Source organism: Cucumis sativus, chromosome 3 (assembly GCF_000004075.3).
Source record: "Cucumis sativus cultivar 9930 chromosome 3, Cucumber_9930_V3, whole genome shotgun sequence".
Classification (NCBI taxonomy): domain Eukaryota; kingdom Viridiplantae; phylum Streptophyta; class Magnoliopsida; order Cucurbitales; family Cucurbitaceae; genus Cucumis; species Cucumis sativus.
In genome coordinates, this window is record NC_026657.2 from 36143591 (window position 1) to 36213648 (window position 70058).

The window sequence follows — 70058 nt, forward strand, 5'->3', positions numbered from 1 at the left end:
AAAGTTGTATTTATATGACTTATTTAGAAAATAAAGCAAAAAAATATTATGTGGAGGTGAGTAGGAAGCAGACCTTTGGCTGCATGCCATCGTGAAAGTGTGTATTACATAAATGAATCCTATTTTAGATAGTTTGGTGATTTTATCATATACAGTGTAAATAGTCCATTTTCCCTCTCTTTCAAACATTTTTGTTTCTCACATAAGAAGTTGGTTATTACACCCTTACTCTTCAAAAACCAACTAAAATTATTAATTTTTATAAAAAACAAACAAATTCTAAACTTCTTGTATTAAAAAACAATAAACATCAAACTTAAATAATAAAAAACAAAATATCATTCAAGTTTTTTTTAAAAAAACACCCAAATTAATTTTGTTTTAAAATGAACAAAAACAGTAATCTTCTTAAACTAAAAACAATTCTAAGAAAATTCAGTATTATAATAATAGGCTAGGGGTATTTAAAAACAGAAACGTACTTAAAAAAAGCAAAATTATCAAACCCTTTAAGGCCATTTAAATATCATAAAAACTAAAAAAAGAAAAAGAAAAAAAAAATACTCCACACAAATTAGTAACTACCATTTTTCAAAAATATAACAAATCGATAAAATATTTTAAAATATAATGAATCGACAAAATATTTATATTGTATAAAACAATTTTTTAAAGCGGAAAAATCTCACAAGCTCACATTATAAAATACAAAAAATATCTCAGTCAACACGTAATTAATTGACCACAAGTGTATGCGTAATTTTTATTCTAAACAATCATGATATGCAATTGTGTAGAAAATTATATTTGATGATGTACTTCATAACACACAATTGCTAAGTTCATGATAAACGATAGTTTTGAAAAAGTCATAATAAACGATAGTTTTGAAAAAGTCATAATAAACGATCGTGTAGATGATGATATACAATCATGTGTAGTTTATGATACACGATCAAGTAGTTCATGATAAATGCTTAGTAGATCATGATACATGTACTGATCTTATTTTATTTTATATATTCTCCGACTAGTAAATATTTTAGAATTTTGTCAGATTTACGAAATTACAATTACTAATTTTGTATTAAAAGTGAATCAAAATTTTACATTTCTCCATTAAAAATATTAAAAATCAACTTAAAAGATTAAAAAAAATCAAACGTTACAAATTTTTCTAAAAAAACCAGTCAGATTAAATTTGTATTAAAATCAAACAAAAACAGTAAAATATTTTAATTCAGAAACAAATACGAAAAAAGCTGATATTATAAAAAACAAAAAAACACGCGACTTTTAAAATTTTGTGGAATTGAATTGTTTGAGATAATGGTGAGAATAACAAAATATTAGATAATAAATTGAAAAAATAACAAGTTTATAAAATATTAAGATTAATGGTAAAACCGTCCTATAAACACTATTTTATTTTATTTTTATCGGTTATAGTTCTTTATAGAGGAAAATTCTTTTTCAATAGATGGAGTGTATTTGTATAGATTAAAAATGATGCAGGATATCATAGATTCATGGATACGGTCTATTTACAAACATTTAGTTTTGAAAAACCTTAACTAAATTTTTTATTTTTGGGTTGAGATAAAATTATACTAACATTCCTTAGATTTATGCCTCCAATTAATACTAGATTTTCATATTTTTAGGTTTCAAATCAATTGATTAACAATTTATTTTTATAATTCATTACATATATATTGTATTACTGACTATCAATGATACTTATGAACGTCTATCAAACATTTGTTATTGAATAACCTGAAGTTTTGTTATAATTTGTAAATATTTGGTCAAATTTGCTATTTTTATACTTTTTTCACTTAACATATATATATATATGAATATAGTAAGGAAGAGTCTGTAAAAATAGTAAAAATAGCAAAAGAAAAAAAATTATAATAATAGAGTTAACCTCACTTCCATTTTTCAAAATTGCAAAAAATATTTTTTTGATTGTGACTGTTAGCCTAAAAAAACCAATCCAAATTGTGTAAAAAAGAGGAGAGTGTGTTGATGATAAAAGAAAATATAATATATTTAGATTATGATATTACAAATTGTGTCAAAATAGTTAAACCCAACCATGTCAACTATAATTATGGTTCAAATATCATATATATCATACAAATTTACATTTACATTGTGATGGATAAATAATAATAAATAAAATAATGTAATGAATGTACAAATTTATAAGTTTGTGCTAACCATTTTATTTATTTCGGAAAATTATGTTTGGCGCCTTTTAAGCACAGTTGGATGAATCAATGCGTAACATTGAATTCTGAGCGCTTGAACGATCTCTCTTCAAAAATCCTTCCATCCCGATTCTTCTCTTGGAATACTCCCCCGAACTCGTCCCCACCGCACTCCCTTTCTTCAATCCCATCCTCCGTCGGTACAAACACAGTATCCAAACCGAAGTACACATTATAGCTCCCAATTTTCCCCATAGTACCAAGTTTAACAGACATACCACTAGCACAAACCAACCGCTGAAGATTTTTTTCAAATTAATTTGTCTCAACAGTCGATTCGATCCATTTGGATAAAATCGGAATGATATTTCGCTCATCTCCGATGAGGCAGGAGACGAACTGCAGAAGGAGGAGGATGAAAATGGGGCCGAAGTACGCGAAGAGCGAGTAGAAGAGTTGCGGTAAAAGTTTAGATTATCCGAAGCAGTTCTTGATCTGTTATTTCCAATTGAAGACGGAGCTTGATGCCTTTGATTGATCTCCTTCTTCGAATTTTGGTTTTCTTTTTCTTTCCTTTTTCTGATCTTCTTCGCCTGCAATCCATCCAGCAAAATCTAAGAAAATTAATCGTAGAAGAAGAATAACAGAGAAGGAAAATTTTTAGATCGGCCAACAAACCAATGAAGTTCCGAATAAGACAGCCTTAAGTGCCCGTGAAAAAGCACCGGCACTGCCTTTCTTTTTACGGTGACCGGAATCTCCATCGCCTCCATACAACGGCCGCACGTTCTCATCGACCGTTATAAACGGAAAAACGTCCTCTGAACCGTCCTTAGATCGAACTTTGACATGGCCACCGCCGGAAGCTGCCGATCGAAAACAGGGAAACAATTTGTTTTTCTTCTTCAATTTGGGTGTAGCAATGGCGTCCATTGGACAATAGAATTTGAAAATGGAAACTATGGGGATCGGGGTTTGCACGGATTTAGCAAGGCGATAAATGAAAGAATTGGAAAATGAGAATCTGATGAGAAACAAAAAATGGAGAATCTGAAGTTGAAGAGATCATTTGATTTGTGTTGATGGAGGAGATGAATGGGCGGCGTTTAAGATTTGGAGGGCTGAGGGTTGGCGATGATATAGGGAGCACTTCGTTTGGTTTCACCGTTAAAAGCTCTCAGCTCTTCAATTAACAATGCAAGTCTTTTCTTTTCTTTTCTTTTTTTTCTTTGGATTTTGGATAAATAGTATATATTTTTAATGGATAACTAATTATATATTTTAACTAAAATTTTGTTAAATGAGTAATTAATGGTCGTGGACTTTTTAAAAATATAAAATTTTGATAAATTATTTACGCCCTATACCGAACAAAACCACTCCAACACACACAAAATTTATACTTTGATTTTTGTATGAAATGTAAATATTTTATCAAATGTTTTACCTCTTTTACAATTTTTCTTAATATAGTTACGTCGTTCACTTGTTATACGTAATTAAATTGATTTTGGAACACATACATGGTACTTTAGAATATTTATTTATAAAATTTTGTATACAAGTTGATATAACTAAAAAACTTGAAAAGTCCAAACTATTCGCTAAGTTGTTTTAAAGTCTAAAAAGTTAATATGTTTAGAATGTCTGTTATTGGAATTCTTGTTTATATTCAAGTTAGCAAGTTTGTTTTTTTTTGTTGTAAAGTTTTGTTGGAATTTATGTCATAAAACTTGTAGTTTGTAACTTAAAATTGTATTAATGAAACTGAATAGAGGTTGTATTGAGTAAACTTGAACTTTATATAGAGATATAAATGTGGATCAAGTTCGAGTATATAACCTAAACGATCTATAGTATATGAATAAGGTTACACATCATAACAGTAACGGTAACAGTATGATAACTTGTATAAATAAAGTTATTGTAGCATTTTATGTAAAATAATGAAGTTTTATCACATAAGATTGAAAGAAAATGCGAGAAAAAAGTAGAAGATTTTTCTAACTTGTGTATTGCATAATGTAAAAGAACTTTATCCATATTTTATTGCGTTTTACTTGTCTTATAGTAGGATTTTAGGCAAAAAGAAGTAAAACCTAGTGATAAAACGTTGGGCAAGGAGACGCACACAACCAACAAGGCGACGATCACAACAAGCTAGGTGATCTGAAGCACTAGAAGACAAAATGTGGTTGGTGCAAATGTCAAAAAAGGACAAAAGAACATCTGCGCGGTGCTGATACAACTTTATCATAAGCATTAATAAGGTGCGAAATGTTATGTAAACATCACTCCCGGCCTATAAGTAGAGGCATTTACTTCAGAGCAATGTGTTCGAATTTGGATCCCGGAGAGCAAGCTCACTATGCATTTCATCATTTTTGTCTTAGGTTTTAGGTGAGAGCTTAGAACAAAAAGAGAGAATTCTTCCCTCTACCATTTTCCTCATCACAACAAGCAAAAATCATATCGAAGAGTATGAGAAATCTTAGTTTGAGGCTCGACTCACTTCTATGTATTCCATTATGTGTTTGTCTTGTATTAAGTTGTAAGATGCACTCTATGGCCGAAAGACCTAAAGTTATGATTATAATATTAATACATTTCTTCTACCATTCTTCCATTTCTTTGTTACTATCCATTTTCACTGCATTTCATTAGTTTCTAAACAACGTAAAATGTTATTGATATTAGAGAATCTGGATGTATGTATTGTAAGTTTTGTTTAGCTAAACACGAAAATCAAGCCTTGTTTATTAACAAGAAAAGACAATTGCATAGGTAGTAATCAGTTGATAAATGAGAACCCATATTTAACTAAGAAAGCGACAAAGAGATTTTAGCAGTACAATCCCATCACCGAATTCATCATTTGCATAAGTTGCATAAATGTTAACGTGTGCGGCGAAAACACAAAAAATGCTGCCCACCTTAAATTTTGATAGATTACTTGTGAAACATACAAACTAATTAGATACAAACCATAGCTTAACTTTTAAGTATTTGGATTCCGAGAGGCGAGTAAGTATGGCGAAGGCACCGACAGGATATTCGCCTGAATTTTGAAGTTAATAGATGCTTTATATCGCCTCGAGATATCAATGCATAATACATTGCAATTAGTTAATTAAGTATTATTTCTTATCATGACGGCCTCATGAGTTCACATTTTCATACACTAATTGCATCTTAATGTATATAATTAGGACAAAAATATTATGCATAATTAATATTGTATAGAGCATACCGCATCCGATTAGCTACACGAGAGATTTGATAGGAACACTAATTCTCTAAGTTCGACCCCAGACTTACCAAGAAAACTCCATTCACTTACACTTGGACGGTAGAGAAGAAAACTTATATTACATACATATCATTAGAAAATTAGCAAGACATATGTAAGAATTGCATCTTTTATCGCATCATCTTATTCTAGTCGTTCATTAAGTCGCTCACTTAGAGCCCAACACGATACATCCATGAAGGATTGTTGCATAAACAAACGAGTACAATACCATGTAATTCTTGGTATTGTGGAATTGGAGGTTTTGTTTAAGGTGAGTTAAGGTGTCATAAAACTGAAAAACGTAAATTAAATATAATGAGATAAAGAACTGGAAATGTAATTAAATGATTAAGATGGATTTATTTGGGATAAACATGAGATTAGTTTTAAGATTTTAATAGATAAATGAATTATATATTAATATTTAAACCATTTTTTGGGTTGTCGTTGCTATGCTTTCTCTTGCGTGTATCCGTCTTCCTTCTTGGATTAGTAGAATAAGAAACGAAAAGGAGGAGACAGAAAATGGAAAAATCGCGGCGTATATAAAAACAGCTTTGCTCCTCATCATTTCCCCTCCTTACTCCCACTGAGAGCAAGAATCTCTTCACTTTGCTTTCTTTCTCCTTAGGGCAAAAGGAAAACAACCAAACAAATATCATTCTTCTTCTTCTTCTTCTTCTTCTTTCCTTCTCTCAATCATCCATTTCCCACTTCTTTCCAATCACCCACCCCATGGACTTGCTTCGATCTAATCTCTCCCGCGTTCGCATTCCCGAACCTACCAATCGCATCTACAAGCAGGAATGCTGCTTGTCCTTCGACACTCCCGTATTTTCTTCTACCTTCTTGTTTCTTTCGCCGTAATTTCTATTTGTTTTCTTCTTCTGGAATTCTGATGTTTTCTACTTACATACTCTGTAATCGCTGAGTGATTGGTTGAAAACTGTTTTTCTTAGAAATGTTAGTGTATGTCAAGGAAGTAGTGAGTCCTGGTATTGTCTTTTCGTTTATATGCTTGCTTATTTCCTCTTCTCAATTCCTATAATCTCTATCTTTTTATGCTCACACCATCTTTATTTCTTTCTGCCTGTGCCTGCATTTATGTTCTTTGTAATTATTGATTGTTTGGAGATAGGTCCATGTAATGTAATTCACTCATTTCTTCACTTGGACAAAAGATGAAAAAAAATAAAAATAAAGCGTGATCAAGAACATTACTAGTTTGCCCATGAAATACCCAGCTAAGATTCAAGAACATGTTCAACCTAACATTATTCCGTAGGTTTTGTAGCTTCAGTAGAAAAAAACGATATGCACACCAAGGATTATAAATGAAATTCAAATTTTCACGTGTATGAAAATGTTCACTCAGTAACATTCAACTTGACTACCTCCCTGGGGCTCTTCTATGCGTTTGTCTGCATATTGGTTATTCAAAAGCAACAACATTCATTCCATATGATTTTATGATGTCTTCAATCTCTCTCTCTCTTGTTGAATATAAGTGGAAGCTGTTCTTTTATGACACTGTCTGATGATTTTTTTCCTTTCGAGTTTCAGAGGTCAGAAGGTGGTTTGTTCATTGATTTGAATACATTTCTAGCATTTGGGAAGGATTATGTAGGTTGGAACTATGAGAGGACTGGAAATCCTGTGTATTTACACATAAAGCAAAGAAAGAAGTTGGTTCCTGAAGACAGGCCTTCAAAGAAACCTACTCTCTTAGCTATAGGTACTTTTACAACTTTGATTAATCTCATTTTATCCGTCCTCAACTGGCCACTTTTCTTATGTGTTTGGGGTACATACCCAATTTTTATAGCAGTATTTTTCTTATTTACTCCCAATAATGTTGTTGGTACTCTAATTAGTTGTTTCTCCCAATAGCATCATTGGTGCTTTAATAAGTTGATGGTTTGACTTACTTTTACTTATATGTAGAAATAGGAGTATTTGAGAACCTTCCTCCATGTAAATTTAGTTAAGGAAATGTAGTATTATTGATATATATAGACAATATTTTTGTAAGATAGAATGTTGCATTAATTGTATGAGAAGTACAAAAAAGGTAGCCAAAGACCAAACTATAGGAACTTACATCACAATTACTCCAGGAGAGATTTTGAAATATGAATCATTGCAAGATTGTTTGTCTAGTGTACTTGGATGATGATAAAAAGGCCCTGCATGTTCTCGCAAGGGCCTTGGGATTCTCGGATTCACCTCCTGTGCTATATTTCCCTATTTTAGTGCCCACAGTTTTTTTCCAAAAAAACTTGTGTCACCGTACAACCCTTTGTGATTTCGAACTGGAGACAAATCTTACCTTCAAAAGTGAAAAGAAAGGCTTGAAAGAGTAACTTTTGGAATTGTTGAGCATCTGAACTTTTTTATTTTGTTAAAATCATTATTTCTAATTTGTAATTTCAGTTGGTTATGTTTAAACTCTTGCTCAGCTAGACCTTTGATTCTGATTTCCATCAACCATCACCGTGGTTTCTTACCAAGGACTTTTATCCAAGTGCACATTGAAATAAAATTTTAAGTGGGTGCTCAACCTTGTTATCTTCCCAAAGTAGTTCTTGCACCATTTCTAACCTCCATCACCATCATAAGTTTGGATATGTTTTTCCTGCTGCTCTGATAAACATATTTTACTCCATACATGCAAACCAGGCAAGGCTGTTCTTTGTCATGGAGATGCTTTTTATGATCATATTTGCACTGCAAAGTCCCATTCTAGTGATTTTTTCTTATTTTATTTATTTATCTTATTGGAAATATTTCATTAATGATATGAAATATTTCCACCTGTACAAAGGAATCTAATTGAAGAGATTGCAAAAAGCTCCCCAGTTAGCTTGTGGGAAAAAGGTGGAAATTGCCCTAGGCCCTAGCCATTTAACCAAAAAATGTCCCATAATTTTTTTTTTAAATTTCCCAACCATGAACCATCTTTGTTCCATGGTTATTTAAGTTTCCAATTAAACTAGGTGGCTTCCTTCATCCTCTTTCTGGGGGATCGACTCTTTGAGCTCGAGAGTGACAGTAAGTTTATGTCAGTTGAACTATGTTCATCTTGATGTCAAGTGATGGATATTATGGTGTGCAATTGTTTTTACTATTTTATGGAACACCTCACATTGGGGAAATATAACATTTTACGTGAGGTTGAAATCCCCAGGGTGAGGTTTGCTATACGGTCAAGTGTGGTATTTTCTTTGGGTGCCCTTTTTCAAATTTTTTTTGAACTATTTCTTTCAAGAAAAAAAAGACTTTTTGTAACTATTCTATACGGTAGGAGTCCTGTGTGCTTTTTACCCAATGGAGGGCGTCTTTTTTCCATGAGAAAATTTACTGTATTTCCATTTCAACAAATTGATGTAAAATCTAGGATAAGTTACACATTTGGTGGGTCTACAGCTATGTGACATATTTTTAATTAAAAATATTTATTATATTTTTTTCCTTCTTTTTTTTCCTCTTTCTTCTTTCTCCCTTTACCCATTGATGGACTGCTGGCTCCATTTGATTTTTTTTTTCCTCTGTTCTTTTCTTCCTTCTTCAAGAAAATCCATTTTTTATAATCTCTGCTACAGGAGTCCTTTGCGCTTCCTATTCCAAATTGTTGTTTTATCATTCCGTTACTCTTTGCTGAATTAATTTGTTCTTTTTTCTTTACAAATTAGAGCATTACTTTTTTTTTTGAAAAAATTATTTGTGACTCATATTTTATGAGATGATTGTTTTCCATTCATGCAAATGTTTCAGTATGGCATAACTAGTTTCTTTGCTTGTATATTTGATTAATTATGGTGGTAATTGGAATAAAGGAACTGTTATCTTCACGTTCCAAGCTTTCAAAATTTAGTTTCTGTTATGAAACCTATCTTGGTCAATAAATTGAATCAATTTATTTTAGCATTCTGCTCTCTTCAGTTAATTCCATAGTTTTGTTCTCATGAGTAGTAATCAGGATAAAGTACTTTTACTGAAATAATATTCTCTACTACACCACCAAGAATGCATGTTATGAAACTTCCAGATAATGTCTAATCTGGGAACAGCTATTCAATCCTTGTGATCCATATTGTTATTTTTCTTCAGGAGTTGATGGTGGGTTTGATAACAATGAACCTGAATATGATGAAACTTATAGTATTGTGATACTGCCTAACTATGCAACTCTTCCATTTCCTTCTGTGGAGCTGCCAGAGAAGGTGAAAGTCCTTCTCCACTCCTATCTCTTATCCGGAGAAGAAAACCTTTTTTTTTTAAAAAAATATATATATTTGAAACCCAGGCTTATGCTATAATTGCAGGTAAGGTTAGCAGTTGATGCTGTCTTATTGGCTGAGGGCGCTGAAAGAAAAGAGCAACTTGCAGCATGGACAGCTGATAAGAAGCAGATTAGTTCATATGCGATGAATCTGCAGCAGATTGACAATGGTGTTATAGTTCCTCCTTCTGGGTGGAAGTGTTCAAAATGTGATAAAACTGAGAATCTGTGGCTCAATTTAACTGATGGAATGATCCTTTGTGGGAGAAGAAATTGGGATGGGACAGGAGGTAACAACCATGCTGTTGGGCACTACAAAGAGACAGGCTATCCTCTTGCTGTTAAGCTAGGGACGATCACAGCTGACCTTGAAGCGGCAGGTAATGTTTTGCTGCTTTTGTTTGATAAATTTATTCACTTACTTTTCAATAAAGATTAAATCATTCACCTGAAATGGGGAGAGAAATGGAAGGATACTAAAATATGGTCAGAAGAACCATGGAAGAATAAAAGATTTCCTATATATGGCTTTACAAGTATAACCCAAGTTGCTAGTTTCCTACTAGCTTGTTGGGACCAAATATTGCAGGGTTAACCACTTGTTCTATAAGAATTAGTTGATGCAAATGAGCTACCTTTCACACCTATAATTGTTCTTTAAAATAACTTTTTTGGGGAGGGGAGAGGGTAGGGGGGAGAGTCTACTGTATATGGGGATTAGGGATATAAAATGAGTTTTCTGCCTTTTCATTATCCTGGTATATGTTTTTCCTTCATTCTTTGTGTGGTGAGTAGCAGCATTAGAATCTTGAAATAGAGTGAAAAATAATTTTCATTTGTCTTGGAGATGTGTCAGATAGCATATAGTTTCCAAGTCTCCTTTGATTGTGTGGATTTGGGAATTGGCCAGGCAAGAAACATGATTAAAGCCCTGTTATCAAAGAAGTATTGAGAATTTCCCTAGGAAACAAATGAGTTGCACCATTAGGTGGTGGCTTGTATTTTGTGAGGATCACCGTAGATGGACTACATTACACAAGAAAGCAGAACTTTTATTTCTATTTTTGCAATATGCAGAATCTATTCATTATTAGTGATTGTAATGGTAGTAAAGCTTCCTTTTAGAATAACGTTTAGGGTTGTTTCCATTGGTTTATTGCGAAGGCAGTGTTATGGTTGTTTTCCTTAACGAATTGGAGTTTTTGGAAGCAAGTAGTTGTGTCTTTCACCCACTTTTGATCTTTTATCTCGGCTGATACATGTTCAAATTTTAATTATGGGTAATATTTTTGTGGCAGCTCAGATGTTTACTCTTATCCCGAGGATGATAGTGTGTTGGACCCAATTCTAGGACAACATCTTGCTTTCTTTGGCATTGACTTTTCATCATTGCAGAAGGTTATATATTCTCTCACAGACTGCTTGAGTGGTTTGTTTAATTTTTTCATGGAGCTTAGATGTGGCAACAAATGGAAACTGGATACTTTTAATTTGGATTGAAAATTATTTGTTGTGGTGTACTGTAAACTATATTTGAAGAGTTGCAGTGCATATCTTGATCTTATGATGTGGTTTTTTATCTGCACTTTGCAATGGATCCACAATTTATTTAGGACAGGAATTTAATAATGGTTTTTACTTAGAGTTTGTACCTTATTGTGGTTAATAACTTGTCATCAGCTTTCCATCTAAAATGAGGCAAATCTTAGTCTATAGTAGAAATATCTAATGTAATTGCGTAACAGAAATGTTTTTTTTTACAATAGTCATAAACTTCATTAAACGGCATGAAAGCAGATTACAAAGACGAGCGTCACACTCAGTGTCAGAAGATTATAGAATAAGCAGCCAGAGAGAGCATGACATGGACATCAAAGGAGTAGTGACAAGTGGGGATGGTTAAGGTTCTTAGAGGGAGGGGGAGAGAAAGTGAGAGTTGAGTGTGAGGACTTGGGTTTAAAAATTTATTATTTTGCAGAACGTGGACTATTGTGATCATGGCACGAGATAGTTGATTGGAGGCCTCATCCCAAATGGGATTGTTGCTCTGATTTTGGTCCACCTTTACTTGGAATTGTCGTGAGCTTTATTCCTACTCTTTTTTGGACTGGTTATGAGCCGCATGCTAAAGACAATTCACCTAATCTTGTGGAGGCCAGCCAATTTAGTGGGAGTCAGATTTGAGCTATTTTAGGATTTAAGCTCCTAAACTCATGTGGGCAGTAGTCGCTATTACCTATTTAGAATTTAAACTTCTGTTGGATGGTCACCCTCCCACATTAAGAGACTCAATATGTGTAGGAAATAAAAGTTGGTATAGGGTAGGAATTGATTATCTACCTTGACATATATATCCTCTATCCCCATTTAGATTTGCCATTGTGGTGATCATAGCAGTCGCGTTGAGCCTTTAATGTAAACATTTCTTTATCAAATCTATATTTATATATTATTTACATATTTATTAATTTTGTTGTTTGGTGCTTTCTTTCTTCTTTTATTACTATCTTTTAATTGGAGTGCAATGAACACAAGGGATTTGACTAGTATTTGTTGTGAAGCAATTAGATCTTAGAAAACGGTTTAATATTTCCTTAAAAATTGAATGAAAAATTATATGTTAAGTTTCCGTTCTTGCTTCTCTTTTCTATATGTCCAATCTTGTTGAAAGGAGTTTCTATTTTCCTTTACAGACTGAAATGACCACTGCTGAAAGAGAGCTTGACCAAAACACTAATTTTGATTGGAATCGGATACAAGAAAGTGGACAGGAAGTTGAACCAGTTTTTGGACCAGGTTACACTGGGCTTGTTAATTTAGGAAACAGGTATCAATGTATTGTTGACTGTTTATTTAGTTGGTGCATCTAAATTTTTCTTTGCTCACAGTTGTATTTTTTCTTGCAGCTGCTACCTGGCAGCAACAATGCAAGTTGTATTTTCAACGCATTCATTCTGTGAAAGGTCCTTGTAATATCTACTTGGTTTTATTACAGAAAATTGTGTTGTATGTTTTCCTAATTCTACTTTTGTTTGGGTATGCTTTCAGATTCTATGCAAAACAGAGTTTAAAATTGGCTTTTGAAACTGCACCTGCAGATCCAACTGTCGATCTTAACATGCAGCTGTAAGTGGCTAGGAATTTTTAAGCTTTTATATTTGCCTACTATATTTCTCTTTGCTCTGTTCTTCCTTGGGGGGGGGGGGGGGGGGGGAATGAAGAATGATGATGTACTTATACTAATTACTTTTTGCTCGTACAGAACAAAGCTGGCACATGGTTTGCTATCTGGAAAATACTCAATTCCTTCACCAGAGGTAAGTTACTAAGGACAAACAAGCCCTCTAATCAATTATTTCTGCTGTTGGTTAATTTGCATTCTGATCCGTCCTGCAGAAATTTGACAAGTTGAATTCTTCTTCCTCAGCAATAGATGCAGTGAGTTTTGGGCAAACTGTTAATTTATTTTTTTGTTTTAAAGATCAGAAATTGGATAATGTACTTGCTGCACTTACTATTTTGCTTTTAATTCCTTGGAATTGTATACACACACACACACATACTTTATATTTCGTTCTCAAGGTTCAAGTAATCACTCTCTTTGTTCATTAGCAATTTCTGTTCTTTACTGCTAGTTCGAACTCTTGGACATATTTGTGAAGCTTTTCTTGTTTGTCTTTTTGTTGCCACTTGCGTGCATCAACCATAGAAACAAGAAGGCATACCCCCTCGAATGTTCAAAGCAGTTATTGCCGCTAGCCATCCTGAGTTTTCTACAATGAGACAGCAGGTATGTTTGCATTGTCAGTTTATTATTCATTCAAAATGCTCATTTTAGTGAAAAATATTTATTTGCTTTTTTTGAATTTTGCAATTAGTGTATTTTGGATCTGTAGATTTTATTTAGTTTTTATAATTTAGTATAGAAGGAAAACCTCTGATTATTATTCTCTTTTAAAAAAATTATGATAGATCCCTTAGGCCAAGGGCTTTGGGCCTTGGGGTTTCACGTAGGTGTATGCCTAATGCACATCTTCTTTTGTGCACAAGGCGAGCCACAAGACTTGGGCTTAGCAGTTAGTTGCCCTTTGGGGAGTGCTTTTTTAAATGCTGCTTTATGCGATGAATACTTTTGAGTTTTTATTTTTCCATTTATATTTATATATATATATATATATATATATAATAGTTTATCGAGGAAGCCAACTCTAAGGAGAGGTAACAAATGAATATACAGGCACATTGTGTAAAAGAAAAGAAAAGAAAAAAAGCTTGAAACAAAAGGACAAGAAACTACCAAGTTACTATAGGGGGCTCCAATCAAAAGAATCAGAGATAAAGGGTAATGAAAGAAACTCCTTAGTAACTGACATCAATTCTTTTGAGTTATAATGAAACATAGATCTTATACTCTCTTGGTATATGAGCTAAAACTGAATCCGTCAGTATCTAACATGTGCTTAAGTAGACTTGGGGGGGGAAGGGAAAATCATGGATCTTTAATTGATTCATGTATTTTCTTACCTATTGTCAATTTTACCGTTCCTTTAAGACTCGGGTATATTTGAATCATCTTTTGGATTAAGAATGCCAACAACAAAAGAGGATTGTTTCCGAGATCACGGAAGTTAATGATACGTAATTAACTCACATACTTAATTAGTTAATATACTTTATTAACTCACATTATTTACCTTTGTTAATTATCTTAAATTAATTCATCTATAACAACATATCTTCTTAAAACATGTTCAATTAATTTTTAACAAGGAGCTCTAAAGAGAGTGTTTGTGGGGCATATTTGCGTTATTGATCCTTTGTGAATGAGATGTTCTTGAAATGTGGGAACAAAGAGGTGAATATGCTCGGTAGAAGGGAAGAGTCAGAAGACTAAGGGGGTGTTTGAGGCGGGGAATGAGTTATTATAATAGTTTGTGGGTTATTATTCTGTGTTTGGGGTGCAGATTATTATAGTTTGAGTTATTTTAATCTATGTTTGGAGAAGTAAGGAATAGTGACATATAGGAGAGATGGAGAGGAATAGTGGGGGAGAGAGGAATAGTGAGAAATAGGAGAAATAAGGAAAAAAAGTAGAATAGTCCTAATCCTAGGATTATGATAATCCTTGGGGCAAACATGGAGTGAGCTGAAATAGCCCGCTCCACTCCTTCATAATCTGAAGGCCAAATGGCTTGCTAGGTACTCTTGCATTAAGTGGAAATCAATGACTACTTTGCAAGAGGTAGACCAATGTTAGAGCACTGGTTAGACCTTTGAAACTTGGAGATCGTGGATTACATTTCATTAGCCTTCTGCAAAACCCTCAACCTATATTGGGGCAGACCTGTAAGTTTGGCTCGATGTTGGAAGAACTAAGTACAACTTCCCGCTATTTATATATGTTATGATTATTACTGATCAATGATATAATACTAAATTTACTTTCCTTATCCAAAATCAATATTACATTTTACTTCACCCATTGGCTTAAGCTTTTGGGTTAATGGGCTATTTAAGATGGTATCGGTGCAGGTGGTCCAAGGATATTCAGTGTTCAAGCCCCAAGAATGTTATTTTCTCCTCAATTAAAATTGATTTCCACATTTTGGGTTGTCTTTATATTACAAAGCCTACAAGTGAAGGTTTTTTTTTTTTTGAAATGGAAACAAGTGAAAGGAAAGTATTGAATGATATAATATTAAATTTTCCTTGATCTATTAGCTTAAGCTTTTGGGTTAATTGGTGATACAAGAATCACGTCTTCCAGTTTGTTCTTGTTTATTTATGATGCTGTCTTACGTTGTAATCTCTCAAAGTTTTCTCTGGACTACTTCAATCCATATATCCACTTTTCAGGCTTGGATTGTCAAAAAGGTTTTCTAAACCACGGTCTGTGCCTAGTGGCCACAGAAGTAGATGTTCTGTTGAGAAAACCATTTCAATACAGAGAATCTAGTTATGCACACAACCTGCTAGTCTATTTTACATATTATTTAATGAAATTCTTACAGGATGCCTTGGAATTCTTCCTGCATTTTCTTGACCAAGTCGAGCGGCAAAATTCTGGGAGTTTTGGAAGTGATCCTGCAAGAAGCTTCAAATTTGGTATTGAGGATCGTATTGTGTGTTCATCTGGAAAAGTTGCTTATAACAGACGACACGATTACATTCTCTCACTGAACATCCCATTACATGAAGCAACTAATAAAGGTAAGATGGGTTAGCCATTATTACTTTATAAAGATCTATCACCAAATGACACCATTGTTTGAAATCTCAGATGAAGTTGAAGCTTTCCAGAAGCTCAAGGCACAAAGGATCTCAGAGGGGAAGGAACTGTAAGTGGGAATCTTCTTTTGCATGTTTTTACCATTTCACATTGATTGTTTGTTGCTAAGAATAATGTGTTTAGCAGAGGCACTGATGAAATTGTCCGGCCTAGAGTACCTCTAGAGGCATGTCTTGCAAGCTTTTCATCTCCGGAGGAGATTCATGATTTTTACAGCACTGCCTTGCAAACTAAGACTACAGCAATCAAGTAAGCATTCTTCAATTTTTTGAGAATTAATTAAAATTTACCTTTTTTTGCCACAATTAAGTGAAGTGTTGGCATGAGCAGAAGTGAGTGAGCATTTTCATCAACCCTGCTCTATAACTTTACAGGACTGCAAGATTAACTTCCTTCCCAGACTACCTGGTCTTGCATATGCGCAAATTTATTATGGGGGAGGGCTGGGTGCCCAAAAAACTAGGTATTTCTTTGCATCTTCATTGATTTTTTTGTTCTCCCTTGCATGGTCTTTCTGTTTCTTATGTTTTAACCTTCTGATGTTGTATCACTTAGATGTGTATATCGATGTCCCTGACATCATTGATCTTAGTCAAATGCGTAGTAAAGGACCTCAGGCTGGGGAAGAGCTTTTACCCGAGGCTGGTAGGTGGATTCTTCTTGGTTTTCTGTCTCTACTCTTATTTCCTAAACTTACTTTCCATATGTCATATTTGTTTAACTTATGGATTTATGTTCCAGTCGTTTTTAATTAATAAACGAAATGTCTTTTTACAAAAAAAAGAGGTTATTTTCAGTTAACATAGATTGGGCAGGCAGGCATTTGTGTACATAACTGCCTCTTGAGTTGGAAACATGGAACAGTATTTGCAAATTTTAATATTACAGAGATGTTTACTCATACATTTAACGAGGCACATGATCAGAAGGGTTTGTTTTTCCACTTTTATATATATGCAACTGGGGGAATGAGAAAAGAGACATGTTTTGATATGGATAGCGAACGAATATGATCAGGAAACATAGTTTTTCTATTGATACTTGCAGATATCTGGGTTTTTTGAAAAAGAAAAACCATGCTCCATGGGGAAGAAAAAAACGAACATAAATTAATGAAAAGAAACACCAACAAGATGATGAAAAAAAAGGGAATAACCTTTCTCATAAAGGAGAAGTCTTCTGCTCTGTTAGTTTGGGCATCTCGTCCTTCTTTTGTAAATTCAAATTTCAGACCCAATGAAATTTGTTTTGTATAAAAAAAATGTGTTGATAAAGGAGCTCTGTGAGAAACAATTTTTGTTTTGTGTTTCTTTTTTGTTGAAGAATGCAGTGTTCTTGTAAATTTTTCTTTTTGATATTTACATCTTTACGACTGCAGAATTTTGCATTTTGAATATAAAATTTTATACCTATAGCTTACCTATCAATTTAAGGTCCGTTTGGATTGCCTTTAGAAAAAAGTTCTTTTTCCTAAAAAAATCTCATTTTTGTTTAAACTGTTTTGATCAAAATTGTTTTAAATACACTTCAAAGTATGAGTGTTTGCCAAACATTCTAATTTTTTTTCCAAAATAACTTATCTTTTTAATTAAAAACTTGAGAATGTATCTTAAACACACCCTTAGTTTATAATACATGGAAATATGGATTGGAATCTATGTGTATGTTTTGATCTTTGTGTCTATCCTGTCAATTTTTAAAATTTTGAATATAATGTTTCGCTGTCTGCATCTTCTTTATAATACAACCTCTTAGATTTTCTGGGATTCTATGTTGGTAATTTTATGTTATATACTGTGTCTATGGGCTCACTTTTTGGCATTGTCAGGTCCTGAGGACGACTTTCAGTCAAATAGACCTACAGCCAACGATGATATTGTTGCTCAACTTGTGTCAATGGGATTTAACCATCTTCACTGTGAGAAAGCTGCCATTAATACCTCAAACGCTGGAGTTGAAGAGGCTATGAATTGGTTACTTTCTCACATGGATGATCCAGGTATATTTTAATAATATTGTTTTGATGTACATCAGATTCTTCTCCTTTTGTTTCTATTATGTCCTTGTGGAACATTACATCTGCAGTTTTTATTGTTTCAGCAATTATGTTTTAAGATGTTATTTGTACATGTTCGTCATTCCTGTATTTTTCTGGTAGATATAAATGACCCAATCTCCCAGAAGGCAGATTTTGTTGTTGATCAAACAAAAGTGGATATGTTGCTTCAGTTTGGTTTTCAAGAAGCCATTGCTAAGAAAGCATTAAAGGCATCTGTAAGTACTGCTGCTCACTTACCTCACATGTCCGTCACAGCAAAAGAACGTCTAAAAGAGGGAGAAGAGAAAAGGAGAGAAAACAACTAAAAAGAAGAAACGTGTAGTTCATATATGGGTTTTGATTCTCCTTGCATCTTTTGATTGTAGGGCGGTGACATTGAGAAAGCGACAGATTGGATATTTAACAATCCTGAAGCTTCTATATCATCAGAACCAGACTTTTTGGACGCCACTACATCAAGCACACCAACTAACCTCGATACCGGGCTACCTGATGGTGGAGAGAGTTAGTTTCTTACTTTTGATAATTATTTCTATGTCACCTGATCATATTCTAGGTTTTGTCTGTGTTTTCCTGTGATTTTTTCTATAACTCATTTTCTTTTAAGGATTTCGAGTTCTTAAACAATTTTAGAAAGATAAATCTAATGCCATGATCACATTTGTATGAACGTGAGGTCGATATTCTGTCTAATTTAGATTTGAACATAATAGAAGAAATTATGTACACACACTTTATAAGTTAATTCTGAGAAACGTGTTCTTTGTGGAAAGAGGGTGATGCTTTCAAAAGGGAGAGAAAGATTAGAGGAAAGGACATTTGAATTAATCATTAAAACGTTTTCGTTTCTTTTCATAAAATTCTAGAAACTATAAACGTAGGCAAAGGGCTCATACATTTTTGTTTCCTCTTTTCTTTTCTCTCGCTAATACTTGTTTTTTTTTTTTCTTTTTGTTTGCAGTTTTTCTCTAAAATATTAAGTCTTATCAAATTTTATTTTTTCTTTTTGATAAGAATATAGTGTTATCAATATAAAATAATGAGTAATAGACATTGATCGACTACTATCATTTTGATCGTTGATAGATAGTGAAATTTTGCTATATTTGTAGGTATTTTTTAGCTGTTTTTCTATTTGAAAAAATTTCCCAAAAATTTGTTCTGGTGTGTGGAAAATTCTGAGTAAGTTTTAATGCCACTTTATCACATTACACACCTGTATGATAGTGAATGTTTATCTCTACTGAAAGGGGTATTCTTCCTTTATTCAGTGAATTTTAGTTTTTGTTTCTAGGTCAATACATTGTGCTCGCCTCACTGACGTACCTTTTTAACAACTTTACTAATCAATTTTCTTCTTGTTGGCCAGTCTGATCAGTTGAATTTCTACTCAATATTTTTTGATGCTTGACTAAAATCTTTGGAGTTCTGTTTTTCCAGGATATAAACTGATGGGAATAATAAGCCACATTGGGACTTCTACTCAATGCGGTCACTATGTTGCGCACATCTTTAAAGATGGTAGATGGGTTATTTTCAACGACGACAAAGTCGGGGTTTCAGTTAACCCCCCCAAGGACATGGGATATTTGTATTTCTTTGAAAGACTCAAAGAGTAGTCAGCCGATTTCATTGCAAGAAAAAAGGAAACACAAGCTTTTGAAAATTCACCCAAATATGGTAAGAACTGAGCGAGGGAGAAAAAGGAAAAGATCATTCAATTGAAAGATACACCCAGCTTTGGTGCGATGATGGATCCGAACTGAACCGTGCAATGCCTCTAACTACGATGCAAAATTTTGTGAAAAACGGTGGCTGTGGTTTAATTGCTGTAATATGGATACTATTCAATATTGGGTGCCCCCTGCCTCCCTTTTCCCCTACAAGAAATTTTATATACAATTGTTGCCATCATGGTTCTCCCTCTGTTTTCCAATTTTTTGGAAAAACCCAAATTAGGAAGAGTTGAATATAACCCTAAAGTCATATACTATTTCCATGGTTCCACAATAAGAAAAACCAACTACAACTCATGCTCATACTTTTTTTGTCATTTCTTATGGTATCTATAATAATTGGTATGATGGAAACAGCAAGATTTTTTTTTTCTTTAAAAAAAATTGTTTCTAAGAGAACTTTTTTTTAAAGTTAGAACTCAATTGATTCTGCCCTTATGATATTAGACTGTTAAATCATTCCTGGAGATTGCTTGATTTCGGCTTTGTATTTTCTTTATCGTTTGGTTTAATTTTTTTAATAAAATGAACAAAAATGTTTACGTTACTCTTTTCAAGTACTACCTGTAGTCTGTAGTAAATGTTTATGGGGAAGCAGGGAGTTAAAATTGGAAAGCTATGGATTTCACACATTTATAATCATATGAATATCTAGTTTTATAGAGACTTGTTTACTTTTTAAAAATATTTGTTTTTCCATTATAAATTTTTTATAATTATAATTATAATTTAAACTGATGTGTCTTATTTGTTGTAAAAGTTCATATTCACTAGAAATGGCAAGAATTAATTGTTGATTATCTTAAATCCTTAGAAGGAAAGTTTATGATTAAATTTTTGTTACAGATAATTGATATTGTTTATAGCAAAAAAACTCATAATTATTTTTTTGTAAATATTTACTGATAGTTGTAAATGATCAAAACAAAAGTTAAGTTGATCATAACTTAAGAAATGGTTTAATATTTGAAGAAATATAAAATAACAAAATTCTAGTGTACCTTTTTTTTTTCCTAAAACTTTTAAAATCAAATGTCATTACCAAAAAATTGTGTTTATATAAGTTAATTGTGAAGTTTACAACAGGAAGTAGCATATTTAGAAATGATGGAGCACTTGGTGATAAATAATTTGGAAAACATTGGCAGTTGTAGTCTTTACCCATCACTACCAAGAAAATGATGGGTCTTCTTTATTTATTTTTCCTTAAGAAAGGAAAGAAGAAGAAATTGTAAAAGGTGTCAATAAAATAATAAGATTAGGTTTGTTGTGATATTTTTTGTGTTTTTTAAAAAGAGAAAAAGATTAAGTTGAAGAAGCAATTTTTCTGTTAGATAATTATTGAGGGAAATAAATAGGTAAGAAAGAGAGCAACAACTTTCCACCAAACTGCTTTAGGCACAGCCGACCGTTTTAATTGCCGTACGAACCAACGAACACCTTCTCCTCTCTTTCTTTACCTAATTTCTCTTCTCATCATTTATTATCATTACTTCCTTCGCCTACTCTCCCTATCTCTCCCACCTTTTTTTATTTTTATTTTTATTTTTTAAATCACCATCACCATCACCATCATCATGGGTCACGGGTCACGGGTCATGTGCATCAAAGATCCCACCGGTGGAACCATGCACGCTTCTCTAAAACTTAAGACACAAGAGAGCGGGCTTGAACATTTTGACGCCAACCAATATGAGAGAGAGATAACCACCTACAACACTACTCCAAGTCTTTGCCTCAGTCATACTGTGTGAGTGGATTGAGGGATTTGGAGAAGCTCCCAAGATAAATGGCATCATCACTTCATGGTTTTCCATCTCATCCCAACTATAAAATGAATGAAAACTTTGCATGACCCAAATCAGATTGCCCACTCAACTTCTCCCACAAATGGGATATTTAATGATTACAATAGATACTGTTATTTGAGAGTATGATCTTCATGCATGATCCTTACCTCCCGTTCGACTTATGGTAACATCCTAATACACTTACACTTCTAAACACATGGTAAGTTATTATAATAGTAGGTTATTCTATAGTCCTTGTTTGAGTGCATAATATTGTAGTTTGTGTTTAGGGTACAAAGTGTTATATGTCTCTTTGAGGTACACAAATTATTATAATATGTGTTGTATCATGTTTATATTTTTTTCACTATTACATATATATAGTAGGTACATGAAATATCATTTTTTGAAAACATTATTTGAATTGTACCTTCCACTAATTTATACAAACTAGTTTATTACTATTTAGAAAACATGTCATCTACAATTTTTATAGAGATTTATATGTGATTTAATTAAATCTCGTTAGTTAGGCTATTTATTTAATAAATTTAATTACATAAGTAGGTGTATTTTAAAAAATATTATTATAGGAAAGTAAAATGTATTTGAAATGACTTTTAAAAGTTTTACAAAAAAAAAAAGTCATTTTTATTCAAATACTTATGATAAAAAACTTCTTAAAATAAAAATACAATATATTTTATTTATGAAAGAGTATTTATATATATAAGTTTATTTTGTTTGTTATATACAATAAAAATGTTTTTATTAAAATTTTTCAAGATTGATCGGTGCTGACGGTTACTTTATTAAAACTTTTCAAGGTTGATTGGTGGTGACGATCACACGGATGGAGTCACCAGAAGTGATGGTCGAAGATTGGCTTGTGATGATCATCAGAAGTGGTGTTCGAAAGTTAGTCGACGAACTTTCCAACACTTGAAACAAATACCCATAAGGACAAATACGTTATTTTAATCTACAGTTAAAACTAAATTTGACTCAAACAAAAAATGAACTATTAAATGGCTTGTAAAGTTTGACCACTCTCACCTCATAGCTTTCAGAGGCTTGAATTATTTTTACTTAAAAAAAACAGTAAAAATGAATTACTAAATATTTTAAGGTAATTAAATAAAAAAAAAAAGAAAAGAGAAGAAAAAAGTTGACTTATAAATAGATTTGATTAAATACTAAAAATAAAATAAAATGAAGAGGTAATAGCCCCAAAATGCTACAAGTGGTTCCAACATATTATTCTTTCCCTCCTTAGTTAACGCGCTTTTCTTTTCTTTTTCTTTTTAAAAATAAAAATAATGGTTATAAATATCACTTTTTTTTTATATATAGAAAATGATTTACTTCCGTATTTTTTAATTTCTAATAATTTAGATTGAATAATTATCCATTTAATCCTTGTATTTGATTATTTGGAAGTCTTTTTTTTTCTTAAAATTAAGTTTGATAAAAATGTGTAGAATAATAATTAAAACGTTAAAAGACTAAAATAAAATTAAAATGGAAATAGAGAATGAAAATGGTTGTTAAAAATAAAAAAATAAAAAGTAAAAAACGAAGGGTTTTAGGAAGGAAAAAAGAAGAGGTTTAAGATAAAGATGAAGACAAAGATAGCATGAAAAAAGGGTGGAAGGTGGAAGGTGGAAGTCACGGGTCCTAAAAACGCGTGTGATAGTTATTCCAAATAATTCCGTCTCATCGGAAATAAAAAAAAAAAGAGATTAGATTACAACTCAGAGCAAAGCACGGATTCGTAATAATTGCACGAACGCCTTCTTTTGGCTGTCAACACTCATTCTACGTCCCCCACGTGTCTACCCCCTTCCATTTCCACCCATATTCCCTTCTTCTCCTCCTCCTCCTCCTTCTCCTCCTATTTACATTTCTCTCTCCATTCCCCCTTTCTCTCCGCCACCCCCCCCTCTTTAATGTGATTCTCTTCATTCATCCACCCATGGCCGTTGCCCACCGCCACAAGTCACACCCCGATGTCAAGCTCTTCAGGCTCTGTCCCATTTGGCAATCTGGGAATACTCATTCCTCTTCCTCCTCCTCCACTCACAACCTTCACCATCCTACTCATCCCCCTAGCGACACAAACCTGAAAGCTTCCTCCTCTTCTAAGACCGTTTCCTCTGTCGCCAAGTCTCTCTTGCCTCCTCGACGCAGGCTCCGTCTTGATCCTAACAATTCTTTGTTCTTTCCTTGTAAGTTCTTCTCCTTTCCAGTTGTTTAGATTTCTATATATCCAGTGGACAGGTGTTTCGTTGTTTTATTTTTATTTTTATTTATTATATTGCTTTATTTATAATTTTAAATTGGCTGTTTCAAACTCGAGAAAGTGGATGATAATCTTCTATCTGGATAATGCGAGTCGAAGCCATACTCGTTTTCTTTTGGATTAGAATATTTAGCTTTTCTGTATTGAATTAAATAATGCTCCTACTCTTCATTCCGATTTTCCTGCTACCATTTGCAACTTGAAGCAGGGGAAACTGTACGGAATTATTGTTTAGATTACAAGCAGCATCTAAATAGAGTTCTGTTTCGTTTGATGGGGTGTTTTTTTTCCCCTATAGATGAACCCGGGAAGCAGGTAAAGAGCGCCATCAGGATGAAGAATACAAGCAGATCCCATGTAGCTTTCAAGGTATTACTTTAATTATATTTCCATTGCAGGCCTACTTTCACTTTTTGTTCTTTCAATTATTCTTATATTGATTTCTTACTTCTTAAGTCCCAACAAGCCAAGCGTACGGAAAACGCTTAACTCAAAAATCAATGCATGTGATTCTGTTCTTCCATGTACTTTTCTCAAATTCCATGCATGTTAATTATTGTTCTTTTTTCTCGGGTAATTATTGTTTTTGGGAACTTTATTAAAGGATAAAAGTTTGTTTCAGCGAATCCATCTAAAAATTTGTTTCTTAGTATATTTTGTCCGGGGAATCTGCTTCATCATCCTAATCCGTGAAAATTTGTATTCAAAATTGTATTCAGCTTCTTGTGAAGTTGTGTTAAGAACCAAGGTAGTATGGGATGCCTTTGTCTCACGTTGGTTAGAATGGGATGACCAATTTAGTACTTAACTGGCTTGACTCTCCCACCCCCAACAACTGGCTTTTGGGGTGTCGTTCTCCAAAGTGCTTAAGTACCTGACAATGGTATCATATTCAGTTGTTGACATTTCAAAGTGGAACCGGTGGAAGGTTTTGGTTGGGTGTGGCCATCTGAAGTATCATCGGGACATCAACTTTTCCAGAAAAGGGGTATTGTTAGGAACCAAGGCAGTATTATAGGATACCTTTGTCCCACGAAGGTTTTATCCGATGATGGGTATGATTTTATATCAATCACTCTTCATTTTTCTTTCTTCGAAGAATCATTATAAGTTTTAACTAATTCTTCAATTAGATCGTTGGAGTTATTGTGTAATTACTCTAGGTTTTGATTTCCCTATCTACATTACCAGCAAGTCAGGTAAAGGCTGGTGAACTGCCTACTTGTTTGAATCTCATTTCAAACCAATGTGAAATCTTCATCTCTATGATTAATTAATTAGAATGTGAGTAAATCATTCTAAATGGTCTCTGCGTTTTTTCTTCAGTTTCAAACGACAGCTCCGAAGAGCTGTTATATGCGGCCTCCTGGTGGCATTCTTGCTCCTGGAGAAAATTTTATTGCTACTGGTAATGTTTCGGTTGTCATGTCCTTTCTCTTTTTCCTGTTGAACAGTTTTTGCGTGTGGGTAATGATAGTATTTTCAATTCATAAGTGTACTTTCATTTCTCCCTTTTCATGGTTTTCTTACTTTAAATGTAATGGTATGTGACCAACATCAACGCAAGTTCTCATTTGTTTCATCTCTTAAACAGTCTTCAGATTTGTAGAGCATCCCGAGAACAATGAAAAGCCAATGGACCAGAAGAGCAAAATTAAGTTTAAGATCATGAGCCTTAAAGTGAAAGGAGGAACGGAATATGCACCTGAGCTGGTGAGTGTCAGTTTAAATTAGGATTCCGACTTTCCATGTCTCCCTCTATGCTACTTTGGTTTCTTAAACGTAAACTTCTCTGGCTTTCCATTATGAAAGATAGCCCATGTTTTTTCCATTTTTGTTATTTTTTTGTGTATTATTTGACAGCTTAAAAGTTTCCGTTGTGCTAGCTTGCATTTCTTTTAGTTACCTCCATGTTGCCAATGTTGTTTAGTGTGATATTTTTTGTCAAACAGCATCTCCAGTTTGTAGGTTCTATTTTCATCTAAATCAGCGCACTAAACTGCAATGGACATTTCTTCGGTGGTAGAAGCTGAAATAAGCTAATAAGTTTGTTTGTGATTATTTGAAGTTGTATGGTAGTACTTTCATTTATTACCTCACCTCAAGAAGTCAACTTTGGTTCACATTTGTGTTCAACCAATGAATGAATGATACATTGTGAAATTTTGAATCTGTTGCCAAACTTGTTGATGGCATGTATTTATGTTCTGCAAAATTTTCAGTTTGAAGAACAGAAGGACCAAGTCACTGTTGAGCGGATTTTGCGGGTTGTATTTGTAGATCCAGAGCGACCTAGTGCAGTAAGTGAATTAATGAACCCAGTGCTTGGTCTTGTCTATATTGGAGAGGGAGGTCTCATTTAACTACATGTTGATATTTTAGGCTCTTGAAAAGCTGAAACGTCAATTGGCTGAAGCCGAGGCTGTACTTGAAGCGCGCAAGAAACCTCCAGTAGAAACAGGTCCTCAGGTTATAGGGGGTGAAGGGCTTGTGATAGATGAATGGGTACGTTGATCTTGATCTGGAGTGTTTAAGTTCTTATATATTCTTATGTCGATCTGATGAACTCTTGTTAACTCTATGATCTTCATTTTTGGATTGTTCAGAAAGAACGAAGGGAGAAATATCTTGCTCGTCAACAAGTGGGTGCTTTAGACTCTGTGTAAAGTTCGATTTACTGTTGCATTGCACTACACTCTTTTCGGTGGTAAATCTGTACAGGTATTCTCATCTTCCAAGCCCTGGATATCTAGAAGGTAAAAGGAGTTGTTGGTTGGAAAGTTCATCTGAGAGGGAAAAAAAAAAGAATAAAAACCGATGTCGACTCCACTACTCATGAAATGTGCAGCGCGTAATTTGGAGAACTTTGATTGAAAGTCGATGGCTGCTCATTGTAGATAACGAATTTTGCTTGTGAGAATAAATGTACTACATATCAATCACCTCAGTTATGATTATAAGATAAATATAATATGGTTTCTTGGTTGGAATTGATCAGTTTAACTTTTGGATAGATAAGTTGTGTACTTATTTTGGTGAAGGACAGAATTTCCATAAATCCCATAATTTTTTAGCTTAAAATTGGGTGCTGCTTCTCTTATTCAATCAAACTATGCGTAGTTATAAGATGATGTATTAATGGAATGGTTTATGCCATCTTTTTTGGGTTTCAAATTTCATTGGAAACAAGTGATACTTCTCTCCTTTGTTTTTGCCTCTGCCATGCTATATCTCTTTTTCTTGGTTCTCTTTTGGAGCCTTTATGGTGTGTTACCTGAAAATGGTAGTGTTTGACAACCACTTGTAATAGCTTCTAACATATTTTTATGTTTGTTTTATATACTTTTTTTTTAAAAAAAACATCCTTTTTCTCTAGCCAATTGAAACAAATTTTTAATTCCTTAGGAATATTTTTGAAAAAAAAGTAGTTTTTTTAAACTTTGACTACAGGAATCAGGATAGTGTTTCTATTTTGTTTTGTTTTTAAAAACTATAATTGAAACATTAGATTTCAAAAGTATAACTAAATAAAATTGTGTTTTTTTTTTAGTTTGAACACAACATACACTTGTGTATTTACTTGTTTTGTCAGCAAAATTTTGAAAGTAAAATAAAAGAAACATGTGTTTGTTTTTACTTTTGGAAGTCGGCTAGAAACTCACCATTGTAAAAAATTGTGAAAAGATAAGTATAATTTTTAAAATATAAAATAGTTAACAACAAAAGACTTCCATGATTCTTTGAAAATGGCTTGTGGGTATTGACTGTTCCAACAATGATGTACGCAAACTTTGTAGAGGACATCCAAGCTTTCCATGAAGAGAGTTTGTTGGTGGGTTTCAGTTTTAGTGAAAAATAACTTATCTGTTTGTGAGTTTAGAACCAACGTTTCATGAAAAAGAAACTAATATGAGATATTAAATCATTAGACCCCAACATCAATCCATGAGTTGATCTTCAAGTTAGAAAAACTAGAGACCTTGGTTTGACCCACATTACACGCATGCTAGAATATAATGTCACCACTGTTATATTACAGATTCATGGACAAAGAATAGAAGCTTAAAACAATGTGAAAAGCTTGAATGTCATCACCAAATGCTTGAACTACATTGTTGAAATGTCCACAATCTTTAAGTAAGTTCTAAAGAATCATTGAATTAGTTTCAACTGTTAAATGATAAGTTCATTCTTCTCTGGTGATAATAATTCCATCATGGGAGAGCAGCAGCCTAACCAGCTCAACACTACCGATGAACTTATCATTAATTCACCATAGAATTAGTATAATGGCCCCAAAGCCCACATCTCCCACGATGAAGGAAGCATCAGAGTTATACACAGGTTGCCCTCTTGGGGCTCGGGGATTCCTGTAGTTGATGCAAACATCATTAATAATTGAAAGAGAGAAGGTTTGAGATTGTGACAAACTCAACCTTCACCGAGAGCAACATACATGTCATTTTCTCAATAAACTCCCAAAAGTTTTCAACAGTGTTACTCAATATAGCATAACTTAATAGTAATTGACATGTAATCTTCACTTAAGATTGGAGATTAAAATCTTTGTTGACCTACACATTTTTTATGCTAAAACGTAAAATGTTTGAAAAAACGCACCTGTTTGTTAGAATTTTTTAAAAGTATGATATGGATTTAGTAATTACAGTAAACTTTTAGAACTTTGTATATAATGTTTCAAACTCTTAAAAAATTGTCTTGCAAGTCCTTAAACATCCAATTTTGTATATTTTAAATCTATAAAACTTTAAATTTTGTGATGAATGAGGTTGGTCAACTTTCATAGTTTCATTTATTCAGTTTTTTAAGAAAAAAAATTAACTCATAATTGATATATATATTTTTTTTCTTATGAAACCCTCACATTTCATTTTGATTCTAATCACTCAAATTTTGTTTTTATGTCAACTTTTTATGGTGAATTTTGTTGTATGTGATTATTATTGAATGATAAATTTCGACCAATCATAACTTAGCACGTCATCCCAACGAAAGCCCAAAGCCTATTGAAAATTGGATCAAACAGAATAGCTAAAGTCGTTCGGATCCAAAGTCCAACTCAATTCAAGCCCATTGTAGAAATTTCAGCCGAAGAAGTTTGTCTAAAGCCCAAGTTCACCAAGCAACTGGGTCCAAGCCCAAGGAAAACATCTTGAGGTCTTACCCTTATTTTAAAAGAAGTTGGAAGGACTAAAGATCAAAACTCTTTCAAGATCCGAAGTTTTAAAGATTGAACATCTGAAAATCTAAATAATATAACTTATCTCAAAATCTTAGTTTTAAAGATTGAACATCTGAAAATCTAAATAATATAACTTATCTCAAATTCTGAAGATGGAAGCTTTCAAGCTCTTAAATTCTTAAAAGAGAAACTCTAAAGCTCTCAAGATCCAATGTCCATATGATTAAAGTTCTGGAAAATTTGAAGAATATAACTCTCCTAAAGTTTTGAGGTCGGTTCTAAACGATCAACAAGTCAAAGACCGATCCAAGCTAATCAACATGATCTATAAGTCCAAATTAAAGTCAATTCAAGCTTACCAACATAATCAAAACAAGCTCAAAAATTGATTCTCCAACATCAACAAACTCAAAGGTTGATTATCCAAAAAGATAGTCTAACCTAAAGATCAATCATTCAAGAAAATCAACCAGCTAACCTTAAAGAATGAAGTTTATTTTTTAGAAGACAGCACCATATTTATATGGTGTGGCCCATCACTTATTGTAATAAAAAAAAAGTATCTATCATAGAGCGGAGAGTGTGTATGATATATACTTTTCTATTGGGAGATGTTAATGATATCTCTAAATCAAGTAAAGAAATATGTAAATAACTATCGATAAATAACACACATATATTATAAAGTAAGAATAACAACTAAATTCAATACAAAAGGGAAAAAGTAAAAGAATAACAATTGAATTGAATTTAGTTGTGGCGTGTATAGAAAGACATCATACTCTATTATCTATTATTTATAGAACATGTCATGATATAGCTTACAATATGAAACTCAGTCGGTGTATAATATTGGATATATACATTAAATATGCAAAATTAAACGTCTCGGATCTTAGTTTATTGGATTCGAGTTATGCATATGAATAAAGAGAAATTATTTATAAAAAATAAAGAACACTCTATTTATAATATAATTTATTTACAAATTTACATACTACCGATTTAGAACATAAATCCTAACAAATATACCTACCATCTTAAGGATGATAACAAGTGGGGAGCTGAAATATCATCATGCTATTAATAAAATATCAAGAAATGTTACAATTAATGATACATCGTCATGGCATGCCAAATAGAAAAAAAAATGCACCTAAGAAGTATCAAGTGTGTATCAAACGGTATCGAGTATATCAAAGAGTATCAGGTATATCCAGTGTATCAATCAAATATATCGGGTGTATCAAGAAGTATCAGATGTATCAAGGGGTGTATTAGGTGTATCAAACGTGTATAGGATGTACCAGACGTATATTAGTAACGAGGGCATTAGTGACATTTTTGCCATTTTCACAAATAATAAAATGTGTGTGCTATGAATTTAATTATTATAACTTATTTTGCCATTTTTGCAAGTGCCCTCGGATAAATGGTAAAAATATTTTTAATTGACAAAATAAAACAAAATAGAAAATTTTGAAAAAAGAAATAGGTTGAGCATTGTCTTAAATGCAACCTAAATATAATGATTTAAAAAAACTCCCCCTCCTGTCAATTAAACCCTATGAAAATTTTAATTTTCTCAAAAAAAAAAAAAAAAAAACATCACCATCAAATCGACAATAACTTCACTTTGAAACCCTGGGAATCGAAGGAAAATAGTGCACCGAAAAGCATTGAAAAGTATTCTTCCACCGAACCGCATTCTTCCACTGTTTCCATTCACTGCGAAAATCATCAAATCCCTCTACTGAACCGCACTCTTCTACCGAAAACAAATTCTTTCGTGTTCACTCCATGTTTATTCCATTCAACTGTATTTCTCCAACCAGTTGAGCAGGTGAGGTTTTTACTTTCGACCACTCCAAACTCTCCAAAAAGTTAATTAAACAAAGTTCCACGTTTATTCCATTCAAGTGTATTTCTCCCATAAGTTGAACAGGTGAGGTTTTTACTTTTAACCACTTCAAAATCTCCAATCGGCGAGTTCTTCAAAGTCTTCATACATACCAGATTCAAGTGTATCTCTACATGATCCCGTTGTAAAGCCATCACAAATAATGCTAAAGAATAACCTAAAGAAAGCCAACACAATTTTACGCTAGAGGAAGACTTCGACAAAAACAGTAACATACAAAATAAAACATCTAATTAAAATAAATATGAATATTAACGTAGATAAAAAAACAATTATTTGATATAAGAGGCTCAATAAAATATTTTTTTAAAATAACTCAACAGTAACATACCTTGTATTTGTGACATATGGTATAATATGCAGGGGTATAAATGGGTAAAAAAAAAGTAAAAAAAGTAAAAAGTCTCAACGGGTTCGGTTTTGCCAAAATTCGGCATTTGCAGTTTGTTATAATTATAAATTTGAAAGTCCCAAAAATAACTTCTTCAACATATTATGAAGACAAGAGACTACACAAACAAACAAACACAAACTTAGGCTACATAAAACTTTATAATGTATGAATGCAAATTAAAATTCTGAATTAGAATGTGTATCCAATCTCCCACATAAAAAATACCACCACTTTCTTTTCTCTTTTTTTTTTTTTTTTTTCTTTTTTAAAGTATGTAATAGTAATAAAAAGAATCACAAAACTATTTAAAGAAATAATGAAGAAGAAATTAAACAATAATCAAACTCTACCAAACATTTTTAACACATCCTGTACATAAAAACAGCCGCCTCGATCCATCTTGGCCCCAATCAAAACCTGTCGCCATTGTCAACCTCCAAGGACGAAGCCAATAACACAAGTCCAATTTCGGCCCAATTTTCAGACATCTTCCGGCAATTGAAACATCTGAGAACCGAAAATATGATGTGAATTGTCCTGAACGAAGACGGCGACGCCGCATTTGGCTCCGTCGAAGGTTTCCCAGAGAGAGAAAGTGACGGTGCCAGACACTGCTTTCTTGGCGGATGCGTCTTTGACGGAACAGAGCTTTTCGAGTTTTCTTACTACGAAGTCGTTGGCAAGAACTCGACCTTTGTTTTCGCCGGCGGTGATGTCGGTGACCAGGCCGCTCTCGTACAGCGCCACCATTACGTTTGCGCCGTTGCTGTCCACCTTCGTCCTCAATGCTCCGTTTAGGGTAACTTGCAAGCTGTCGGTTGTTGGCCTCTGGAAAGTTGCCTGCGGAATTGTTCCGTCCAGATTCATTAGTGTGAGCATTAAAACAAAAAACAAAAAAACCCTCTCCCTAATTTGCTTAAAAATTAAATTACATAGACTTTAGCCCATAAATAATAAACATTTGTGTGGATTGGAAGCTATCTAATATATCTTCAACATTAATAAATATGTTCCCAACTTTCAATTTTGTAAATTTTTCATTTGATAATTTTAAAATGAACTAATATCAAATGCTAAATTACAAGTTTTTAATATGTGTGTTTATTTGTTCATTCAACCTTCAGAAGTGTTAATTGAGCTTACTAACTTTTTCTATTATTTTTATGTCTTGTACATCTAAAATATTTAAAATCTATCTAATATATTAATTTCTTGAAATAGCTTTAAAAAATATCATAACTTATTTGTAATATAAGAATAATTATTAGACATTTTTAAAAATTAATTGACCAAATAAGTAAAGTTTCAAACTTTCGTAGACTAAATTGACAACTTGATTAATATAAAATTTAATTTTATGTTCAATTGCATCAAGAACCCATGTGAATACTTATTTGACACAACATTCATCTCTTTTAAAAATTTAAAGATTAAATGAAAAAGGGACCTAGACATTTTTAAAATATATTTTTTTGAAACCCAATCAAATATTGTTAGGAACAATTAATTACATTACAAGATGTACTCATTTTATTCCTTACCCCTCATCACATAAAAAATAAATAAACAAATAAATAACAAAATAAAATATTTAGAAAAAAAGAGGTGAAGTTGTCATGTGTCAAAATGCACAAGAACAGATACAACACATCATGATACAACTAAGGTTTTTTTTTAATACATATATGAACAATTGAAATTCATTAAATTGAGATCCTAAGCTTACCATTAATTCAACTGGTAACAATTTTTGAAGCATGTGATGAGATAAATGAAGCAAAACAAAAAAAAAAAATGTTTGAAATAAAGCATCTCAATCTTGATTGAGCTAAACTAGGTTTGGCGGGAAGAGTAAAGGGAAAAAATACCTGGAAAGTAGGAGAGGGATATCTAGGGGCATCTTTGATCATAGACAAGAGACTAGTTTGATCGGTAGCAACAGCCTGAGCCCGGCCTTGAACCACAACCTGAGGCGTAAACATTGTATCAAGCCCTAACGCTTCAACATAAGCCTTTTGCCGCACCGTCCATTGGCTATGTCCAAACGGATCTTTCCATCCCACATAATCCCAATAATCCACATGGTAAGCCAACACCACTACCGGCGCCTCCAATTCGAAATCTCCTCTTCCCAATCTCGACACCAGAACTTCAGCTTCCGGTGTGGTCGCACATCCTTGCGATGAAAATAACTCCACCACTACGCCTCCGCCCCGCCCCTGCTGCTGCTGCTCCTCCGCTGTTACTTCCGCCGTTGCTGACGATCTGTCGTTTGCGATACCTGTGGCGCCGCTCTCGTCGCTCTTGCCGAAGCATGTGAAGAGACAGCGGACCATGGCGGTGGAGAATGTGTCACAGGGGAATCGGATCGGATGAATGGGATGTGTGATTATGGGAGAATTGAAAAGAGAGAGAGAGATAGAGAGATTGATAGATTGATTAGATGGAGGGGAAATGAAAATGTGGAGTTCTAAATTTATTTATTGGAAGGTTTTTGTGAGAGATTTTAATGGCTTAGAGGAATTTGGGGCGTACTATGTGGCCTACGTAACACCCAACAAATACCGTTTTCTCTGTTTTTTCTTTTTCTTTTTCTTTTCTTACATATTTTTTAGAATAATTTGCAATGGAATTTTATGTTAAATTAGTTTCTTTCAATTAATTAATAACCCGTTCTCAGTTCAAAAATAAATAACCTATTTTTATTTTTATCATTTTTATGAATGATACCAACCTAAAGTAGTTAAAGGGGTTGTTAGATGGTAAAATTCAAATAAGAGGACATCTTCCGCATGTTTTTATAATTTGAAGAAGAAATGACGATTGTAAATCAAAGAAAAGAAGAAAACACATATGTTTAGTGTCTGCCACATAAACTTTGATACTTAAGTAAGTATTTAGCAAAGGGTGTCGAGCAAGCCAGAAAAAAAAAAACTTATTTTATGTTGGGTTGTCATGTTCTATTTGTAAGAGAGTTATGTTAGGGCCTCTTCATCCTTTTAGGTTCAAGATTCTATCTCCTTTATCCCTTTGAAAGTAGAACAAGTCTATTGCATATAGGTCTCACACGCGAGATTCGCCAGCCTCAGCTTCAATCTTGAGGCCTTGATCAAGGTATAGACTCGCTAATTTAGCCCTCCAACCCAATTTTCTCTTTTCAAACTTAAAAAAAACTCACTTGATTCAGTTTCTGGTTAATATTGAAACCATTTAGGATAAAGTAACTCTGTAATTTATTTTAAGTTCATTTATTGGTCTAAAATTATCTATGACATAATATGTTAAATTTGTATATTATTAAATTTAATTCTTAGAATTGAGAGGGAGTTAGAATTCAATTTACATGGTTTCTAATTAAAATCTTGTTCTTACACTTTAATTAAATCCTCATGAACCGTATCGATCTTAGAGACTATTTGTGGAGTTTTATCAAGTTATAGGATTAGATCGTTCACTTTAGAAATGATAGATATTAAAATTATAGTTTAACTAATAATAATAAATAAATAACAAAATGAATATGGTTATACATATATACATATATATTTTTTTGTATACTCTATATACATTAGTCTTGATGGGATTTTATTTTTGTATTTTTCTTTAAAAGCATTTTAGATTGTATTCGTTTTAAATAAAAAAATTGAAATTTTTAGCATATTCTTAAAATATCGTAGTTTCAATGTTTCCATCAATGCTTATTTTAATCATTATATTTAAAGTTTGAAATACGTTTTGGTCTCTACCTTCCAAATTATAATTAAATAACTCAGAACAAAAGTTTATGTGAATTTTCTTTTAGAAAAATATTCTTAAGAAGAGATAATCAAACAGACAATTTTATGTAATATTTTATGGGTGAAAAAAAAATGCTCCACAATATACCTAAAAAATATACGACAGTAAAAATATCATTATAATCTTCATATTTTAAAATGTCTAATTATTATAATAAATAATTAATTTAAAAATAGTACAAGATAAATCAAAATATTTACAAATATAACACAAATAAATATCCAAATAGATACGAATATATATTAGAAATATTTCGTTGTATTTATAAATATTTAAAAAATATTTTATATTTATTCAAACTATTTCGAAAACAGAGAAAACACATATTTAGAATGTAATATATTTAAAAAATGATCGTTAGTCACATCTCAACGATTTTTTTAAGATTTGACATACGTAAATTTAGTAGAAAAACTTAACCATTTATTTTAAATTTTTTATACGTGATCATTAATATTTGGAAAACAAAAATTTCACAATAAACAATACGAAAACAGAAATATTTATAAAATTGTAGAAGAAGAGTCAAAGAGTATGAAAAAAAATATAAAAAAGATGAGAAAAAGAGGATGGAAAGAAAAAACGACTGTAAAAGAGAAGAAAATCGATGAAGAGATGAACTTTTAATTTTGTTACCCGCTTATATATTATGAAAATTTGGGTAGAGTAAAATTGAGAGAAAAAGAAAATAGAAACAAAAATCCGAAATTAGAATGCATGAGACAATTAAAAAGGGTTATAGGATGGCGACAGAAAAGCGGTAGATTAGTTGAGTTTGGATTTTGAGGGAATTGCGTTACCCTCACGGATGTGTCGGAGAACAACGGAGGCAATGTGCCATTATGTGATTTGGTGGCACATCCAAGTCGGTGCCACTTTCACAACCCAACAACCAACCTCTCTTTAGAAAGACGGAAAATGCTTTCCACTAATCTTCCTCTTCCCCTTTCTCTCTTTTTCTCTTTTTCTCTTTCTCTCTTTCTCTCTTTCTATCTTTTTTAAGGTTTAATTTTGTTTTGTTTTAATTTATGTATATTATTATTAAGCTATCAATTCCCTTATTTCACCCTAATTTCTTTATTATGTTTTTTCCTATCTGATCCCCTTAATCAAATTATCAAAATAAATATATACTTTTTTAAATTCCTTTTTTTTTTTTTGACAAGAACATATGAGTAGAAAATTTATTCTAAAATATGAAACTTTATGCTTGGTTTTAAAATATATTTCAACTGTTGTTGAATAATACTTTTTAAAAAATTAAGTCTAATTGTTATATTTATAATTTATTTTTTTCTTTCTATTTTTGCTTTATAAGAAAAATGGTATATTAGATTTTGGGATGTTTTCAAGTAAAGTAAACTCTGCCAACATTTTAGTTTTAATTATCTCACCTACATAATCACATGTTATTAGTAACTAGAATTTTGTTAAACATTTTCAACAAATTTGTTATTAAATTTGTTTTTTAGAATCTCGTTTCAACAAAATTAAACTTTCACATATCATTTAAAATTACAATCCAAATAAAACAATATATCTAAATCCAATTTATTTATAAATATAACGATGTTTTATGTATTTTTCATGGTGAGCATGAATGTTTTTTCTGTTTTTGAAATTGTTCTAAATATTTTGTCAATTTATTTATTTTTTAAAAATCCCTATTTTCTTTTCTATTTTTTACCATTTTCTAAACTAATTATATTATATTAAAAAAGTTATTTAACATATTCATACACTCCTGTTAACATGAATATTAATAAATTTTTTCATGAGAAATTTGTATGAATAACAAAAAAAAAAAAAACTATTTAATGAACTAAGACAATTTGGTAAATAGTCTCAATATTTTTTATATTTAAATATACTTTTTTTGATCGTATATTTAATTTAAATATTTTTAAAAAAATTAATGAAAAAATTTAAATCGATAGTAATATGTACTATTGTTTAATAAAACAATACTAATTATTTAAGAAAAAACATGTAAATTAAACTTGCCTGTAAGAAGATATTGATTTTTAGATTTGCATTATAATTTTTAAAAAAATCAACCAAGTAAAGATTAACTATTTAGATTATATTAATTATTTTCATTTAAAAGAATTATTTTTCATCCATATTTGACCAGAAAACAGAAATTCATCTTTTTTTTTTTCTTTTTTTTACTTAATTCTTTTAATCGTTTTTTATTGATGGTAGAGTAAGAGATATGAACAATACCTATTTCTTCATCATTAACATACTAAATGAGTTATGCTCGCTTTGACCCATAATTTTGTTTTTGCTTTCATACAATTTGTTAATAATAGAGTTTTTATCATAGTGAAAAATACGTGAATTCTAACTTTGAGAACCGTTAATTATAAATAATATAAAAGTCTTACATAATCGGTTTGATATTATTATTCTCCCATGAACAACTATGTAAAATGCATGTATATAATTCAATATAATTTAAAAGTTTAATTAATTAATGACTCACATGAATTGTTTTATGAAGTATAAATGGATAGAAAATTCATGACTTAAATTGATACAACTATTAGTTTAAAGTTTAAATTAATACAACAGATGACATTTTATTTTCTTAAAAGGTTGAGATGGATTGAATGATTGAGGAATTAAAAAATGTAGACAATATCTATAATATACAAGGTGATTGAATTGTTTGTTTGTTTTCTAAATGAACAAAAATGACAGCTACTATAGAATGAGAATATAATATGAATAGTAAGTTGAGAAAAAGTAGTTGCCCCAACTGCATGCAGTCCAAACAGAAGAATTTGGTATCCAATGAGTTGTGTATTCTCTACTTTAAAACATAAAAATTATTTCTTTGATGAATTATATAGTATATGGAATTGCTTCAAGTAGTGTGTGGGGGTGGTCGAAAGAATAAACTTGGTTGCACGTCAAACACTTTTATTATTCAAAAAAATGATGTTCAACTCATGAACAAGAAAAAAACAAGTGAATATAATATTCTTATACCGAGTATTTTAATTTAATTACAATTTCCCCCACCACTACCAATGCTTAAGTCACTACTAAATATTACTTATATTAAACAAAATTAAGTTTCGTAAACTTAGGTAGATATAACAAAAGTGCTAAATATTTACCTCTCATGGAACCAATTACTATTTCATAAATTTCATATTTACTCTTATTGAATTATTATTATTTTTTTTACGATTTATTCTTTTCTTATTCATATTATTACTTTTCATTCTTCATATTTCCACTTCTTGTTTGTAATTTATTCATTTTCTCTTTCAGAATTTCTTTGTTCTTCTTTATTTCTCATTTTTTCTTCTTCTTCTTAGTACATGATCTAAATGATCGTGTATCAATATCTAAACGATTAGTTATCTATCATAGATAGACAGAGATAGACAGAGATAGACCACACTATTACTAATAGATCGTTTAGATTTGGTATAAGATCGTTTAGAGTACTGGGTACAAGATCGTTTATACTGGGTATAAGGTCGTTTAGACTAAATACGATGGTACAAGATCGTCTAGACTTAGTACAAAGTAGTGTTTTGAAAGGCGTTGTTTGGACTTCTCCTTGAAGATGCAATGCGCTGTGCATCAGACGCGGCTCAGACACGTGACTTAAATATGAGGTTCAAAGGCACAAAAGGCTTTTGAGATGTGGACTTTTCACTGACTTGTGGCATGAGTTTTAAATATATATATATTAAACATAATTACGTGTCTTTTAAGTTAAAGAAACATCCCAACTCTTTGTCTTTTACGTTTTAAATAGAGCGGCTTCAACAATTCCAACTTTTCATTTGCCCTACATTTTTTCCCCTTCTTCTTAGCTCTATCACGTGTTACCGGTGCTGGCCAAGGCCACCAACCACCCTTCTTCTTCACTATCTTCTTTCGTTCTTTTTCTTCATGAAATCTATTTTCTCCGTTCCATTTTCTTCCAAACAAATATATGTGCACTACGCTGCCATTACTTTGTTTTTTTGGTGCAAAAACAGTGGAGAAGAGAAGAGAAGACAAAGAAGCTTCCCAAGTCTTACTTTTCCATCACAAAATCATCATCAGTTAGTTAATTTCAGAAATACATTATGTTTTTTTTTAACTAAAATAACAGTGTTGTTCCTGTCAGATTTAAAACTCCTAGCTTCTAAGGTATTTTTCTCAATAATATTACAATTTTTTCATGAAAGGTGAATATTTTTCAATAAAATTACAAATTTTCAGGAAAGAGGAGTATCACATCAATATGTAATTTTCTTTCTTAGCTCTATTTTTTTTTGTTACTTCAAATAGAAGGGTATTTGTGTACACAAAAGGACATCTAAGCAAATTACATATTGATTTGTTTCTAATAATTTTTTTGTTACTTCATACTAATTTTGATAACATAGGTCAAAGATAACTGATGATAGTTTGAGGAAAGATCCGACATGAAAATATGATTGATTGCAATGATCAAGATATAAATACATTTGTATGTGAATTTTGTTTGAAAATAACAAAAGGAATGGTATATTGAATAAAACAACACCTCGTTGGTGGTTATAGAAATGTCACAACTTGTAGAAAATTTCTGGATCATGTGAAGAAAGAAATTAAAGAGTACATGATCACAAAAAAGGAGATTAAATAACAAAGAAACTTGATTGTGGACATTGACCTAGAATATTATGGTATTGAAGATGAGATGAAGAGAGTGTTAGTGTAAATAAGAGACAATACTAAGTGGCCCAAGCTTAAAGAAGTCAAGACAAAAGGGTCCAATGGAAGCATTTTTTACCCGCAACCCAGAAACCAGTTGAGATTTATGTCCTAAAACTCGTAGATTGTAAATATAATTCATTGACCGTTATTAATAAAGTGTTATTATTATAATTTCAATAAATATTATTGATTATATTATTAGTATTGTCTTAATAACTCAAATCCAATAAACCAACATACTAAATTGTTTGATGAGTCTTGAACAGTATGTAAAGACATACAGAAACCAATATTCAAGATCAACTTAAAGTGGTTTATAGTATAAGGATAAGGTTGAGTACCTTATCCTGATAGCACTATATATACAACTCACTTTGTATTTGAAACAAACACTATAATCCAACGTGTTCGTGTAGGTGACATACGAGTGAAGATATCATATGTAATGAGTTTGCATAAGATCGGACCACAAAATAGTAACCACTAGATGTAACTCCGTTAACTAGTTAGGTGAGTTAGATCATCTACTTTTCCTACTTGTTTCGATTATTTTCATTTCGATAGTTGAATAAGTTTTTTTTTCTTTTTTTCTCATTATTTTCAATTTAAATGTGGCAAGACGAGAGAGATGCCACGTGTTGGAATATAATCAAAGGACCACATTAGAAATCTATGTCTATGGGAGTTTAAACATAGACCATAGATTGAACACAAAATAAAAGCACATTTTGCCACCTTTTTCTTGTCCATTACTTCCCCTATCTCAAAACAAACTAGTGGGTGAGCTTTTTAGTTTTTAGCTCCAATTTTATGGCCTAAATATTGGTCCACTCGTTTGGGAAAGAATACTCTATCACATCATTTTCTCACTCATCACCCAAGTCAAAAAGGAATATAAAAAAAGCATTTAAACTTCAAAACTTCGACTTATCCCACTGTTCTTTTTCCATTGGGTTTTTGGATTTAGTGATGATTCTACGAAGATCCAATAGGGACCGCATGGAGAAGGATATATGGACGTGGGTGCAGTGAGGCTAGGAACACCAACCAAAGCTTATCCTAAAACTCTCTATATAACTAAACTTGTGTTCCCTTCAAGTCCTCCGCCCACAGCCACCGTAAGCTCCCGTCGTGTGTGGTGATATTAATATAATTTATTATTTTAGCCATGTTAGAAGGGAAAGCAATCGTGGGAGAAACGGATATGTTGGAGGCCATGCAACAGGACGCTTTGAACCTTGCAGCTAAGGCACTTGATAGTTTTGATGTCACTGAAGCCACTGACATCGCCCGTTTCATTAAAAAGGTACAACTTGATCTATTTTTAAAACAATTTCTCCATTACCCAATAATTTGTAATAAGATTGAACTAATATGTGCAATTTGTATGGTTATGTGTAAATTTGAGGGCCTAAATTTAATACTTGTATAAGTTTAAGGAACCGATCGATTTTTACTATTAAAAAATTGAGGTATAATTTAAGAGTAGTATTGAATATCTAAGTTATCATATTTTAATTAATAAATTTTTATATTAGTGTATGCATGAGAACTAAGGGTTGAATTATGAGATAAACATTTAATTTGTTATATGAAAGGAAATGGGTAATAGTAGCTATGATTGATGTGAAATTGTAATGAAAAAATGAGCAGGAATTTGACAGAATACATGGAGGAGGATGGCAATGCATAGTGGGGACAGATTTTGGATCATTTGTGACACATTGTTTTGGATGCTTCATTTATTTTTGTGTTGGAAGTCTTGCAATTTTACTCTTTAGGGGTTCTGCTGCCTCACAACAACAACAACAATTTCCTGAACCTACTCATCACTTTTCTCTTATGGACAATACTCTCAAACCATGACACACTTCTATTACACTTTTCTTCATTTCTCTCTTCTCTAGATCTTCTCTTCTTATATCAATGTCATATCCCCAAATTTAAATCTTTATCATTAATTCCCGCTATATCTGTATCTAAGTGCTTTTCTTTTTCTTAATCATTCTTCCTCAATCCTCTCGCCCATTAATTTTATCTTGTTCATTTTTGTGTGGCTTTTTTTGTTGTGTCTTACTATGAAAAAATAAAATTATTTAGTTAAAATCATTTTTTCAAATCATTAAAAATTCAAACCGGTTTGTTTTTTGTTTTTTTGTTTTTAATTTTAAATAGTACAAACTTTGGTCTACGCCACAAAAGCACGTAAAGCCTTTGTCAACAAACCAATTTAAAAAACTTACCATTTTTAGTAATTTGACTAATTGATTTAGATACTTTGATCAAGTATTCACGGGAAACTTTAAAATAGTTAAATAACATTTATTTTTTTAAAATAAGGTTAATCAAAAAATTAAAAATTAACTAAATTAAAAAAAAAATCTAAAAATTGAATTAATTTTAAATAAGGTCGTACAAAAATAGGAGGCTACACCACATGTTGCGTCAAGGGTAAAAATGTTGAAAAACAATTCGCAATAGCTAAGATGTTAGGATCAAATTGCTCTGGATTTGGATGGAATGACATTCTCAAATGCCTAGAAGTTGAGAAGTATATTTTTTTAGTATCGGGCTAAGGAACATATATGACTACCTAGGCCATTCCACAAAAAATACTTAAACTTATTCTGCTTACACCTAAAAAACAATCCTCTCTCGAAGTCAGTTCACATGATCGAGAGAGAAAGTGTGATGACCTAGACTCTCAATGTTTATCTCATTGAAAAATAACACGTTGGACATCTAATAAGTGGAATTACGTTATCATGTCATAGCTTTAGTTAATTTAGCGAAAGACTTTATTCTATAAAATGTTTAGACACTAACTTATTACTAATGCCTAATGTTTATACCACTTAAACAATTTCTGCTTAAGATATCATAACATATTATGCATTTGGAAGTTGGACAACATTAGGAGGAAAGTACCTCATAACAACATAGAATTTACACAAAATAGTTCAAGTTCAATTAACTTGAGTACAAAATATTCTCTTCTCGTCCAACTAGTCTATATGCTATGTGATAGAGCTAGTGGGGTTTCACTAACAATGTAATATAACTATGGCATAGAAGACTATCAAGATGACAAATCACATGTTGAATGTACTTCATCTATCTGCGGGAGAGAAAACAAAACATTTGAAATATTATACAAAATATCTAATGAGTGGGAATTTCATCTAACACATGTACTTTTTGACGGTAGGTTTCCATTAACAGAACACACAAATCATAAGTTTTGAAATTCATTTTACAAACACAAACATGACACCGCCTTAAGCAATTTCAAAAAATTAGAAATCCATGTATGCTTAGTTCACAAGATTCACTTTGAAAATTCATCTTACTTGAATAAATATTTTAAACATAAATCATACCGCGTAAATCCATCGTTCTTGCACAAATCATTTTATCATAAATTATACTGCGTAATTTTCAACGTTTTAAAAGTGTACCCATCACCTCAACTAAAATGTTATCAACATTTCGTTGTCGAGTTGCGGCTCTGCAGAGTAATCTTAACACATTCAATGAATACCATCAATTATATTACACATAATGCAACTTCAAATTTCATATCACAAAGCAAGCAAAATGCATGTTATATCAGATCACACAACGAGTATTAAGGCATCTCATACCAGTTCACAAAGCAAGCATAAGACTTTATTCATCACATATGGGTACTAAAACATTTCACAAAACATAAATCATAATCCATTTTCAAAACATGCTCATTTATAAATCAAATAGCAACAATATTAAATAAACATCAATACTTGAGAGTTCAAAGATGAGTTGAAAATAAATGAAGTTCCAAAACATTTTAAAACCACTCAATATCAAGGTAAAGTTCCCTTTTGTTCTAAGCACTTAGCCAACTCCTTATCAACCTTGGGCACGAGACTTAATATGAGGAAAATCTCCTTAACATACGTCTTGCAATTTCTTCAACTCCTACTTAGCTCAAAATTCGGATCAAATTCTTAAAACCTTGCCTGAAACTCTTCATCTATAGACTTCTCCGATGAACACTTCAAGACAAGCATGATTACTTCTGTTGGGTGGTGAACTTCAACGAACCGCGTACTGCAACATAGCTCTTTCGCCATCCTAATTATGACCATACTAGGTGACAGGGTTAGAATGCTGACTTACTGAGCATCACATTTCAGACATAAAAATGACGTCAATTACCTTCTTATTAAGAAAGCTCTTGTCGTCAACTATCAGAATGCATAGGAACTTCCTCAATGTCTGATCAAAACGCCTCATTGTGTCAAGTCGCAAGAAACATTTCCACCCTTACCATATAGAGTCTTATCACATAGCTTAGAAGGCGATCAAGATCTCCCAGTATAGCAATTGATTGTCACGTACTATTGGTACTTTCAAATGATAATTATTTCAAATATGTACGCTGTTTTCTTTTGTAATTATTTTGTGTTGTAAAGTCATATCAACAGTCAAAGACCTTCATAATAAGATTTTTCTATACTTTAAAGATCTACAACTCGTATTTGGAAAAGATCGAGCTAATGTGGTTGACATTGTTGCAAGTTTCGAAGATATGGTTGAGTCAATTGTTGTAGAGACTCAAGCAGATTCAATTGATTGCTATATCCGTCGATCATATGGAAATGATAACAATTTTGAGGGTGCAACATGTTACAGTGAAACACAACAAACTATAGCTTCAAATGAGAAGTGAGAAGAAAAGAAAATGAGGTGAGTCATTAATTGAAACAATAAGTGAAACCATGGGTGAGTTAAAATCTACGAATTCTGAAGCAATTGTCTATATTGCTGAGTTTGCTTCATATTTTCAACACGAAGCTGATGGTGCTGAAAGAAGACAAAGTTTGTATGATGAGATAATGTCAATTAATAACTTATCGACATCGGAGCGTGTTCAAAGCCTCAAGGACTGTAGCAGAGATGATCAACCTTTGATTGATTATATCTTCACTATTCGAGATTATACTTTTAAACATGATTTCATAGATAAGTGATGCTAATACTTAAATTATGGAAGAGATAGTGGATGATGAACAAATATTTTGTTTAATTAATAGCTTCACATGTATGGGTGTAGTTATCTAATTACTCTCTAATTTTGTTTACTTTTTGCAGGAAATTGTGAACAATGGACAATTCACTCACTTTGTATAGTTGTGAGCAATGCGTGTGACTTTTGTAAATCAAAGTTCCTTTCTTTTTCAAGATATATATAGGTGTGTATATATGAAAAAGTTCTCACTAACACATGCCACCACACCCATATAGATTTAATGATAAGAGTAACAGTTTGCAACTCGCTTAAGATTGAGATAGAGTTTACATATGGTTACTCTATGAAATATTAATCTTTTCAATCAACGTTGTTACAAAAAGATATTAATGATTTTGCAGTCTAATCTTACATAAACTCGTTGTAAATAATATCTTCACTCGAATGTTAACATGATTATAAGTCATTCGATCTCATCCATATAGTGTGAACCATTTAGGTTATTATTTGAACATCATCAATGAATAAATTGAATTTTCACAGTAGAAGCATGTGTAAACACTATAATAGATAACCCACTATTGAATATTTAAAATAATAAAATATGATGTCAAATAATTAATTAATTAAGTGGCTTTAGAACATAAATCTCAACCATGAAAACTAGACAAAAAGTTTAAGAACAAAAAACGTATTTTCTAAATCTATTAATTTATTGAAAAAGAGTTATATTTTGCAAAGGAATATTTTCAAACATTCCAATATGAACCAAATATTTGCAAATATATGGAGGATGGAATTTAAATTTTAGCAAGAAATTTTAATTTTTATTCTAACAATCTATTAAAAATATTATTAGAATTCAAAACCCTCTGGAAGACTCGGCGGTTGCTTCAAATATTCCCCGCCACGCTTCAGCGCTTTGACCTTATTCCTCATTTCCATGTCTCAACTCTCGCTCTGCTAGCTCTGTAGCTCGTCTAATCGCCATAACCATAGGTATTCAAACTCTGTTTCATTTTATTCTATATTCCATTTTGCTGTTTTCGCTTCAGTGAAAATGCGACTTGATTAAGAAAATTAATCACCAACTCTTTTTCGAGAGTCAATTTTTTCTCCATTTTCTCTATCTCACACTTACGGAATCATTCTCTGTTGATTAGCTAACTCGCTACTTGTCTAAAGTGCTTGCCCTTTTCAGTATCAACTTTAAATATTCACGCTTAAAATCTTGTTTAGACTAGTCCTAGAAATGCTACTAGAAGAGGTATCGTCATCAAGGAGGTAGAGTCCCCTACTATGCCGGGCAGTGCCAATCATCTTCCCCGCCCAGTTTCATCATCATCCGCAGAAGTCGTCCTTTCATTCTCTTTTTCATTTTTCCACAAAAGAGAAAAATCTCGTATTTGAAGAACCGGAAGATCGGAAATTCTCTCTTTAATGCGCAGTTGAATGGAATTGGAAGTTCATTTTTTCTGTGATTCTTCTTCACTAATTAAGCTACCCCGGACCGGTTCTCACTTTTCCCCAGCATCCGCTATCACTTTGAATAAAGCAATTGCCCCTCCTCATTCTATCAGTGGGGATTCTTAAGAGATCTAGTTGAGCAGGTGCGCATCGTGCGCCTTCGAAGTCAGATCAGGGAAATTTCTTGCTTATTTATTTGGTGAATCGACAAGGCACGAATGTAGACCCAGCTAAAAGAAAAGCAGTGGGAGATCTCGAGTGAAAAACCTCAGCGAAAGAGTTTCAGTCATTCAGTCTCATATCCTTTTTTCTGCTCTTCTTCAATTAGAAAGCGGTGCATTTCTTCTTCCTTTCTACTTAAAAGATTATATAGAAAAAAAAAGAGTCTAAAAGATTGTCTATTCGATGTCTGTAATCAAGAAAAATGATGATGAGCGATCTAGCTTCTTCAACATAGAATGACTAAGAAACTGATTGATTTGATTTTGACAGTCTCTCGCAAGCCAAAGCAAAGACGATTTATGACTTGTAACTAGGCTTATGAAATAGGAAATTTGAGTGGAACATACCTTTTTATTCTTCACAGTATTGATTTTGACTTGTGGTAGTTCACTAGATTGTTTTGGAAATGATGGGAGATATTGAAGAATTGGACGGTTAACTTTTTCATCACATTGCTGGAAGTGCTTCTGATCAGAAATTGTAACTTCGTATGTTGTATCCAGGTTAACACCATTCACAATGTTTTGTTATAATGTAGGCTTGAGGACGTCCAAAGCTTACTGCAATGGGGGAGTTGTCTCGGTAATCGGCCATCTTTTATCCTTATTTTGTTGGATTTTTTTTCTTCTCATTTCAAAATGTTGGAGTGCTTCTAAAAATCAAATTGTAGTTCACTGCAGACTTTGAAATCTTTTTGGAAAGTCTAGATTGAGAAAAATAGATGTATATTTGTATGTGCTCCTAGGGGAGAGGAGCGCATTGTTGATGTGGTGCTGTTACTAGCTTTCAGTTTTATGCACTTTGTAAACATGTATTTTTTGAAATTCAATTTGGAGAGCATTTATTCGTTATTTGATCAATAATGGCCTTCATAGACTTAAGTTCAATGGGAAGACCAATCTTTCTCTTCACTTGTTATTCAGTGCTTTGGAAGGTTTCTTGAGTTTGGTTGGAACATAGAAATGAAATTTCAACTTCCTACTCAGATTTGTATTTCTATCAAAGGAATTTTATGTGCATGCTTAGAATAGTATGATTACGAGAAGCTATATAAAGCAGACAAATAACTTTTCTTTTTGTACTATTTCCAAAAACTTTCACAATTATATATGAAACTAGAATGATAAATTATCAGGGAGGAGATGAAAAATACACTTCGAGTACTTGTCGCAACAGATTGCCATCTGGGCTACTTGGAGAAGGATGAGATAAGGCGACATGATTCATTCAAGGCATTTGAAGAGATATGCTCAATTGCAGAACAAAAGCAGGTGGTCCTTTATTCCTGTGTTTTGTTTTCCTTGGATGCTTGTTCACTCTGCCTGTATATTTATTGTGGTCTCGTTGTCCAGCCCCTTTGTCCTTGGTAAAAGAACTTTTGAGGCATGAGTTGGGGAAATTAATTATAATTACTTTAATTTACTTCTATTAGTATTTTTGTTGTAGAAACTGATAAATTGTTTCAAATGTTTTGCTTCTTTTATCTGGGCAGAAGCAGAAAGTAACTGCATGTAGATTATTCCTTCCAATTCAAGTCCATTGAAACTATTGGAATATTAGTTCTTGAGTTTTCTTTGTTTATCTTATTGTCTTAATCTTTTAGATCTAATTAAAAGAGAGGTCACAGAAATAACATATTGTTTCTTGTTACTTCAAATCATATGCTGGATTTGTTGATTCCTTAGACTTGTCAAATGCTACTCCTAATTGGCAATTGTTCCCATTCAGGTGGATTTTTTACTTCTTGGCGGTGACCTTTTCCATGAGAACAAGCCATCACGATCGACATTAGTGAAGGCAATAGAGATCCTGCGGCGTCATTGCCTTAATGATAAACCGGTGCAGTTCCAAGTTGTTAGCGACCAAACCATCAATTTTCCAAACACGTAATTTCTTACATGGGCATCCGAACTGCCTCTTCCTGCAAAATTCTTTCCTCTTTTTCATGCCTATGCTAAAAGTTTTTCCTAATTACTAAAAATGTCCCCAGTTCATGCTTTTCATATCAACCTTGGACGTTTGCACTTGGAATTGCTTCAATCTTCTTAATTCTCATTTCCTCTTGTTGTGAAACTGATTTTATAATCTTTCTTTGAATCCGGCACTGATTTCACATTTTCTAGATGTTGTTTCCAAAATGTTTCCTTGTTTTTCTGATTGCATTCTTCTCTTGAACAGATTTGGCCATGTCAACTACGAAGATCCTCATTTTAATGTTGGTTTACCAGTATTCAGTATTCATGGAAACCATGATGATCCTGCTGGAGTGGTATGAATATAGTAGACATATGTCTTTAATTATGATAATTCTGCAGTGAATACTGCAACCAAATCAGCTCCTTTTTTTTTACCTGGTTTTGGTTAACAAGGTCTAACAAGTAATCTACTCTACTTAGCTCTTTGCTTTGCTGGACAGATTTCTCTAATTCAAGCCCTTGCAAAATATACAATAAAACTAAAGGGAGTGAAATAGCCAAATAAGTTATACAAAAATGGTATCAAGAAGAAAGAAAGGAGCAAAAAAAAGGAAGGAAACTACTTAGAAAAAAAAAACCTAATCAATAAAAAGAAACAAACTTTCCTATTTTCAGCAGTTCTTCTGCAAGCTCTATCGGCTATTCTTTTGTTTGTGGTTTACCTATCTTTATACCATCTATATATTATTGGTGGATAGGACAACCTTTCTGCCGTTGATATTCTCTCTGCATGCAATCTTGTGAACTACTTTGGGAAAATGGTTCTTGGTGGTTCTGGTGTTGGTCAGATCACGCTCTGCCCCATTCTTATCAGAAAGGTTGGTTGGTGGGTAGTTTCAATGAAATCAAGGCAGTATACTTAATAATCTGAGCGTGCTATACTTTTGTAGGGTTCAACATCAGTAGCTCTTTATGGTCTTGGAAATATTAGAGATGAAAGGCTGAACAGGATGTTCCAGGTATTTTACGTTGAAATCAGCCTTTGAGTTCCTAGGTATTTATGATGCTCACATTTATTTCACTTCTCAGACACCACATGCTGTTCAGTGGATGCGGCCGGAAGCACAGGAAGGCTGTCAAGTGACAGACTGGTTCAATATTCTGGTACTTCATCAAAACAGGTTACATAGTTTATGCCTAGTCCTACATTTCAGGAAAATTTAGTTTTCCGCATTTAAAAATATCTTCTATAAATTCCATGTGCGATGGACCAACCATACTGCGGTGCTAGTTTAGTGGATATTAAATTAATCCGACGAAAAATTACTTTCGCCTGCAGAGTAAAGGCAAATCCTAAAAATGCAATAAATGAGCATTTTTTACCTCGCTTCCTGGACTTCATTGTTTGGGGACATGAACACGAATGTTTGGTTGACCCTCTGGTAGCATCACTCTCTCTTTCTCTCTCTCCAAAAGAAGATACACAATTGAGCAATCATCCGGATAGTTCATAAAATTGAATGGCTACTATTTCTTTCCAGGAAGTTCCTGGGATGGGGTTTCACATCACACAACCAGGTTCCTCAGTTGCAACATCATTGATTGATGGTGAATCAAAACCAAAACATGTTCTTTTGTTGGAAATTAAGGTTCTGTGACAATATTTTTGCATGTATGCATGGAAGCTGCAATTTATTTAGATTTGTGTTTTCTTAATCATGGATCATCATGTACTTAGGGTAATCAATATCGGCCAACCAAGATACCTTTGACATCTGTAAGACCATTTGAGTACACAGAGGTAATGCTAGATGTGGTTTTTAGTCAATGTTCATCAATCCAAACCTAATGATTGATTAATCAGATTTTCTGATGCAGATTGTATTGAAGGACGAGCCTGACATCGACTCTAATGATCAAAACTCAATTATCGAACACTTAGACAAAGTGGTACATAAAAGTTCTCCAAATAGTTTTGAAATATGTTTTTCATTTTTCCATTTTGTTTTATTGGTGTAAGTTTATGTTAGATATTATATTAAATTCGCTTTCATCCATCAGTTTAAGCTTTTGGTTAACTAGCGATCTAAAGATGGTATTAGATCAGGTTGGTTCAGGAGGTCTTGTGTTCAAACCCTTGATATTTTATTTCCTCTCTATTTAATATTAGTTTTCACTTGTTGGACCTTTCACATATTTCAAGCCTAGAAGTGAGGGAGGAGTGTTAGATATTATATTAAATTTTCTTTTACTTATCAGCCTAAGCTTTTTGGTCCATTGGTGATTTAAGTGTTTATGTTATAGTGCTACAACCAACCAGGGTGTATGAATTACATATTCTGATATTCACAATGTTTACCAGGTTCAAAATTTGATTGAGAAATCTAGCAAAAGGGTTGTAAACAGATCAGAGCTCAAGCTTCCATTAGTTCGCATAAAGGTAAGCCAACCCTAGAAAGATCTTTTTTCTTTGTTGCATCTCCCTAGCTTAAGTCACAAGGTTAACTGCATTTTTTTGAGCCATTTAGAACGTAGCTCAACATCTTAAATCTCACTTTGCTATATTTTTATTAGTTTTCTCTTTTTGGTTCTCACAAAATCTAGTCGATTCAATGCCAATTGTTCATTCAGAATAATGAAATCCTTTTTGTATGGCTCATGAACTTTTAAAATTTTGCAGGTGGATTATTCTGGGTTTATGACAATAAATCCTCAAAGGTTTGGTCAGAAATATGTTGGGAAGGTAGTTTTGTTTACTGGTATCCTGGATCAGGAAATTGTATTTATTTTGCAATATTGTGCAGAACAATTTGACGTATTTATTTCCAGGTAGCAAATCCTCAAGACATCCTTATATTCTCAAAAGCTTCAAGGAAAGGCCGCAATGAAGGTGATTAGTTGCTAGTGTTTTACCCTTCGGTATTGAGTAGGAGGCTGGGGAAGGATGGTGTTTGTTGGCATTGGATTTTTCTTAGTGTCACACCTCAAGTGCCAAGTGGTTAACTGTGTTTTTTTTTTAATTACTTGGAATTGGATAACCTAAGTCCCTACTAGTTGTTGCTTCATAGTTTTATCTATACTTTAACTTCTTTCCTTCCTTCCATAGTGAAAATTGACGATTCAGAAAGGCTTCGTCCAGAAGAACTGAATCAACAAAATATAGAGGCTTTAGTTGCTGAAAATAATCTGGTATAATTAACTATTTTTTTGTTCCTCTTTTTCCTATCATCTACTATATCAACTTTATGGAGCAGCTCCTATTTGGGTTACTGTGTAATATATCTTTTAAGTACTAGAAATCATAAATTACCGAGAGTAACTTTTCACATAAATTAGACCAGAAATAGGGTCACAAGATTATTGACAATATCACATTGTTTGGGCTATTTTATCCTATGACTGAACTTTTTGTTGTTTTCTATTACTATAATTTTCCGTTTCTTTTTTCTTGAGAATTTAAGAATTGGGCATTCAAAATCATAAAGATGATGCACTTTCAATGATATTATGTTTCTTAACAGTTTATTTATCAGTATTTTAATCTCCTTTGTTGTGGCTATGACCATATTTGATCATTCAGAAAATGGAGATCCTTCCTGTCAATGATTTGGATGTTGCGTTGCACAATTTCGTAAATAAAGATGACAAAATGGCATTTTATTCCTGCGTGCAATACAATCTAGAAGAAACACGAGTAAGTAGTTCTAGTTATGCTCCACTGTTGTATGAATCCTCTTGCTTTGATCTATATATGTTTAGTTTGATAATAATTAATAGCTTGCCAAAGGATTGAAAATTTCTCCTTAAGTAAATTCTACTTCATATATTTCGATTTTCCTTTATCTCCAATGCTAATAATTCTTAAAATTTTCTCATCATAGAATAAAATTTCTCATGATGCGGATTCTTTGAAGTTTGAAGAAGAAGATTTAATTCTTAAAGTTGGCGAGTGCTTGGAGGAAAGTCCCTCTTTCTCTTTCTCTTCTCTCCCTCCCTCCCTCTCTTTTTCTCACGATGCACTTGCAATCTCTTACGGACACATACGCACAGAAAGATAAATAGTTAGAAAGAAAGTAGGTGGAAACAATTATAGATGCAATAAGTGCAGATGGTTGGGATGGTAATCATATTAAAGAAGGGATACCCATTTTAACTGTATAGTTACTAGGACCCAATGTTCCTTTTAATTTTCTTAAACTAAATAGTGAAACTGAAAGGGTGGTAAGTTTGCATGTAATTGATGAAGAGATATATATTTTGCAGGACCGAGTCAAGGAGAGGAACACCCATTCCAAGAATGATACGGTATTCACATCATCTATTCAGTCTTCAAAAGTAATTATACCTTATTCTACTCTCATAAGTTTTGCCATTTCTCTTGTTATCTATTTAATTTTCATTGATTATTATGTGCAATATCAGGATTTCGGTAGTAGAAGTTCCATGACAGTTGGGTCTGCTGTTTCTTTTAGTGATGATGAGGATGCAGCAAAAACGTCTGGATCAAAATCCACTAGAGGTCGTAAAGTATCATCTAGGGCAGCTGAAGACACTTCAACTAAAACTTCCACACGAGGAAGAGGAAGGGGTAGAGGGAGGGGGAGCAGTAGTAGCCTTAAGCAGACAACTCTCGATGCAGCTCTTGGATTTCGCAAATCACAAAGGTTTTTCTTGATACAATTCATAGTAAATATTCATTTTAGTCCTGAGAATCTGTAAACGTCAATGCTACTAGTCAGAAGAGACCAGAAACAGTATAAGAACCCGATAATCTATATCTGTGTGATTGCGGCCGTTTCTCTTATACAGCAAAAGAATTGACAACCTTGTAGTTGTAGTTAAAAGGATGCTGCTACTTGTCCGTATGATGATTAAATATTTATATAAAGAATGTCCTTCGTGTCATACTTAAATCAGATTGTATAATGTCGTACCTAAACAATGCAGATCTGCAACTGCTGCTGTTCAAAGCATAGTCAACACAGATGCTATGAATTCTGCTTCTAGTGGAGAAGCAAGGGAAAATGAAGTTGAAGAAATTAATGACAGTTCGGTAGGTTACCTTTTATCAATTAGCTTGGGTTGATTCAGGTGGAGAACATACAACTTAAAGATCAAATCCTAAAAGCTAACCATTGAACTTTTTATTTAAAATTTTAGCTGCTTTTGCCTGCAAAACTTTTCCCTTCCCTGAATTATGTCGATTCCCATGCTTATTTGATCTATTTGTGGAACCACGTTCGTTTTCTAATAGGAAAATGATGAAAGTCTTCTCAGCAAAGGAAGAAAGCGCACTGCTCCAAGGGGTAGAGGGAGAGGATCCACTCAATCTAAACGAGGAAGGAAATCTGACAACTCTTTGGTTCAGCGAACGTTCATAAGTAGAGATAATGACGATGATAGTGAAGATGAAGACAACGCTAGAAAGCTATTAAATAAGTCTCAGCCTCGGGTTAGTCTCTTCATAAATTTTCTTTTACAGTTAAATTACCATTTTGGACCTCGTAATTTGATGTTTATTTAGTTTTAGGCCTTGTAACTTCCCATTGTCCAATTTTAGCCCTTATATTTTCAATAAATCTTAAAGTTAGTTCCTCAAAGTTAACTTTTACTGAAATTGATTAAACAATCATTATAGTTATATACGAATTTGTTATGACTTCCCACTTGAAACTCAGGAAAACTCAACAAAGATAGAAAAAGAGGCAGCACTCTGTAGATATATATTGATATTCAAAGAGAATGTTCACAAAACAAGCCAAAGAGTAATCACAGAACGAACAAATACTGAAAACAAGATAACAAATCTAGCTCCTTCGAGAAGGCTGACAACCTCTCCCTCTAAAAGTTTCAGCAGCCTTTAACCAAAATAAAACCTACCTACACCAATACCAAAACAATCATTTTCTACCCCATCATTAGTGGGCCCTATCAGGCATCTTTCCCTTCTCTCCCATTGCTGTCGTGGGTAATTCCCCTCATACCCCTGCGATTGTAAGTATGAATAATTGGAGGCCTTCCAGAATATTTTTTCAAAACTCATAGTAAAGATGCCAATAGATAATAATTTTTTTTAAAAAAATAACAACGAACTCGCATTGAAAACTAAATTTAAGATTACTAAAATTCAACAAATTTCAAAGCATAAGGGCCCAATAGTATGTATACCAATTGTTTATTCTTTCTTGTCTTGCGTTCAGTTTTGTGCAAAAGAATAATGCTTCATATTCCTTGCTTGCATCTGGTTCAAAAGTTTCTCTTGTATTGTCTCTCCTCCTGTTTGGTATATCTACAATACATTAAATTTACTATAGTTGATGGTTCAAACTTTGATAGACCACTTGCATCAGTTATTTAATATCCTCTGAGTTGTACGAAATAAAGTACCACAAATCACCCTTGCTATAGTTCTTCTTATTCGAGAGAGAGAGAGAGAGTAAGAGTGAGGGACCCTCCTAATACAGTTTTCCTGGTTCTATCTTTCCATTTTCAGGTGACAAGAAATTATGGTGCATTGAGAAGGTAAAGGTACCTTTTCTATGAATGTAACCTAATAGATTAACTGGATGCTGTGGCATGAAAAGTGACCTCAGTCACGAATCAAGTAGGAGAACCTACTTCCTGTCCTCTCTACTCATCCACTGTACAAGCCGAGATCATATAGTTCATGGTGTGTTAAATCGTTTTCGTGATGTAGCACATTTCAGCTGGAGACTTACGTTTATTAACTAGAAAGTTGAATGTTTTGTAGGTGTTCGTCGGTAAATAGAGTGTGTATTGTCTTATTTGAGGGCAGCTTTTATTCTATCATTTTCTGGAGTTTTTTTCTTGGCACATTAGTGGCCCTAGCTTTATATATTTAACCATCGAAGGTGTATGAGCTTTATTTTTATTCTATATTGAAAAGTTATTTCAAATTACAAAACTGTTAAAAATATGTATGAATACAGTAAAATTTCAGATTCTATTAGGGATGAATATTACAAATTTTACTATTTGTAAATATCACTTTTATTTTTTCTGTTACTACAAGTATCTTCAAAGTAATTTTATTGTTGAACTGAAAAAGTTTGTTAATTTTGTTCTGCAGTATAGGAAAAAAAGAAAGAAAGAATTGTGTAGTCTCTTCACTACATCCATAACCTCTTCGAGAAAAGGAAAAATTTAACAATCAATATCATTATTGGGTTCTTTTTTGGGGTTTTCAAAAGATAGAAGAAATTGACAAATATATAATTTATATAGCAAAATCATTAAATGCAATTTATTACATTTTTCAACCAAGGGTGAATATTTTGTTTTTATTTATATTCTTCTGCATATTTTTGTATAATAATTTAATTTTAATGTTGTTGCATAGAGTTGCGAGGATAGCTCAGTTGGGAGAGCGTCAGACTGAAGATCTGAAGGTCACGTGTTCGATCCACGTTCATCGCATATTATTTTTGCATTTTATTATTAAAATGTTGAAATAAATCAAATAAATACTAGTGAAATAACTTAAGCATATGCGGGGATAGCTCAGTTGGGAGAGCGTCAGACTGAAGATCTGAAGGTCACGTGTTCGATCCACGTTCACCGTATTCGATTACATTTTTAATCACAGGTCAACATATACATATCAATATTTATATTTAATTTTTTATATATAAATTTAATTAATTATATTTTTAATAGAGTCGGGGCGGGAAATCGGGATGGGGATGGAGTCGGGAAATGTATTCCCTGTCCCCGGCCCTGTGTTGCCAACAGAAAATGAATTTCCCCATTACAAAACTGTTAAAAGATTTACCCTAATTCCCAAAATCTTTTCCTTTTTTACCTCATTTTATTTTATTTTTATTCTTTTTCATTGTACCTGTAAATCAACAGAAAATAATAAAAACAAAAGTATTATGGTTTTTCTTTCCAACCTCAAGTTTTCAAGTAAATTGGTGTTTGATGTTTGTTGCTTTTCAATAAAACAATTGAAACAAATAGTAGTTTTTCCAGTGGTGAAACTTTAACAGATTATTGGTAATTGTTCACTAGAGTCTCTAAAATAAGAGAAAGGGATTTTGAAACTATTTTCTAGCGGGACTGCCTTTTCTTGAGAAAATGATGGCTAAGTCATAACAACATATCAACATTGTCATTCATCTCAAAACTCCATATGGGCTTAACTTAATGAAATGGCTGCCCAATGTAATTATATTTTGTATTTGGGGACGTTGCTGGACTCCTTGTCAAGACGAGCTTGTGGAATTTCCTAATATACATTCATACTTCCACAACTCAAAAAACTCTCCACATTTCTCTTGTTGCCATTTTCAAAAACTAACACCATGGATGCACTAATCTACAAAAACAAGCAGCGAATGACACACAAAACTCTAATCAGTTCAGATAATCCATGGGAAATGATAAATGCACTCGTTGATCAATCCCAATTTGGATGTAAAGGGTTTTCACATGGTTCTGATGGGTCAAAAGAAAGATGTAAAATGTTTGAATACATAACTCCACAAAGAAGTAGGCCAAAGTCCCTCACATCTTCACAAAGTAACTAATTGCAAAAGTAAAAAATGGGAAAGTGGAAAAATGGATTGTAATAGATTTTGTAGCTTCAGAGAAGAAACTAATGACAACTGATAAATGAGTGCAAAGAATACCAGTAAACTAAGCTTTCCATAAAATAATGGAGCTCATTCACTCTATTCAGTAGTACAAACAATATGAACACTTTCTTCTATTCCTTTGCTACAAACTATCAAGATCTATACTTTCAAACTAAATATAATGACAATAGAGAAACTATACACAAACTAAACTATGCAGCGGAGATGATGGTTCTGAAATCTCTCAGCAAATCACTATTTAGCTATACACAATCTTCTGAACACTCTCCCTTCCATCCCATGAATGGGTGACACATTTCTCGGCTTTGTCAGGTTCAGCTTCAACACCCACAAGTTGTCGATTGTCTGAAGACAACTTGACAATTCTCTCCACACCTTGTCGAAACATATCTATTCATTCACAATGCTGAACTGAATCAACTTAAGCTGAACTGAATCAACTTGTCCAAAACTGACAGGTTATGATGCTTTTGAGCTGAACTTTCCCCACCATTTTCGACGAAGCCTATCAACTTCGAAATGACCATGTTTATGATGAACCTTAGCTTTTGTTTCCCGTAATCTAGCCTTGTACTCTTTTTTCCATGCTTCAAATCGGGCTTTAATTTTACGGTATTCTTCATCTGGATTTGCATCAGAACCTGATTTTGCTTCAATTAAAGCTTTAGCATCATCGTCAAATGCAGTTTTACGCTGTTCAAATTCCTTTACAAGATTGTTGACTGCAACTACAGTACCATTCATTTCTCGGCCTGTTCCCCCTTCAGAGATTCCAGAGGCTTTCGTAGGTGTTGTACCACCAGGAGTTCGAGATCCCATGGACGTCATGTCCTCAGAATCGTAATAGTGAGGTGGTGAGTTACCAGCATCAACTCTTCCAGGTGGGGCTGCATTTTCAGCAGCAAGTGTCTTCTTAGCAGCAGCAAGACTCATCTGCATTAAGAATTATAGCTTAGTTCATATGATGAGTATAAAGTTAAGTATCCTGAAACTACAATCAAGTGAACTTTTCAGAGTTATCTAGCAAAATGTTGAACAAAATATTAGATGGTGCTGTGTGTTGAATGCATTTAGAGGTGAAAAAAATACAATTCTGCAAGAAGTTTACTCCCTTGTAGAACTTACTTGCAAAGATGCCATCTGCTTTTGCCACATATCCTCCATGGATTTCATCTTAGCTTCATATTCTAGCCGCCTAGACTCGAATTGTTTTACTTGCTCCCGCAGTGCGGCATTTTCCCCTTCCTTTTTCTCTATGGTTGCTTCTGCCTCCACAACCCTCTTTTGAAGCTCAGTCAGACTTGTTGGTAGGGATTGAGCCCGTTCTTGAAACTTTTCCTACTCGAGGAAAAAGAATATAATCATATGAGCAGGATTACTCAATAAACGATCATATGAACTTTAGAAAAATAGCATACATATGAAATGTTTGCCAGATGCTGCAAAGTCGCAGGAATTAATTTAACTCATCAAAGAAAGCTCTTGAGAGTTCTATAATCAAAATTATTTAGCAAATGTGGAATGAAATGTGCTGGATTATCCCAGCAAAAGTAAAACCGCAGACCAACGAGTGACAAGAAGTCAATTTCATATATATTTTTTTTTTCTTAATATAAGAGACGATTCTATTGATCAGATGAAATATCCAAGGAACAAAAGGAGCCCATATTATAGGGCAAACAAAATATGTTTCCAATTTGTAACAAGAAAGGAAAAATGATAGCTTTAAAATGGTGGTTAAGATTTACACCAAAAGATATTTCATATGAATTATTTAAAACAGTGGAATTTAAAATTGTTGACATGAGAGAGTGCTATGGCTACAGAAGGCTCAATATGACCTATGAGTACGTGTATGTGAGAGTGAAAAAGATGCTGTAGGAACTTCTTAACTCGAAAGGAAATACTGAAAAAGACAACTATATCAACCAGAAAAGAAATAACACGAGGAAAAAAGCAGGTACGTGAGATCATAGGTGGAGTGCTTTTACCTCTGAAACCCTTCTGCCTTTGTTCAATTTAGATTTTTTGTTTTCAATAAACTTCTTTGAATCAAGCATGCTTAAATGCTTTCGAGCCAACGAACCACGTATTACTGAGGGGTAAAATGAAAAATCCAAGATTTAATATGATACCAATCATTTCAAATGTGCACTGGGACACAACAGTAATGTTTACCAGATTGTAATCGTATGACTGCCTGAACTTCATAGACCTTCTTAGGAACGCTGAAGGCATACACAACAAATGAGAACCTCTTCACGGTACATCTCCTTCTGGCATTTTCACCACGAATAACTGCATAAATAAAATGATTTATTAGCATTTATTGCAGACCATCCTCTTAATTAGAAGCATGCAACTATGTTTACGGAGTAAGAATTAACAAGGGGATAAACTCTTTAGGAAAGAAAGTGAGAAGGTTGAAAATGAAATGCAAGTATGAACGATTGAATTGTATAATTCTCCCATTAAAAAATAAGTATAATTCTCCCATTAAAAAATAAGTATAATTCTCCCAAGCAAAAAGGCCCAAAGGTAAGGACAGATAATATGAAACTAAAAAATAAATATGTCAAATCTAACTATCAATACAACAGCACCAACATAATACGCAACCGGCAATCAAAACCTTAAAGATTGACATATTACATGATTGTAAGGTAGTGGCCCCTTGCTTAAGATCATGGAAGTTTCCACGGGCATGGCAACCACGAAAGTACTTTTGTATTCCTAAGATGCCCTGCATAACTTGCTTCTTCCTTTCATCCAATGCCCTAATCTGAGAACCACATAAACACATCAGCATGATTGAATTTTTAATTGAAAATTTATTTATCTCACATAGCAAAGCTTCTCATTATCATACTAAGGTCAGAAGTTGAAACTCAACTCTCCAACCTACCAAGATTTTCAGTTCATGCAGCTAGAAATTTCAATTTTTATTGCATCCCAGGTTCATCCTTAATGAGAAAGTAACCAGAAGATCACAAAGGAAGAAGGAAAAGAACACATCACGAAGTTTGTAATTTGTTACAGAGTTAAAAACCACCCAAATGATAACCTAATTATAATGAATTTCCATCTAAATGTTGCATGTACGAAGCTATACAACAGATTCAGAGATTAAATGCTGCATGTACCCATCAGTTTTCTACACGTACGCCAATTGTAAAATTTGTTGCACAGTATACTTACACCAGGAAATAACTTAAGAATCATAACAAAGATCACCAGGACAATAATTTATATCAGAATGATTTAATGAGAAAAAACATACAAAATCTCACACGAGGCTAGAAAAACAACCACCAAATATCAGCTTCTTGTTATGTAAAGTTCGTTTACCATTTGTTTTATCTAAACTAGGGGAAAAAGAAAGACTGAAAGAGAGATAAAAAAGGAAAAAGAAATGGCAAACAAGACAGGACTCACCTGCCCTGTACGGAAAAATAGTTTGATATAGCCAACACGGTACATCTCTGGGTGGACATTAAATTGTTGCAGAACAGCAATTGATATACTCAATGAATCTTGAGATACACTGGTTTCTTTAAGGAGGAATCCATACCTTACATCATATTCAGACATGAAACTCAATAACAGTCTAGTAATGGTTATAGTATAAAATCTAACGAAACTAGTGAAAAACTATTCCTTATACCTTCCAGCAAATTCTTGATGCGTCATCCTGGTAGGATATCCAGATCTTGAAATTCTGACAACCTCCAAAATTCCAAAGTATCTAAGCTGTTGTAAGACAAGGTCCTCCTCGAATGAGCCACCAACTTGATTTCTGTTCGGCCTTATGCAACAAATGAAATGATGGTTGGTGCTCTCCAATTTATGAAATAGGTCAAATAGTAGAACCTGCCAAAATAGAAGAGATACATAAAAAAAATTTGGAAAATGCAATTTCAATTAGTTTACAAAAAATAAAAAAAGTTCTAATAAAGAAATACAAAATTCTCACAACCATTTTACCTTGTACTTGGTTCCAACACCTGGCTCAGGGGATTCTACTATTTTTGTAGAGCACATTGAAACTGTTGGTTTGTGGGACTGGTTAATCATTTTTGAGGCAAGTAATTGCAGTAGCTTGCAAGTACATGATGAAAAGAGTTGGATGGCATCTGAATGCAGCAGATCTCTGTTCTTCTCCAAAAACCCATTTGTATCGTATACAACCTACAGAAGGGAACAAAGATGATAAAATGTGTGCACAGTAATTAACAAATTGCCTTAAGAAGGAAAAAGGCCAAAGGAGATAGAAACAACTTACCTCTCCAGCATAATGGCGAACACCAAAAGCCCTGCCTCTTTCCCCTTTGAAGTGAGGTTGAGATTTAAAGTGTTGCTTTAGTTTATTAGCAAATGTCAGATCAGTAGCTTTGGTAAAATTTAACTCTTCGTCCAACAAAGCTAGAACTCCAAGTGGTTTCTGCACAATTACACCAGATATGGCAAATAGTCTCATTGACTAAGAAAATCAATATATACATACACACAGATATAAAGTTCAAGCAAAAAGAAACAAGTCTAAACAAAAGGCATGTATCTGAATCTTTAGCACTGGAACAAGGTCCATTGTAACTCTAGGAATCCATTTATGCTATCATATAAACTGATAAATACTTTTTTAACGAAGCTATAATGAGTGGGGAACTTAGTTGAAATATTTGCAAATTTGTTGCCCAGGAAAATAATTTGTAAATATGTCAAATTTTCCCTTTGTGAGATACCCTTTTAGTATCATTGATTAAGTAGATCTCTGATAACTTAATATAAATTAGACCACTAATATATTGTATACCAATTAAGTGACAAGGTTATAACTGCTGATATACACCTAATATAAAGTATATATAGGCGCACAATTTGTTTTTTTAACATCGATAACAGATATGAATATATAGCATTTATGTATTATTGATAAAACATAAAACTAAAATTCCTAATGTAAAATAGGTCTGTGATCTACCTACCGCATATATACAATTCTTACATTTGAGCCACTTTTGCAAAGTATTTTATCATGTCACAAGTTTTCTTTTTTATTGTTGCAAAAGCCCCATTTTTATATATATGTTCTAAAAGATATCCAATCTTGTAATTATGTTGAAACAACTATCATGAGTGAATTCTAGTTTCAGAAATAGGATACCTTCTCAATAAGATTCAAACACTGTAGATTGTCTTCAAAGTTGACTTTTGTGCCATCAACACCATTCAATTCGTAGTCCTGCAAAATAAACCAATCAACTAAGGAACTTCTAGAACTTCTACTTACAAGAGCCATAGCATCAAATATATCAACAATTAAGGTAAGTGTCCCTTTTTGTATGCCTAGTATGCAACTTTACTTGGATTGCTTATAGAATTCTATTTTGTTTAGCAAGAACAAACAAATATTATTGGAAAGAAGTATACAATTTGCAGAGTAGAATAAGAGATTCATGGGACCTCCACTTGGGAAACTAGAAGTACTTGCAAAACAATGAATCATTTAATTATGGAAGTGCATGGAAAATTTCAGAATGAAGAGGAGAACAAGAGATACATTTTCTTTAAAGAATTGCATCCAGAAGCATGAGCATATGATTGCAAAACCATTCAGTCACCTTCATCTTTAGAAACAGCAATACAGTAATATTAAGCACAAACATCATAAGAATAATCTGATCAAAATTAGTAGAGCGATGTTAGACTCTCACCTCTTGCTGAAGTTTGAACACGTGCCTACAAAAATGCTGCTGCAGTCTCTCGTTTGCATAATTGATACAAAATTGTTCGAAGCCATTCTTCTGAATTTGGAGACAACAAGATAATCACCATAACATATCTTTGCATAGAAAAATACACATAGATGAGTAAAATAACATGCCTTAAATGACTCAAACCCATAGAAGTCTAGGATATTTATGGATCTTCCAGAATGCTCCGTTCTTGGTTTAAGTGACTTGTTGATCTGTTCTACAACCCAGTCAAACAAGCTCGCATAGATAAATTTTGCCAAAGCATCTCTAGCATCGGTTGCCTGTAAGTAAGGACAAATGGACATCATGTCACAATAGAAGGGTGCATTCGTAGACAACTGGAAATTGATACATGTTGACTTCACAAATGAAACTAGAAAGCAACCTGTCGTAAAGTCATTTTTGTAGCAATACTATTGTTGCCTGATTGCACTTTCTGGGTCGACAAAACTAACTTAAGCTCATTGGGACTGCAACCCATCAGCTTGGCAGCATTAGCGACCGCTGTATTAAAAACGGGGAAAAAATGTTATAAATACGTATAAGTAAATGAAAAGGCCTTGTCTCTCACTTTACCTTGTGAAGAGGCAAAACCATCTGCAGATACATGCAGACACACAGAAAGAAAAAAGAGAAAAGGTGTATGGAAACTAACAAAAAATTACTTACATTTTATTTTATACAAAAACCATCATAAATTACTTATCAGAATTGAGAATGAGAGCTAGGCTATATCAAAAAAACAATAAGATCCCTTGACCAAAATGCCATGTGTTCGTCTGGAGGGAGATCACAGGTCAAACTATGGAAGTAACCTACTAAAGATATTAGCTATTTCATTTTTTTGTAAAATCAAACAATTGTACAGTGAGATTAGCTAAGACATCCATAAGTTGACTCAAACCTAGCTATAGAGAAAATAAGATGTTGTAGCAGTTTCAAAACATTATAGAGGCTTGGGTAAAAACTAAGCCCCACATATTCTATTCCATCAATTGTCACTTGTGAAGAAAAAACTATGTAGGTCCTAAACACCAAAGTGTTCCCTTTAACCTACTGATACTACCACGGTCAAATTATATCATCAAGTGTAGTTAAATGCATGCTACATTAAACAAAGTAGTACAAATCTTGCTTCGTGAATTACCTTCATTAGCCATGACCTCCACATGATTTTCACTATCAATTGTTTGAAACGTAATGTTTCCTATCCACAAAACCGCAGCAAGCAAACCAAATGCATGCTCTTGATCTTCTTTTGTGAATTTAAGTATATCTAGGGCTTCCTGTAGGCAAGAAGGAAAAAGGATTTAAAACATTTCAGATAAAATAAAATCTTAAAATGGTTGGTTGGTTGCAGTCAAATAAAAGTACTATAGATTTCTTTACCACAAGAGTATGAAATTTCCGTGCATCATCCACACCACCAATCACCAGACATTCACTCTGATTAAGGTAACTGTACTCACTGGGCACTCTGATATTCAATTTCTCTGAAAAAATAAAAACAGCTAAATAAGTATAATTTTTAGATGTTCATGAAGAGGGAAACATATCCAAAGACTGCAGTCACTGTACCACAATACTTCTAATATCAATAAAGAGAAGCGTCGTTGTAAGGGAACCAAAATTGACAGGTCTCGGTAGTAAAAAGAACAAAAACAATAATAATAATAATAAATTATAAAAAAAAAAAGAGGGAAAGAAAGAGCCTAAATTATCATGTGCTCTGTTACTGCTGAAAAGATGTAAATTACATGACCTAAACGTCAAGATAATTCAAGTAATAAGCAACAATACAATAAACTTGTTAGGTAAAGTAACAAGTATATTGTATTATTAATTCGATTAATGATTATCCTATAGCTATCTTTGACAGATTCATATTAAAAGATCTTGGCATCATAAGATTATAAACTTGTTAGGTAAAGTAACAAGTATATTGTATTATTAATTCGATTAATGATTATCCTATAGCTATCTTTGACAGATTCATATTAAAAGATCTTGGCATCATAAGATTATTAGGTAAAGTAATAATGCATTCCTACAGCCATGATACAAATACGCAAGTACATCACCTAACATAAGTACTCTAGAAAAAGATTTAGACTGTCCAACATTCTTGGTAACAGAAATTAAGATGGGCAATATAATTACGAAATTTGTGTCTGCCATGGTTATAAAAAACAGAAACTGTAGATGTAGATAATTGAGAAATGAAGATAATAACACAAATACCTTTAAGTGTAGATGGTGCTCCAGCACAAAGTTGATAAAAGACATGAAATGATCTCTCACCATTGACGAGCTGAACAACTCTTGACTGCTCAAAGAAGACATAACAACTTCAGGGTGACACAAACTACACAGTATTTTTTATCAAAGATCTGATAGAATAGAGATAATTACCTTTTCCAACAGAACTATTTGAAATTCCAGGTGAGTCAGCATGTGATATGCACGCATGGTTACAGAAAGTCAATAAAAAAGTAAGCAGTAACATAAGCCATAAAATAAAAAAGTCACACTTTTTTTGCAATGAAAGTTATGTTTCTTATAAGAAAAAAATAGTTTCAGCACAAAAGTTCCTTACATGTCTGGATTACAGCACCACATATCTTCCCTGTTCTGCTAAAAAGAATTTCAATCAACTTCCCCTGCACAAGGAACAAACTATTTTGGTCAGACTAAAAAGTCTGATATGGTTCTTTTGCTCAATTGAAAAATGGGAAGCGGTAATGCAAATAACAAGGAAAAGAAACTGACAAATCTGCTGGCATTGTTGTTTCTGGAGGTTTTAGCATTCCCAAACGCTTCCAGTATAACATTTGCCTGTGGGATTCTATCGTCTATGCCGTTGCCACCTCCAAGAGCAGTCAGGTATTGAACGGCAACTTTTGCTGTCTCAGTTTTGCCAGCTCCACTTTCTCCACTAGACACAAACAAAAACAAAACCATTTAATTCTAAGCATAATAGTGACTACAAGTTATGCACACAGAGATATCCTGAATTCCAAATATTAGGTTGAAATCTAACCTGATGATAATAGATTGGTTAACTTCATCTGCAACAGGAATGTGAACCCAGATTTGTGAGTGTTACAGAATAAATACAACCAAGAAAATAAAAGTTTAAATAAACAAAACATACAAAAGATATGCAGATGAATTGTTTTACCTTGCATCATCGCAGAATAGGCAGAATCAGCTATAACATAAACATGAGGGTTGTTCATAACTCTTTGTCTATAGGCTGTAATTAATTCATTTCCATACTGTTTAGTGTCTTTCAACGGATTGATTGCAATCAAAACTGACCCTGCATTACTCTGCAACAAGGAAACTGTTAAAAAGAGAAAGATCAAAATATCTCTCTAGGGGACATGTATTAGGCATCTATCAAAACTAAATCACACTAACATAAATTTTATCCTGAGAAAATCTTCGCTGGAGACTGTGAATAACCGAAGGCTCGTTCAAATAACCGAGCTGTGCAAGATCATCAACCCCCTCCACTATATCTGGATTAGCAGGTAAAAGATCTACTGTTGAAACTTTAACAACCTAAAGATTGTAAATTGATCGTCAGCAAGTTTTTCAATAAAACAAGATTCAAGAATCTAATAAATCACCAAGCTTATGAACTTACCTTTTTGTTTGAGAGCATGATACATGCCTCCATCCCACTGTTTGACTGTATAGTTCCTAACTCCCATTGTCCAGTTGGAAGTTGACACCAAACCCGGAGTTTCTGATAGAGGAGAGAGCAAGAGCTTAACGAAAAACATCCACACAAGATCTAGATGGCTAGAGATACACCAACAGTTCATTACCAAACAAATGAAAGTCATTTATCCAAAAACAATCACATTCCTGGCTCCAGAATAATGAATTTGCAAAATGGCTTCGATAAACAAACTATTAAGTTGTATGGCAGTATAAAACCTGTACAGCTTGGTATGTTGCAAATCAAATATAATATGCACCATCCAGCCCCCAAGTGATTGCAATTAACTTTGTAGCAAAGCAAGTCAAAGGAAAAAGGAGAAAAGGAAAAACCATCTTGTCTCCAACAAAGTTGCAACGTTATTACACAAATTCGACATTGAAAATTTTTCATACAACACGCCATAAGAAAAATTGTGAGCAAAAGCAGCAGTACCTTCTGAAGAAAATAACTGATATTGTCCTCCCAGTTGGAGCTTCGAATATGTGAAAGTAAAGCAGAAGCAACATTCACTTGATCTCTATTATCATTTTTTGAAGCTACCATGTAAGGCGATTCATCATCTTGATCTCTATTTGTTCTCCTGAATGCAAAGTTACCCAAACCATTCTCCTTCCTTATTGCATCCTCCTTTCCATTAAAGACGTTAATAGAGCACTCTGAGGAACCGTCATCATTAACCCTGAAATTGACGGGTAAAGCCCGCTTTACCGGCGGAATCCGAGCCTTCGAAGTGGGCCGAGACGGCAATGCAGGCGGCAAGTCTTTAGGCCTCTCAATCTCATCCCTTCGTCGAAGAGAATCAAGCATTTCCTCCAGTGAGCTTCGAGCTATCGTCGATGGCGATGCAGATAACATCATTTTGCCAAAACCCCACTACTTCAAATTCCAAAATTTCACAAAATTCCACCCCCAAATTTACCTCACTCTCAACCCAAAAGACACCACCTTCTCTAAACCAAAACCACTAAATTGAAAACCCCAAAATCAAAAGGGTATATAAGATTCTTATATACCCAGATTCCAGAAATCGATTAGAATTCGGAAAAACTAGTGGGCCAAATAAAGTATAAAGAAAAGAAGAAGAAGAAGAAACAGAGCAGAAGAAGCTAATAGAGCGAAGGTATGATAAAATTCGAATGATTTTAGAAGGGAAAAAACACAGAACAATCTCAAGAAACAAACTCAGCAACAGCAATCGTCATGTCAAAAGAGGGTAATTCCGTTGAAAAACAAACCTCCATTAACAAAAGAAGGGAAGAAGAAGAAGAAGAAGAAGAAGAAGAAGAAGGGAAGATTACGAAGAAGTCTAACAAAAACAACAAAAAAAAGGGGCAAAAAGAAACGATGGGTATGTAAGATAGAAAGCAGTTTTGGTTGTTCCGTTCTGGTTTTCTTTGAAACTATTCCTTTCCCCTCACTCTGTTTCGAAAAACCCAAAAAAGTTGTAAAAAAAAAAAAATGAAAAATTGAAATGAAAGAGAGAGAGAGGAAAGGAAAGAGAGAAAGAACTTGACGAAGAGGGTGTTTTGGTTGATGTTGTTGCTTCAAGTTTTCCTCTTGAAGAAAAGGGAAAAAGGGAAAAAAAATTCAAAATTTGTTTCAGGTAGGTGGAGCCGTAGAGTTCCAAACAATTCCTTACACAAACCGCTTGGTTCCCATTTGGGATTGGAAATGAAGAACAAAAAGAAAAAATTAAATGAAATTCATTTTCCAATTTTGTTGTTCCATTATTTTTTCCTCCTTTTCTTTTCTTTTCTAGGAACTGGTGAAATTAGGACTACATGAAAAGCAATGACATAAAAATATTCACAAACCCACAGAAGAGGAGACCAACGCCTGAAATTTCATGTAAAAGAAAAAGCTGTAACATTCAAATTCAGGACTATCTTTTCCCACAAAATTACCAACTTTACCCTTTCCTTTCTACATATTATTTCTTAACAAACTTTAATCTTTTCTCCTATTCATAACATAACTATCATTCTTTTTCTTAATCTAAACATTCATAATCCTAAAAAGTTTGATTTTTCTTAAATTAAAGTTTGTTTGTTTTTTTTACATTTTTCAACTGATTAAAACGTTCTAATTTCATACTCATCAATTTACATCTATTATTTCAACAGAAAAATATATTATTTAGTTCAACTACAAGTTCAATGATATAAACAAAAACTTTTACGGTTTAACGTTGAATTCAAAAACATATATATACATTAAAAAAAAAGGATATTATTAGTTTAAAGCGACAGTTACGATGACAGATAATGAAGAACTTCTCCTCCTTCCTTCATTTAACTGTACAGCTAAGATCATACCAAACTACTCCTCTCTTCTTTGGTTTCTCCTATTTTCAATTTCAATTGCATTAGTTTTCAAATTTTGGACTTTTGTATTTTTGTTCATTATTAATACATTACCACAGTGTAATTAGGTTAGGATTAGGATTAGGATAACTTGTTTTCAAATTAGATGATCCAACAAATAATTGTTGTTGTTATTATTTGATTTTTTTAGAAGTTAATTTCATTAATTTAACAATTAAGCAAATTAATTACTCCCCAATAATTAGTTTAGCAAACAAACAATAATTTATTTCTTTTATTTGGTTCTTTTTCTCTTTTTTTAAAGTTAAATTATATTCAGAATTGATCGATAGTCAATGACTCAATCTTAATTTAAAATATTGTAACATGTTCATAACTCATAAGTCATAACATCACCAAAATTGTATAATTAATTTATTTTAGTAGTATGGGCCAATTAGTAGAAATGGTTATTTAAGAAATCTATTTTTCCCCCACATTTATTCCAACCTTTATAAAAAAAAAATAAAAATTTGTATAAGGTATTGGTTAAAAAGCAAACACATTTCCTTCAATCACATCATCATCACAAAGAGATGCGAAACAACACAAAATGAAAATCAAAGGGCCAACTATTTGTGGACCAAATGTAAGGGCTGATTGAAGCCCCTTCATTTTTCTAAACTGTTTTCAATAAATATTTTCTATTTTTTAAGGCTTCAATATTATTTCGATATTATTTTTATTTTTTCATTCTTCTTTTTTTAAAAAAATAAAATATTAATGTATCTTACACTCTCTCAACAACAATTTAGGTAGTTTTTTAACAAATTGAAATATGTAATGAAATTAAGTGTAATTAGATTGTTTTTCTTTTTTTTATTATTATTATTGTGTTTACTAATTTGTGTAATGATATAAAAATGAGATTGGAGGAGAAGAGATTGATTTATACTTATTTTTTAAAAAAAAAAAATAGTAAATCTAAATTAAGACGAAGGGCAAATGCATAATTTTGGAATATGGAATGAGAA

At 32.8% G+C, this 70058-nt stretch overlaps 7 protein-coding genes, 1 long non-coding RNA gene and 2 other non-coding genes across 17 annotated transcripts; 6 read left to right on the top strand and 4 right to left on the bottom strand.

Annotated features, from left to right (window-relative positions):
* Positions 1-2085: 2085 nt before the first annotated feature.
* LOC105435019 lies at positions 2086-3602 on the bottom strand. The gene is made up of 2 exons (XM_011654072.2): positions 2895-3602; positions 2086-2809 (listed from the first exon to the last, which is right to left on the bottom strand). The coding sequence occupies exons 1-2, from the start codon at positions 3147-3149 to the stop codon at positions 2264-2266; spliced, it is 801 nt and encodes a 266-aa protein (XP_011652374.1). The 5' UTR covers positions 3150-3602; the 3' UTR covers positions 2086-2263.
* A 2365-nt stretch (positions 3603-5967) lies between these two features.
* LOC101210128 (ubiquitin carboxyl-terminal hydrolase 14) lies at positions 5968-20179 on the top strand. 4 transcript variants are annotated; one of them, XM_011654073.2, is made up of 20 exons: positions 5968-6339; positions 7072-7243; positions 9619-9731; positions 9834-10170; positions 11094-11188; positions 12484-12617; positions 12697-12753; positions 12839-12916; positions 13053-13107; positions 13187-13228; positions 13500-13580; positions 15802-16000; positions 16071-16128; positions 16203-16328; positions 16454-16542; positions 16635-16724; positions 17908-18078; positions 18238-18353; positions 18504-18642; positions 19579-20179. In XM_011654073.2, exons 1-20 carry the CDS (start codon positions 6244-6246, stop codon positions 19755-19757), a joined length of 2427 nt encoding a protein of 808 aa, XP_011652375.1. In that variant the 5' UTR covers positions 5968-6243; the 3' UTR covers positions 19758-20179. The 4 variants fall into 4 exon arrangements, with proteins under 4 accessions (XP_011652375.1, XP_011652376.1, XP_004146842.1 ...); XM_004146794.3 differs by having other exon boundaries at positions 5969-6339; positions 16206-16328; positions 19579-19783; XM_011654074.2 differs by lacking the exon at positions 13187-13228 and having other exon boundaries at positions 19579-19783.
* A 3222-nt stretch (positions 20180-23401) lies between these two features.
* LOC101216429 (vesicle-associated protein 4-1) lies at positions 23402-27145 on the top strand. Its single transcript, XM_011654076.2, has 7 exons — positions 23402-23892; positions 24265-24335; positions 25293-25374; positions 25561-25679; positions 26189-26266; positions 26349-26471; positions 26573-27145. The coding sequence occupies exons 1-7, from the start codon at positions 23640-23642 to the stop codon at positions 26630-26632; spliced, it is 786 nt and encodes a 261-aa protein (XP_011652378.1). The 5' UTR covers positions 23402-23639; the 3' UTR covers positions 26633-27145.
* A 4363-nt stretch (positions 27146-31508) lies between these two features.
* On the bottom strand, positions 31509-33985 carry LOC101216671. Its single transcript, XM_004146820.3, has 2 exons — positions 33353-33985; positions 31509-32324 (listed from the first exon to the last, which is right to left on the bottom strand). The coding sequence occupies exons 1-2, from the start codon at positions 33818-33820 to the stop codon at positions 31965-31967; spliced, it is 828 nt and encodes a 275-aa protein (XP_004146868.1). The 5' UTR covers positions 33821-33985; the 3' UTR covers positions 31509-31964.
* Positions 33986-41041: 7056 nt separating this feature from the next.
* Positions 41042-42011, top strand: LOC101210379 (dynein light chain 2, cytoplasmic). The gene is made up of 2 exons (XM_004146795.3): positions 41042-41301; positions 41649-42011. The coding sequence occupies exons 1-2, from the start codon at positions 41164-41166 to the stop codon at positions 41859-41861; spliced, it is 351 nt and encodes a 116-aa protein (XP_004146843.1). The 5' UTR covers positions 41042-41163; the 3' UTR covers positions 41862-42011.
* A 3885-nt stretch (positions 42012-45896) lies between these two features.
* On the top strand, positions 45897-55549 carry LOC101217141 (double-strand break repair protein MRE11). 5 transcript variants are annotated; one of them, XR_004215477.1, is made up of 24 exons: positions 46086-46810; positions 47237-47280; positions 47834-47969; positions 48427-48584; positions 48877-48967; positions 49373-49492; positions 49565-49633; positions 49704-49795; positions 49954-50056; positions 50156-50263; positions 50353-50415; positions 50493-50564; positions 50977-51054; positions 51295-51357; positions 51444-51504; positions 51721-51803; positions 52195-52308; positions 52496-52573; positions 52878-52949; positions 53037-53278; positions 53562-53667; positions 53869-54066; positions 55108-55284; positions 55366-55549. XR_004215477.1 is itself a non-coding variant. In XM_011654077.2 (23 exons), exons 2-23 carry the CDS (start codon positions 47264-47266, stop codon positions 55138-55140), a joined length of 2157 nt encoding a protein of 718 aa, XP_011652379.1. In that variant the 5' UTR covers positions 45897-46008; positions 47237-47263; the 3' UTR covers positions 55141-55549. The 5 variants fall into 5 exon arrangements, 4 of the variants coding, with proteins under 4 accessions (XP_011652379.1, XP_031739070.1, XP_031739068.1 ...); XM_011654077.2 differs by lacking the exon at positions 46086-46810 and adding an exon at positions 45897-46008 and having other exon boundaries at positions 55108-55549; XM_031883210.1 differs by having other exon boundaries at positions 46083-46810; positions 52878-52919; positions 55108-55549.
* Positions 54307-54926, bottom strand: LOC116402826. Its single transcript, XR_004215478.1, has 2 exons — positions 54783-54926; positions 54307-54600 (listed from the first exon to the last, which is right to left on the bottom strand). It is a non-coding gene; the product is annotated as an uncharacterized LOC116402826 (long non-coding RNA).
* Positions 55550-55978: 429 nt separating the features above from the next.
* TRNAF-GAA lies at positions 55979-56051 on the top strand. Its single transcript has one exon. It is a non-coding gene; the product is annotated as a tRNA-Phe (tRNA).
* Positions 56052-56124: 73 nt separating this feature from the next.
* Positions 56125-56197, top strand: TRNAF-GAA. Its single transcript has one exon. It is a non-coding gene; the product is annotated as a tRNA-Phe (tRNA).
* A 984-nt stretch (positions 56198-57181) lies between these two features.
* LOC101210624 (myosin-2) lies at positions 57182-68534 on the bottom strand. The gene is made up of 24 exons (XM_004146796.3): positions 67154-68534; positions 66641-66742; positions 66412-66555; positions 66170-66320; positions 66029-66056; positions 65758-65923; positions 65585-65648; positions 65401-65414; positions 65230-65314; positions 64378-64481; positions 64136-64274; positions 63374-63492; positions 63117-63269; positions 62947-63036; positions 62397-62474; positions 61515-61673; positions 61217-61420; positions 60897-61102; positions 60668-60803; positions 59885-60014; positions 59411-59530; positions 59224-59327; positions 58358-58570; positions 57182-58165 (listed from the first exon to the last, which is right to left on the bottom strand). The coding sequence occupies exons 1-24, from the start codon at positions 67577-67579 to the stop codon at positions 57692-57694; spliced, it is 3609 nt and encodes a 1202-aa protein (XP_004146844.1). The 5' UTR covers positions 67580-68534; the 3' UTR covers positions 57182-57691.
* Positions 68535-70058: the final 1524 nt, after the last annotated feature.

Bases quoted from the DNA above. Each gene is read 5' to 3' on its own strand.
- LOC101210624 (XM_004146796.3), bottom strand. From the start codon at position 67,579: ATGATGTTATCTGCATCGCCATCGACGATAGCTCGAAGCTCACTGGAG. The intron at 66,743-67,153 runs GTACTGCTGCTT...CTCCTCTATCAG, and splicing joins TCAGTTATTTTCTTCAGAAG to AAACTCCGGGTTTGGTGTCA. The intron at 61,421-61,514 runs GTAAGTTGTTTC...TCCCTTCTGTAG, and splicing joins TTCGCCATTATGCTGGAGAG to GTTGTATACGATACAAATGG.
- LOC101216671 (XM_004146820.3), bottom strand. From the start codon at position 33,820: ATGGTCCGCTGTCTCTTCACATGCTTCGGCAAGAGCGACGAGAGCGGC. The intron at 32,325-33,352 runs GTATTTTTTCCC...ACAATTCCGCAG, and splicing joins ATCCCTCTCCTACTTTCCAG to GCAACTTTCCAGAGGCCAAC.
- LOC101216429 (XM_011654076.2), top strand. From the start codon at position 23,640: ATGGCCGTTGCCCACCGCCACAAGTCACACCCCGATGTCAAGCTCTTC. The intron at 23,893-24,264 runs GTAAGTTCTTCT...TTTCCCCTATAG, and splicing joins CAATTCTTTGTTCTTTCCTT to ATGAACCCGGGAAGCAGGTA. The intron at 26,267-26,348 runs GTAAGTGAATTA...TTGATATTTTAG, and splicing joins ATCCAGAGCGACCTAGTGCA to GCTCTTGAAAAGCTGAAACG.
- LOC101210379 (XM_004146795.3), top strand. From the start codon at position 41,164: ATGTTAGAAGGGAAAGCAATCGTGGGAGAAACGGATATGTTGGAGGCC. The intron at 41,302-41,648 runs GTACAACTTGAT...AAAAATGAGCAG, and splicing joins TCGCCCGTTTCATTAAAAAG to GAATTTGACAGAATACATGG.
- LOC101210128 (XM_011654073.2), top strand. From the start codon at position 6,244: ATGGACTTGCTTCGATCTAATCTCTCCCGCGTTCGCATTCCCGAACCT. The intron at 7,244-9,618 runs GTACTTTTACAA...ATTTTTCTTCAG, and splicing joins ACCTACTCTCTTAGCTATAG to GAGTTGATGGTGGGTTTGAT. The intron at 18,079-18,237 runs GTATATTTTAAT...TTTTTCTGGTAG, and splicing joins TTCTCACATGGATGATCCAG to ATATAAATGACCCAATCTCC.
- LOC101217141 (XM_011654077.2), top strand. The intron at 47,970-48,426 runs GTGGTCCTTTAT...GTTCCCATTCAG, and splicing joins CAATTGCAGAACAAAAGCAG to GTGGATTTTTTACTTCTTGG. The intron at 51,804-52,194 runs GTATAATTAACT...TTGATCATTCAG, and splicing joins TAGTTGCTGAAAATAATCTG to AAAATGGAGATCCTTCCTGT.
- LOC105435019 (XM_011654072.2), bottom strand. From the start codon at position 3,149: ATGGACGCCATTGCTACACCCAAATTGAAGAAGAAAAACAAATTGTTT. The intron at 2,810-2,894 runs GTTTGTTGGCCG...GATGGATTGCAG, and splicing joins TCTTATTCGGAACTTCATTG to GCGAAGAAGATCAGAAAAAG.